Raw genomic sequence first — 60,948 nt, forward strand, 5'->3', positions numbered from 1 at the left:
ATTTTTTGCTATTATTAATTTATATAATTTCATTAATTTTATTTTCTATATTTTTTGTCTTCATTATATGTCAATATTATTATTTTTCGTCGTTCGTCTATCGTGCGTTGAAACGATAGGAGCGTTCGTTTATACGCATGATAGAAGCGTTCGTTTATTGTTCGTTTGGTGAGCGTTTAGCGTGCGTTTGGGTATTGTGCGTGCGGGAAACCTAAACGTCTCAAGGAGTGAATCGATACGAATTAAACATTACCAACGAAGGTCTGGTTTATTATATTTACCTATATGTTTATTCATACACAGCATGTAATTTTATAGGTTACCATAATCGGTGATAATTCCCATCAACTTGGTTATACATTGTATCATGCATTGTTAACCAAGTTTGAAAGTGGTCCGTACATTGATTTCAGATTATAGGATCTTTGTAAAAAAAGTTTAGGGACCGACGGACGAATAATTCAAAATAATGACAATAGCTCACTCTATGTTTAATGTCGGCCGAGCACACATGTAAAGTTTTTTTTTTAAAGTGCTACTAACTGAGACATTGATATTTTCACTGTCGGACTATCGACCCGTCGGACTATCGAATTGTTGGACCATCGAACCGTCGGACGTTAGTATCGAGCTGACTCCCTATCTGCGTAATATTATGCTATGTACGAAAAGTTTTCTCTCCTTTATGAGAGCTGTATTATTAAAACTCATATCAATGATGATATTCGATTTTATCAAAAAATACATGAAGTCGGTTTTTGAGTCGCTAATATTGTTAGCGACTTCTTTCACTCGTAATTTCTGTACTTTACTTTCGCATAATTATATATTACTACTCTACATTAAGCTGCTGATCAGTGCCGTGGTTACCGTCATAGCTTCATGCGAGATCAAAATGTAGCTCTTAAATATCATACACATGTGTTCTACGTGTGTTTTTTGCTTGTTTGAGAATTTGAGAGAAACATTTGGAACGAAAACATTACTCGTACTTTCTGGTAACCAGTTGTTTCAATTGAAAAACATTCGGGTCATCATGGTTAGGAAAGAGTAATCATATCAAGGGAGCCAAGATTCTAGCGGAAGTCCCACGATTTCACAGTATTCGTGCCATTTCGGATGTTGAAAGCAAACCAAAATCAGTGGCATAGAATAGAAGATTAGCGACTTTGAAGACTTCATTCTTTGATTTATTATTTTAAATGAAAACTTCAATATCATAGTAGCCCATGCTGGTCCGAGTGTCAGAAGAATAAACCCACTGCAGCGCTAAACTTTTCGTAAAAGGCGACTTAATAGTGCGCAGAACCCTGGCCGGGGGGTAGTGTGCTCTGTCCACAGAGCATCTGGATTGTGTGCCCCAGGTGGTGGAATGAGGTACCCCTGGCATGCTACATGTACATGCTGGGGTTATCAGGCCATAATACGGAAAACCAGATCGCAAACCATAGTGGTGCAACGTGTTGAGAAAGACGCCACATTCTTCGCACGTTAAAGAACCCTTCTGTGGTATTCTATCAAAGAAGGAACCACTGGGATCCGCCACAGGAGGATAAAAAGTCCGATCCTACCCACTTCTCCCCATTTCTAGTGTCAATCAAAATTTGTCGATCCAATTATCCTTGTGCTCCATCCCATTTTTCATTTCATCATTTCATGTTCATTTTATCATCCATTTCATGTTCTTCGCCCGGATATAGCTGAAATATTGCTGCTCGGTCGTTAAACCCCAACACTCAATCAATCAATCAATATCATAGTAACTTCTTCTGATTAAAACAATTTGTAAATTGTCATTTTCATCAGGAAATGGATGCATAGAATTTCCCGAGTTCTTGATCATGATGGCAAAGCGTCTTCAAGACGTTGACGAGGAAGAGGAACTACGAGAGGCTTTTAAAGTTTTTGACAAAGACGGAAGCGGAAGCATCAGCAAGGCTGAACTAAAACTTGTCATGGAAAACCTAGGCGAAAAATTATCACCGGAAGAAATAGATGAAATGATGCATGAAGCGGATAAAGATGGCAATGGGGAAATAGATTACGCAGGTATTATATGCATATTAAATTAAACGGGAAATGTGTTTATAAAGACAGTCAGTGCTCAGTCTCTGTCATTTGTTAAATTGGTCGATTAGTTTTATAGTAATATTGCGTAAGGTTTCATATATTAACTAAATCATTGGTCCTATGCTAGCCATACTGGACCAAGGCGTAATCTCACGTAATCATTCCGTTTTGTCCTATTTTAAAGTGATTTTCAGTGCACTAGCAAAGAGTGTCCAGCACTGCATATCACGCGATATTTCTTATATGTAATTCACGATTTGGCATGCTCTCATGCGTTTTCGCTGACGATCGCAATTACTTAAGAATGTCTCTTCTTAACCTCTCTTTTAAGGAGGTAGATCTACGGTAAGGCACATAACTCTTGAAATCAGTGATATGTTTCAAATTGTATTATATTCAATTTCACTAAAGCCTATCAAGCTTTCATTAGAAACAAAATTAAATCAGCCAAAGTTACTTTGGTGCTTACATGAGATTGATGTAAAATGCTGAATACAAACCTTGCAATGATTTCTAAGAGTTGTGTCTCTTACCCTAGGTCTACCTCCTTAAATACCGTACAATAAGTCAAGTACGAGTAATTCATTTACATCAAAAGACAATTCTCATTTTCGAAAATAAAATGAACAGTATGTAAATTATCTATTTTAGAATTCGTTGAGATGATGATGGCTAAATGAGAGGGGAGGAAATAAAAGGATGCCTTTGTTCATTAAATTACGTTGACTTAAGAGATGAGAAAACACTGGTTTTAAAAGTCAACCTATTTTCATGTACTTTCATTTTAATCACCCATGAGCAAATATTTGTGCCATCTGCTTTACAATGGACAAATTAATCACTGTTTTTTGTTAGTTTGAGTTCGGATCCGATTTGTAAATATGAAAGTTTATAATTAGAAAGCGCGTACCACTTAGTAAATAATGTAAGTATACAATGTAATTTATTTATTTTCTGAATTAAACTCTAAGAGTATTGTCATCAAATAAATTCATTGAAAAACCTTTTCGGTGTTTCTCCTCTATTCATGTGTATAAGATTATTTAAAAATAACTTGAAGGATGTAGACTTTAAATGATCTCCACAGAAATGTTTATATTTTGACAATGAAATATATCTTTGTGTGTGAAAATCAGTAATTCTTTTGCAATTTTATTTAGAGATTGTTCTTATTAACGGTCCTCAGATCGACCTATGCTGAACAGAACAACTTCGAACTGATATTGTGGCAATACTTATGTAAATATAGTAAGTTTCCGTGATTTTTTTAGCTTCGCTATCGCTACCACTAGGTGACTCTTTCTTCATGCATACGAGGTATCTGTTCAAAAAGTAGATTTCGTATTCCGATTTACGGTCCAAATAAACGCCAAACACTGGAATTTAGGACTCATAATAATGAAGTTGCGCCTCTTGTTTAAGAAGATTGTGTAGAAGCTTTGTATTTTGTTTTTTTTTCTAAAAAAAATAATCGCTATTCTGGATCCAATGGAAAAAAACTGCACTCCTCGTCAACCCGATTTTACAAGGACTTTACCGGAGACCTCTTTAAAAGCAGTACAGTATTTTGTGAGTTCTTGAAATCTCACTTTTCGCTGCACAGATATAGAAAAAAAATACGACCCAAGATTTTGAGCCCTTTTAGACTGCGACTTAAAAAATAATAACTAAATTGTTACCTTTTATATGCATATTTCGAAAAAACAATTTTTCTTTTTTGACCATTTTCAGACCCCTGAGTATGGAATTCGATTTCGCAAATTATTTGTCATTCATAAGCTATTGCCAAATTGGGATCAATTCCGCTCAATTTCTGTAAAATGGTTTTGTTTTGATGTTTCATTACTTGTCGACTAATACATGTAGCTATGGTACAAAAATGTACTTCTACCGGTGAACTAGATCCACATGTAAATAAATGTACGATAGGGGCTGTCCTTAATTTTACCACCAGTTTTCAATTATTTTTCATTGCAAAAGAAGTACCATTTTCTAAAAGTGAAAGCAATGTGGCCATGATTAGAACGAGGAACATATCTTCAATCTCAGGGCAATGACCAGACCAAGAAGACTGGTATTTTTTGTCTATTTTGTACAGTTTGTCCTTACATTTTGTACAATTTCAATGTGAATTCTTTAATTTAACTTAAAAATATGTTTGTTTTTTTGTGTTTTGTTTGGATTTTTTTGGTCTAGTCTTTGCTCCCGGATATCTGGTCTGTGGTTTTCTTATATTGTAAATTTCGATATGCTGTACACGTGTTTCAAGGTGTAACCTCTCATCAGCAGCATTAAAATCAAATATGTAGGACGATCACAATAACCTTAAACCTTAAATAGCCTTGAAATGCCTTTAGTCAGGAGAATGGCTTAAAAACAAAATAAATGTCGAACATGTCATCCACATGTTGTTTCCATTTTACCGCTCAATTTTCTGTCTGAGGGCTTTAACTTTTAACTCCACAATGTGAACAAAAATTAAATTTTTCAGGGATTGATTCGGAAATTTATACCGTAACTGTGGAAAGGTTTTGATTATGACCAGAGTCCAGGTTATAATTTACTGATTTGTGCCAAAATTTTACACAAAATTGAATTTATAAAAATTTCCACAAAGGTGGGGTTGGGTGGGCTCAACACCTGGATTGTTTTTCTACATTGTCAAGTTACTACATACATGTACTAAACTACGTGACACAATGTACCTTTGACAAAATGTTGTCATGTGAACATCCTCTCGGGGTTTTATTTTGTATTGTTGTTGGAATATGAAGAACAAAATTTAATATCGATCTTTCATGATTACTTATATAATCAGTAAAATATTTCAAAACAATTATGTTTTATTATATACAAAGACATTACATGATAACATTTTGCCATTTAATATTACTAATTAGGAGTCCAAGAACAATATAAGGAGAAAAAAAACACCTCAAAGAAAAGGTTGTCGATCGAATACAGAATAAATTTCTACATTTATCGCCCATTTTTCCTATCACAGAGTAAATGGTCAGTAGGCATTCACATTTTGAGTTTTAATATAGAAAACAAATAAAAGGTTTCAAAATACAGTTACCAACGGTTTTAATAAAGTCATGAACAAATGGTAGGAGTTGCTTCTCTTTGTGCATTTCGTCCAATAATACAAATAACCTCAATCATGTGGTGCACACTAAATACTGTGAAAGTGCTTTAATTCGTGGATACCAATTTTCGTGGATCATGGAAGAAACACTAGTTCGTGGAATCTCGAATTCCTGGTTTTGAAGTTTTCGGTATACTTCAATAGAATAATTCAATTTAAGAAAAAAATCGGCAAAAAGGTTGATGACGTCACAGTCAAATTACAAAATTTGTTTTATGAGATGATGGACAATTTTTTTTTATCCAATCAGGAGGCGCGTTACATCTGAAATTAAATTATCCTTAGATAATATTAATCGTTTTAAATGTTACACGTCACACGTGTACATGATTTCGTCGTTGTTGTTAAATCATGTAAAAAACTGATGAAAACTATTTGGAGATATGTTTTGGGTGAAAACAAGCGTGTAACATATTGAAATATGAACTTTTGAAATTCGCCAACACCTGAGCTAAGAGGACTACAATATGTGATACAACTATAAGTCCCTTAATATCGTGGGACCAAGTAATTATATATATTATACTGAATTTCACGACGTTCGTGTTAGAAAACATCTCTAAACAATTTAATACACCGTTCTTTAGTAGAAGCTAACGGAACAATCTCAATCCTCCTTTCACAATTGTTGTGTCTATTTTGCACACATATTTGCGAAAATTACTGATGACTTCCTCTTTTTTTTTTGAATTTTTCATTTAAGCTGAGTTGTTGCCATTACTATATGCCCGCCATCCGTCGTCGTCCGTAAACTTTTTTTTCAAACATCTACTCCTCTGAAACCACTGGACAGATTTTTAACGAACTTTGCTGGAATGTTCCTTATGATAATTTTACCAATCCGTGTGTGGTGAGTTTTGATCTTTGCGAAAACAGCTTTCGTTACAAAAAAACGGAGGTCAAATGGTATTGGGGTCTAGTTATAAGCTGACAGGAAGTAAAATTGTTCAGCATGATAGAATTGACCTTAAATGTATGCAGAAATTTTGCCCCATAAATGGAATTTTTTGCAAATTTTTACATTCCAATCTTCTCATCTGAAATCATTTCATATAATCAAGCTTACATGAACGTCCTTGGGATATCTTTAAAAATCCGTGTGTGTGTATTTTTTATCCAGTGAAAAATATAACCATCATTAAAAATAGACCATAGTGGTCAAGTAAGATTTTTGCATATAAATCCAAAATGTGTGGGGGTAGTTAAAATTATGCAGGGGCCAAATTAATCAGCATTTTGAGATGAACGAATGCTGAATAATCTGTCCACTACAGCTGGATTTATCTATTTGAATATCTTGTTCTATGTAAGCCTAATCACGAACTCTGTTTATGGCTTAGCATGTTGCACATTTTTTTTCTGTTATGGGCTCACCTGGTCATAAATAACTGTGAGAGATATATTTGGTATGATTGGTTGTTGGGGTTCAACGCCCGAACAGCAATATTTCAGCTATATTCAGGCGATGAACATGAAATGGATGATAAATTGAAAAATGGGATGGGGCACAAGGAAAATGGTGTCGTCAAATTTTGAATGCCACTGGAAATAGGGAGAGGTTGGTAGGGTCGGGCAATTTTACCTCCTGTTGCGGAGCCCAATGGTTCCCAGATAGATAGCATTTTTCCCAACACGTTGCACCACTATGGTTTGCGGTAAAGTTTTCCATAATATGACCTGACTACCCCAGCATGTAACATGTCAGGGTTACCTCATTCCACCACCTAGGGCAAACAACCCAGTTGCTCTGTGGGCAGAACGCCCTAGCCTCTGGCCTAGGTTCTGAGCACTATTTAGTTGCCTTTTACGACAGGTTTAGCGCTGCTGTGAGTCTATTCTTTTAACACCCGGACCTGTACGGAGTTATTTATTCTACATCTTGAAAACCTTTGGAAAACAAATGCTCACTATTGATTAAATGATTCTAAAGACAATAGTACAGGAGGTTCAAGAGTCATGTTTTGAGTTACGGCTCCAGAAGTCTAAAAAGACTAATTTGACCGGGTGAGCGATACAGGCTCGAGCGGGTGGTGGTGGTATTCAAATACTCAAGTATACCATCCCCCTAAACTTGCTGAGGAAGGGTGCTATACCAGAATAATTCTTCTTTGTAAATCAATCAAACACGTAGAATTTCATATAAAGTTTAATATCCGAATATAGCCGTATATGATTAATATCACTGAATCGTGTTTTCAAAATGATATCATGTATATATAGCGGCAATGAGTTTTAAATATAAATCTGCAGTTCAGGAGATGTCACTGACGTAAGACTCGGGTCGATGGATACGTTTCAGAATGTACAACTTATGTCATAAAGAAAAAAATCACCAGAACTTAGACACAAAGATTCTTTTTAATTGAAAAAATACGCTAATTTATTCTAAAATGGGGTTTAGACCGTATGTTTTAAGTGTTTATTTATTATATACAAAAAACTAACAATTTTTATTTTATCACAGTCTATCAATTATTCCAAATAAAAGTAATAACATAATTTCTTTGCTTAATCATGTTAGACGTTTAACTACGATGAAAGTAAAGGGAATTGTTACGCGGAGAAACTAAAAAAAGCGTAGATATACACTGACAAGTATGATAGCCAAGACATAGTTTTGTCGTCGGTAAAGGTTAACTATCACGAACTGGAGAAGGTACCAGTTGGACTTCATCGCGAATTTTTAATAGGCGAAATAATGGTCAAAATATATTAAAGTTCAGATACTTATAAGTGATTCATTGGTTTTCGTCCTATTGCAGATATTTCGTGTATTCTTAATCAATCGAACAGACCCTGCTTTGCACGACACACTGAGTATGATTTTCATAATAGTAGCTTACTGAAACAACACCCCGCAGGTAGAAATTTCATCCCACTCAAACATTATTCTTACCCAGAACCAGCATGTCATCATTTTATCTCTTGTATGCCACGTATTTGGTGGGAGTGAAGTGTCCCAAGCCAGGTGTGGTAAGCCCATCTGCTTTCCTAGAACACTATGTAAAAGCTTGTTGTGTCACGTCTGTAAGACACTTAGTACGCAAAAATTAAAAAGAAAGAAGTACTTATATTGCTACTTAGATGGACATACCATGGAGATCGATTATTAAACCTGATCACAGCATATTAAACAAATGAGTGTCGATTCCAACACTGATTTAATATCGTTTGTTTCTTCAAACCATATTATGTTTACTTTAATGATAATCCCTCTCTCTTTACAAAATACTGAGTCAGCATAACTACTTCATATTAAATGGAGACATAATAGATTAATTAAAAATAATCTATCGGGGTATTTAAAAAATATTTTCCATTAACCTCATAGAGGGTTTTGTAAACTATAAAAAGATTTTAAGGCTGTCCTGGTGAGTTGAAGGAGACAATACTAGAATTTCACATGTTAATTTTGTATGATTTTATACACTGACCGAGGCAGAAGAAAGGGACCTTGTCTTTGTAAAAATAGATATAGATATTTTACAGTTATGTACAACCTTACAATAAGTTTGGATTTAAAGCTTTAAGAGAAGGGGTCAAATTCATAAAGGGCTTCTTATCGTAATATGTTCAATGTTTTCAATGATTAAAAAGACTTCCGGAGTCGTTAATCTACTTAAACACACTAATTATTTATGCCGTTAGAATCTTATTATACTCTTACTTCTTTAGTTTTATGACTTGTTCTTTATTTAGCAACTGCATGTTATAGTTTGAACTTATAATCCCCTCGATGTTAATCTACAGATACAATTCTAATAAACAGATCGAAATACGGACCATAATAGGAACCGTTTACGGTTCAACAGGGACTTTATTCTGTTGATACATCTAAACGGTACTTCAATTGAGTGTACTGGTATATCTGAATTACCATCTTGTCTTTATAGACAATAAAATATGTTGAATCATTGATGCAATAGAGCAATTGTTCAATGGTAGTTTAGAACAGATATGAGCATTTAATTCGGAATAGAAAAAAAATGTCTTCAGAACTCGTCGATGTAAGTATGAATATGTAGTAATTGAGAGAAACAAATATTTTAAAACTTTGATTTTTAACGTTTGTATTGTTTTATGTTCTTAATTAAATACATTTATTTGAAGATAATTGATTTAAAACATCCCAATATTATGTTGCATTCATTGGCAGGTTAAACATGTCTTAATGACGTTGCGTAACTCTTCTTTTGATTAGTTTTAAAACGAAGCTTCAGAACTGCGTTTTGGTTTATAATTATCATTCATGTTGGTTACAAAAGCTGGGCTTTGTCCAAAAACTATCACTATGATGTTTGAAATACATATTTATTTTCATAATACGAATGTGTGTTTCTAATTAATGAGCTAAATTTCGAAATTATTTCACGCCATTCAATTACTTTAACTAAGCGATCTCTAATGTATCTTTACCAACTGTGATATGGATGTTAAAATGATTTGAGAAGTAAACAGGAACAAAAACCAAAATTTCTCGTAAGAAACAAATAAGAAAAAGGCATGAATCAATCATGCACAGTTTTTAGTTAGCGTAAATGGCTACTTGTTTTATTTTTGCAGCATGTTTGTTGTATGTTCATGTAATTGATATTTGTCACTTGAAATTCACTAGTATGTCACAACTGACAAAAATCTTAAGTATCAATATAAACTTTTGTCGGTTTGTTTGGCTTCCTTAGGGATCTCACGGCTGTAAATTTTCGTACAATTTAGAGTAGACTAATCAATCGTACTGTTTTAAATCTTAGACTATAAGTCTCACCGTGTAGGACGGCGTCCTCAGGATTTCATATTAAATCTAAAATGTTTTACCAATTGAAAATGGTTAGATATTCTAATTTGTTCTGCTTATTAAAAGAAAAAATATAATATGCAACGCAATTGATAAATTGATTGGAAATCTATGCCGAACAATAAAGGCTCCTAGTGACTACTAAAGTGGATCCTAATGAATCAAATGGACACAGGCATTAACAAAAAGGAGATATACTTACAATGCTGTTAACATATAAACAATAAATAATTAAGGTGAACATCGTAAATGTTTAATGTTTCTTGTCAGACTACTATTCTGGATCTCTTAAGAGAGCCATTAAGTTTCATATGTACTCGTAGAACCCAATTTTCATTGGATAAATCACTTCGGTAGACTAACTAAATTCAAAGACGCGACACTAATGCCGTCATCAACAATTTCAAATTGAAACAGTAGGAATCAAAAGAAAAGATGATGAAACCAATAACTGACAGACTATGTTCAAAACACCCCAACCACAATGGAAAGTATTGTAGCTTGCACGTGAACAGAGAGTGTTTAGGATTGTAAACAACAGTTTTTTTTTGGGCAAATTTCAGCAAAACGAGCCCCGATTCAGTCCTGCATCTTATAGTCTATAAGACAGAGACTGTGATTTATTGCGACAGTCGTTCAGAATTATGGGGAGGGGTTAAAATAATGGACATTTCTTTTTATTTCTTTTTGTAAGGAGGAGGTAAAGGGAGCTACTGCTCTTCTGTCCAAGTGAGCATTTACAACGGTAATACTAGTGCAGGGTGGGTGGATAGGGGGGCTATTAGCTAAATATAACCACAGTAAAACAAAATGTATTAGCTCACGATGATTGGTTTATTTGATAAGTGATAAATTTTCGTATTATTTTCATATTTAAGCTCACTAATAATACAATGAAATCAAACAAACATTAACAAAAATTAATCATGCATACTCACGTGGTATAGGCACGTGTTTATTCCATTTTTATTTGCCCAATTAATCGATGTACGTTGGACAAATATTCGTGTTAATAGCGATTTAATAATTTTGTTTAAAAATTACTTAATTTACATTATTCTGTTCCTTTTTCCTTTATAATTTTAGTCTGTATTAAACTTTGAGAAAACAAAGATATAACTAGTTTGACGCCAAATAAAATTGAATAAACAATGCAGTATAGGTTTTTCAGGAAAGAAAATAATATGAAGGGATGCTTGCATATGACAATACTTAATGTTTCATTTATAAAGATTTTAATAGAATTTAAAAATCCAGACAACTTTTGTCTTTTCACATCGTATAATCATTATCTTATTTTATTGTTTGTCTTATGTGGCCATGTAGCTTAGAATATATGTAAATATATAGTTCTAAGAAGAGTCAGAAGTTTTAATTATATAATATTGTTTGTATGTGCTTGCATGTGTGATAAATTGAACTAGATTGATACAATGCCTTTCCTTGTGGCTGTTCAGCTGTAATTTAACGTTATCTATCTTATCATTCAGAGCGACACATTATGATATTCAAAGTCCAACAACAAGGCAAGATTTGAAAGTATGCTTTAGCTCACTTGGGCTAAACCCCAATAGAGTTATTACCATCACTGTATGTCTGTCGTCCGTGTTGTTGTCGAACATTTTGATATAATCTCATCCTTTGAAATACCAGAGAAAATGGTTAAAATGACGAATATCTTAATTGGAAATGCTGTTTTCCCTGAAAGGAATTTTGTCCTTGAGAGGTCAACAGACAAAAATATATTCCCGGGACTGATTCGAATCAAAAACCTTCGCATTTAAACTAATACAGAGTACGACTGCCACCCCAGTTAGGCTACGGACACAACATGATAATTTCGGTCGTTATAAGCTACATAACGTTTACTCTTTCAGCGTTTTATATTTTGAGCCAAAAAGTTACCTTTACATCTAAATGCACATTACCAAATAACTTGTGCTTATAGAAAATGCGTTTTCCTTGAATCACACTACGCAAAAAAAAATCATACACTGTGATGGTTGCAGACGTGCTTCTATGGGAATTCCCGACTTAAAGAGCTGGGAGGGTCCACACTGCACCCCACTTATCAACTTCATGGTAATTTTTAGGTACCTTTATACCTCCCATTGCCGAATCAATTTGTCACCAAATAATATTCTTGGATTCTTTTCAGTATAAGCCTATGTTTATACTCCACTGGATCAAAAAGCAAGCTTTGTGTGACTCAATTGTTCGAGTGTTTAAGTTATCTTGAGACAGCATGTATGAAAAAACTAAAAAGGTTTCATCGTTTAGCCCAATGTCTCAACTTTGCAATGGTACCAAGAAAGTTGCGGTAACACTTAGGGTTTTTGTGTAAAATGAGAAAAAAAATGTGCCCATACCCCACCGTAAAATCGCTTAAATTTACATATTTTTTAATTATTTGACTTTTTACGGGAAAATCGGAAATCAAAATTTTGCATTTTTTGATAAATTCGGACTACGAACGTCGCCACAATTCATCAAAGATCCCTATGAGTATTAATTATGACAAAACTAAACAGAAAATACCAAATAAGCCATTCTTTACTGAATCGTAGATATTCTAGGGGTTTTGACATTAAAAAATATGTCAATTTAAGCGATTTCAAGCGGGATAGGGGTACATTTTTTCCAATTTTACTCCATAACCCTGAGTGTAACCGCAACTGTCTTGGTATCATTGTAAAGCTGAGATATTGGGCTACATGGTGATACCTATGATTGTCAGTTTATACAGCTTGTAGCAAAAAGAAGTTCAAAGAATAAAAAAAAGTAAAAATTTGATTTTTGCTTCAGCGAGGTACAAAAATTAGCCAAAAATACAAAAAAAATGCTTCACTTTATTTTTGGTCGACAAATGATTCGTCTACCTTTTCAGGTATAAGGTTAGCTGAAAATCACATTTTGGTTGATGGATGGGGGTGGGTGGGTGGTAGTACACGAAGAGTTATCTTAGCACAAGGACTATAAATAAATCGCTGTCTATGTCTGTATTTGTTTGTATGTAAATGTCTTGTCTTGTTTTTTTTTCATTTCAGAACGAACTCGTAAATAAAACTTTTTTGATACATCAACAGTAGCTTTAACTATAGTCTTAATAACTCTACTGATTGTAATAGTTGTTTATATAATATAAATAGCATGCTTCAACTAATACAAATTCCTGTTGAGAACAATGCTTATTAAAACATATTGGTACTATAATGTCACGTACATAGACTATGCCCATATACTTCCTGTTTGTTGCCAAGTTGCGTAACAAATAAGTTGGTCCTACTTGCCATTTACGAACAAGACTATTCTAGTTGTAACTTATTTCAATAAGATGACTCGATATCCGCCAAAAGTTATTCCTCGATTTTTCCCTTTTCACGAAAGTTTAGTATTTTCTATATACTTTGTGGGGTCTGACAATAAAGGCAAATTTTAAATGCACAAACCTGACCTGTTATATTTGCAAATTTAACAGTACTTGGGAAATTTGTAAGCATGATTAGAATTACTTTGTTTCTAACATAACCCTTGATTAAAAACCTATATTCCACAGGCATGCTTATTTCCATCAATCAATATTTTTTTCGAGATATGGTAATCGTTTTGTGCATTAATAACTCTTTCAGAGGCAAGACAACCACTTAAAAAGACACAAGCGAGTATGCGAATAAGTACTGGATGAGTGTCATTATATACAAATCACACGGAACAGCATAAATACATGGGCTTTTTTTTTCTGCATAATATTATGATGAAATCAAATTGAACACAATTAGTTCCGTGTCTTCTTCTTGTACGCCGCTCACACCTGCACATGACAAATATATATTCCTCGATGAACCTGGTTGTCGTCTATAAGTCTTCGATAGTTCTGTATAACTTTTCACGAATGGTAGTAGATATTTTCCATATTTGTTTTATGAGGTCTTTGAGTTCTGTACATATCTAATGAACGTGTTCTGAGTCTGGTTCCTCTTTACCACATTGTGAAATCAATTGGTGATGATACTGCATTCAATTTTCTATATAAATGTCTATTGTGTCCAGTTCTAAGTCTGAAAATGATGATTTCCTCAGATCTTGTCAGCTTATGGTAACTATCATGTGGTTGAGGAGTGTTGATTTAATTTTCGTCTTCATATAATTTATACTGACTGGGGCTTGTGTTGGTTGCTCTTGTTAATCTCCTTCCTTTGCTAGTTCATCTGGTTTTTTTTCATCGTCGTCACTCCACAGTAGGATGGGATCCATTGCAAAACAATCCGTACGCACGTGATGCTGTTTAGAGCGTACATTAGTATGGAAGTTTGTTGTTTGCAATGTTTGTACAGATAGGCAAACGTGAGAAAAGCCACTTATACGGTGATTGTTGGTACAGGTCTGATGGTATTAATTGCTTGTATTATTGCTTTTATTTCTGTTTTAAAAGTTGAAACAGTAAGTGCCTGTTGGTATGACCTCATATTTCTGATATTCATTAGGATATTCAAAGTATATACCAGCTCAACCGTCCTTTGTTGCATTTGTCGCTGATTTATCTGTATAGACCCCTATCCAAGACTTTTGTGGATACTGATATCCAATCATGGTTAGAATAAGTACTTTATTGACTTTGGTGCTCTGATCTTTTTTCTTTATTTGGAATAGTTGTTTCTATGATGATATTTTCTACCTCCCTAGATCCGTATTATAACTACGATATCTTAATATAATAATCTTGGTTCCATTAATATGATTATTCTTTCGTAACCGAGATGACTCGAATGTTTTCAGTCAAAGCAACTGGTTACCAGAAACAAGGTTAAACAACTGTCAATCGATATATATAGAAATCGGGGCCCTGATAACGTACATGATCTACTGTATATAGTCAATCGATTGAATATTACATTAATTCAATGCTAACCGCACTTTCATCTTCCCGTTCTCTTACAAGCAAGAAAAAAAAAACAAAAAAAAATAAAAAAACACACACACACACATACGCACATACATGTAGACCTGTGCATGCTATTTTTTTTAAAAGAGGTACATTTTCGCGATCTTTGGGTCGCTTATTACATTGACAAGGGAACCAGATTAGGAACCAAATTAAACAACTGGCAATGAATATTTATTTATATCGGGACCCTGCTAATGTGTATGACCTATATGTCTTGTAACGAGCCCCTGTGCTCAATATGCTAACTGATCATTTCATGCAAACTTTCCGTTCTCATACAAGCAAAAGACACACGTAGAACACACGTGTATGATATTTAATAGGTCCATTTTTATCTCATATGAAGCTAGAACTATGACGCTATGGCGGTAAACATGGCACAGATCTGCAGCATAATGTGGAGTAGTAATAAATAATTGTGCAAATCATATATAAGTACTGAAATTACGAGTGCAAGAAATATTAGCGACTTAAAAAAAATAAGTACTATATCATAAAGTAAGTATTGCGTGCGCTACGTCGTGTATACTTCCGATGTGTGCAAAACGGGCTGTCCTACAATGTATACACTTGACATCATCATTATTTTTATTTACTAGGATTCATGCTAAATTAATTCCATCTTCTCTTCCTTGTCTTTAATGTAAGATGTGACAGGGCCATATGTAGTGTGTACTATTGAGGGCAAAATCTTTATATCTGTTTACAATATCTGTTTTAAAGTTTAACTCAGCAGAATATTTTTAAGTCCCTAATTCTATTATAAAATGATACATATTAGAAATAAGCCGATTTGGTTCGGCTGATTTGGTTCGCCACATAGCACCAGAAACCAATCAAATTGAAACGTCAACAGTGACCTTAAGAATATCTGTAAATTGCACCAAGGTCTGGTCTATACACAGGATATGGTACACTCCAAATTACTTAATATTTTCATTGGATCTTAGCCCCATTATATTAAATTCACTTTTCCTAAAATCATCAAATTGAAAGAAAAAACAAAACAAAACAAAAATTAACAAAATTTACAGTAATTCTATGTCTGTATGTCATTAGATATTCATAACAAATTCGCCCAAAGTTTGAATATACAAAACATTTCAACACATTATATATGCCTATCGTAGTTATTTCTTTATTTTTTATCTTTAATTGCTTATATGCAAATTAAACTAACCATAAATTGTAGTATATAATTTATGCTTCCTTTTTAATTTGTTCACCAAATCTATTTCAACTTTTTAATCGCATGATGTTTGAACTAAACACTGTAAAATAGATAGCCACAAAGGATCTGCCTACAAAACAAGAACAAAATATCGAGTAGTTTGGAAGCAATCTCAAGTTTTAGGTCATCAATTGATTATATTAGTCCTATTCATATTAAATTGTATACTAAAAGCAATTCGATTTTTAGTATATTGAATTGGGTTATAATAAATATTTAATGTGCGAATGAGGCTAAAGAAATGTTAAATGACATTGAAGGGTTTCAATTAATCATGTAAATATTATGCTTGTGAAAAATTATGGAGATTGAAGTAAGATAAGTTCCTCTCAGAATTTCCTTAAGTTTTAGATATATTTTTGAGCACTGAAAATAAAAAAAACAGGAATATTAATTCACTTTTAAGTAAATTATAGAAGGGATGTTACAAGTTTTGATACTGGCTTTTTGTTTTTGTAGGAAACACAAATTCCAGAGGAGCAGCTACGAGGTAAGCTTTAAAAAACTTTACTTCCTTAGTACATATACTTAGTTCTATTGAGAGTTTAATCCTTGAACCATGTACAGCATACCGGAATTAGCAATATTTACATGATTGGCATTTTAATTTTCAGTTTGTTCTACAACATCTCCGCTAGGAATGAAATAAATCTTTGACACACTATTAATGGAAGCCCTGGTATATAAAATTATCAAATATTCATGTTTTAATCAATTATTGATGTCAGGTTTTTATCTTTTTTTTTTTAAATCATCGTATTATGCAAATTTTTTTTATGTATGACATAAATATTTAATGCGGTTTAGTAGAATGAATCATGTATGAAAATATTAGTCATGGCCTCAGTAATACAACCTAAAATATTAGTCATGGCCTCAGTAATACAACCTAAAATATTAGTCATGGCCTCAGTAATACAACCTAAAGTATTAGTCATGGCCTCAGTAATACAACCTAAAATATTAGTCATGGCCTCAGTAATACAACCTAAAGTATTAGTCATGGCCTCAGTAATACAACCTAAAATATTAGTCATGGCCTCAGTAATACAACCTAAAATATACTTTGGGTTGATGTTACATTTTTTTCGTTTTAATGAACCAAAGTACTAGACACTGTAAGATCCAGGTATTAAACAAAACGTTGCAAAAATAACATAATTGAAATAAATTCATAAAAAGAGACCTCTTTAGGGTTCAGCAGAAATCAGCAATATTAAAAAAAATGTAGTGTATAAAAACATTCAATGGCTTATCACTTAAACAATAAATAAATACTTTGATAAAGAGACGATGAAAGTAGAGGACAATGAGACAGCCATCCACCAAAAGCTACTCAACGAACAATTAAAATTCTACAGGTCACCACACGGTCTTCAATGGTGGGCAAAATCAATACCATAAAGCAAGCTATAAAAGACCCAAAATAAATGAAGTGAAGCTATGAATAAAATCGACTTAATCTATAGAAAAAAATGATAAAACAAATAACAATGAACAAAAAAAAAACAAAAAAAAAACCGACAGCCACTGAACTACAGGTTCCTGGCTTGGGACATAAAGTGTATTGCGGGGTTAAACATGTATGTGAACGTTGGTGCCGGGATATTACACAGATACTAATATCACATATTTGCTTCAATTTGTTAAAATTCATCTGACTGGTATATTTTAGTAAGTACAGGTAAAAGTTGGCTTCATAATTTATTTATGTTCACTTTTAAAAACCATGGGAAATTCATGGACGCATATATCTAGTATAAATCTTTTCTTGTTCGATATATTGCAAGCATCATCAAAACTTCGTATAAATAATTTGAATCTTTTTGACTTGTTAAAGTTCTTACATAAAATTCTTAAGACATCTAGCTACAAATATTTTGTACAGCGATACATTCTTACTTTTTATATAATTTTTTTCAGAGTTCAAAGAGGCTTTCAGTCTTTTCGACAAAGATGGTGACGGTACTATTTCTTCAAATGAATTGGGTACCGTAATGAGGTCACTAGGTCAGAATCCAAGTGACCAAGAACTGGATGACCTTATCAAAGAGGTTGATATAGATGGTAAGATAATATACAGCAGCATTTAATATATTACATACAGAAGCATTTAATATATTACATATTACATACAGGAGCATTTAATATATTTCATACAGAAGCATTTAATATATTACAGAAGCAGATAATATTTTACATACAGAAGCATTTAATGTATTACATACAGGAGTATTTAATATATTACATACTGAAGCATTTAATATATTACTAGAACATGAACATTTATCTTTAATAGTGTCTGATAAGTTTCAATTTCTAAGCATTACACATGTAAATAACTATTCAGAATGTCCTTACCATTTAAGCTCATCAATGTAAATATCTGTCTGTTGTTTTTATTAATGGTCACCAAACAAACCTTACTTTTGCGTTTTAGGTAACGGGATAATCGATTTTCAAGAGTTTCTCACTATGATGGCCAAAAAAATGAAAGACACAGATTCAGAAGAGGAAATTCGAGAGGCTTTTAGAGTTTTCGACAAAGATGGTAAAGGGTCGATATCGGCAAATGACCTTCGACACATAATGACAAATTTAGGTGACAAGCTCCCTGATGAAGAAGTGGATGAAATGATACGAGAGGCAGATTTAGATGGAGACGGGGAAATCGATTATATCGGTAAGAGACTCTTTGGAGACATTACAGTACAATGTATATCAATTGTTTATTATATGTTATTCCGGATTTAAAACTTTTTGTGAAAGGACCAAAATCTCACCCTTGACTTATTTAAAACAGTAAAATCTAACATAACTTAAACTGACGTGTTTGGTATCGTAGTAACAAATCACAGCGATTGAGACGTCGATTTTTGTTGTGTGATAAAAATGTAATTAAATTCCACTATTTCAGGTTCCTCCGTTTTGCTTTTAGGAAAATACCGTGTAAAAAGTTTGGTTAAGCTATGACTACAGATCTGTAATTTATCATACACTGATAGAGAATCAAAGTAGATATGAATGTCTGCTACAATTTTATTGAAATAAAAATTGAAAGAAATCTGATTTTGAACTGTATTTAAACATGGAATGATAAAGGACATTAATGAAATATAAATTTGAAGACTAAAACAGCATAAGGAATGACACATGATTTAAATTTATTCTTTACAAATAGATCCCTGCAAGACGGAAATTAGGTTCAATTGTAACTTGTACTTAAAGGACACGGAAAACACCGGTAAAACAAGAACTTAAAAAATTCAGTTAAATAGATTTATAAAGATTGACCAATTTCATGATATCGACTTAAACGTTTTATCGGTGAATTGCTATATTTAATCGTTTTGGAGATTTTTTTAATAGTCCACATTCGTTACTTTCTTTTCGAAACGAAATCAACCTACACTTTGGCATATTTCCTTCCTATGCTTCACACAAATTACATTTTTACTATGTGTTTCAAAGAAAAATAATGACTTACATAACAAAATAAAAAAATATAAGTAAACACTAAAAATATTGCAAGTATCTTGACCAATAATCAAAGTCTTAATGTCAATTGAATGGTATTCTTTGGATTGCAAACCAGAGGCTATCACATACATACAGTAGTCGATCAACTAATGTCACACTCGATTTATGTGTAAATAAAATGTAGCCCCACATATGTTTCTCACACGTTACAATTTCGACTTGCATGCCATGAATTGGAAATTTGCGATGTCCATGCAGTAGGCAAGTCTAGAAGTATTTATGATACAGAAAGTGTCACAATATAATAAGAAAAAGTCAAAATCAAAGTTATCACTACTAGTATATACCCCAACGACCCCCAACAGGCTCAATCATAAGGGATATAGTTATGATATTGTCAAATCGTTAAGGATACCAATTTTTGATATTAACATTCAATTTAATTCACTCATAGGGTCTTTACATAGAAATTAAAACACTATATATTAAAGCATTTCTTGGCATTACTTGGGTTATACTCTTACTATATGACTTATGATGTACCGTGATTCTCAACTTTACATTGAAAGAATTAGAATTGATTTACATCCGATGGGGAGATAAATTTTTGTAGGTTAAAACTGGACTGGAGCTTGCATGTCGTCCTTAGTTTGTACATTGGTGTAATTTATATTCAATTTCTTTATTTCCGTTGTTACAAGGGACTTAGACCTTTTTTTTTTAGGTTTGTTTAACTGTGTTGTATTTTTTTCACAGTTGCCAGACTTTAAAGGGGTGGGGGGATGTGTGATCACGCTAAAGTACTTTTAACTCCTCCACGTTTTTTGCGCCTGTCACAAGTCAGAGACTTCTGGACTCTATGTCTTGTTTCGTTTTCACCTTTAATTTATTCTTTTATGTTACTTGAATATGAAGGGCAACTCTTTCGCTGTACGTGTTTATAATTATGTTTTGGTGCCTCCTGCAGCATATCCTGTGATATGAGGATTTCCTTGTCGTTCATTGAAGACCTATGGGGGACCCTGGGCTGACATTTTTATCCTGGTGTGGTTTTTGTCTCATTGACATATACACCTTACCTATTCTCGGTATAAACAATAAATACTCAAAATTATCTGAATTGCACAAAGTATTTCAACTCAAATATTTCACGTGTCAGTATCATATTATTTAAGGTTAACATCTTTTGTTTTCTAATTTCAGAGTTCGTAAAAATGATGTGTGGAGGAAAGTGACATTACACACAGACACATTCATTGACCAATACTGTACTGATTGTATAGACCATTTCTAGTCGAGCCAGTAACAGTAAAGTCATACCGTCTGCATGGATTTCATTGTTACTCAAGGTCATTTGTGTATTTGCATATTCGATCATCTCTGAAAAAAAAAAAACTAGTAATATTGTTCAACTTAAAACTAACACTGCTTTTTATCAACTTATTTTGAAAGCAGAAATGAAAGTAAACAAAACTTGATATGTTATTTTTGTAGTGTATCGGACTTGAAATGAGTAGAATAAAACACTGGACTCTTACTTTACCATTCCACTTGTCCCAGACTCCTAATTTTTTAAAGACTATCAATGACCTATTTTCTGTAAGTTTCATGTGTTATTTAAAGTATCGTATACATTTTATTATATATGTCATCGATAATGCCAATGGATGTTTCCATACTTTTGAAGTCATTTAACAATAGCTTTTGTTCGTTTTTTGAAACCAAACCCAACGTATTACGTCTGTAGCTTCATTGTTAAGCCTACCATATAATATACATATATACAAAAGGTTCATATATTACGAATTAAAGTTAACTGAATATAAAAGGCGAATTTTTTAGATTACAAATTCTACATCGCAAAAGGAAAAAATGATCTGGTCATCACAGAGAAATTGAATAAACAAACAAAATTTATTGACGAAGGTATAACAGTACACTCTAATACCAATCTAAATGAAGTAAAATGAATATTTTCAAGTATGGGTATGAAGTCATAAATATACTATTTATCATTTTGTCTGTATTCTTAAATTCAATATGTGAATGTCGTTAAATCAATTACCTTCATTTCCATTTCTTAATTCCCGAATACCGCATCTAAGTTCTCATTCCTTTCTAATTTCATTCAAGACTGTAATCAGATTACATTAGAATTAAAACCAAGATTTTTCAGTTATTAATACTCTTTTCCCATACAGTTAAAAGCCCCACTCAAAAACATTATACGTCGTTGTTATTCCAAAACAGACGGTACACCTAGGTACAGTTGTAGTGCTTGGTAGAGATTCTACATACTTTGAAATAAACGATTCTGAATCATCTTCCAAACACACCGAAGAAGAAGGTTTCAAATTCTGATTTTTTTTTATCAACAACATATTTGTCCTATGTGGTGGACGCGTTTTTCAACGAACGGTCGGCATTTCAATTGGAGGAAATTAGGCTCCTCTACTTACTGAACTATTCGTTCACTCTAACGAGGCTGACTTTAGCTAATCTAATCCAAAGGAAGGAACATCGTTTAGCCAGATCCCTTGATCTCAGTTTTCACTACGTATTATCGTTAAACAATTCCAGTTTTGTGGATTTTATATATTGCATCTGCCCCAAAGAACTTGAGATAGAGGATACAACAGATACTGTGAAGTCGGCCTCAAATCTTGTCCTACACTTAGAGACCGATGGTAAAGAAACACTATTTAAAACCAAATTATACGACAAACGCGATGACTTTTCATTCCGCATTGTCAACTTTACTTTTCGTCTGTGGCAACATCTTTTAGTCACCTGCGTCTGGAGTCTTCATATCCCAACTCACACGTTATGCCAGAGCTTGTCGTAACTACGCAGACAATTTGTCCCGCGCTAGACTTCTTTCAATTATGCTTCTGGAACAGGAGTATGTTGCTACAAGATTGAAGTCATCCGCACAGAACTTTTGTGGTCGTCATCATGAACTCGTCGATAATTATGGTACACAAATCTGCACCATGAGAACCGATTTGTTCAACGTGTCAAAGTTTTCCTATCATCTTTCGTCTACCCCGGACTTGAGTATTGGACATGGCGCTATTTCTAGAAAAGCAGAGGACGCTTACCTTAACGATGTACCTGGACCATGCTCCCAGTTTTTAGTGGAGTCCGGGTTGCTCTGCTGATTTACTTTTGTTGCTTTGTACGTATCGTTTTGATTGTTTTATGTTCTTTGTCGTGTGTGTGTCTGTTTTCTATATCTGGGTTTTGTCCATGGATTATATTCTTTCGATTTCCACTTGAATATATATTCTCTTGGTTACTCTTTCACAATATGACAAGTTTAAGTACAATGTTGAATCAATGCAGAAAACATCTCTAACAATTTCTGAAAAAAAAAAATAAAGAAATTCCACCAAAATATGAGTTAAAAAGTGAGAAAATTTGAACTTTTAAGAAACAAATAGCATGTACATGCATCTTAAATTTACATGATAAGGAGAGCAGGAAAAAAATGGTACTCTAAGAACAATTATAAATCTTTCACAGAATGTCTGTCTTTTGTCGTTTAAAACAATGATACAACAAGGATCAAAGAAAGATAATTAAGTTTTTCAATGTTGATATGAGGGTTTTTGAGCAAGTAGTATCCCAGGGATAAAAAATGAAATGAAATTATACAAACATTATAATTGAAAACAACTCTTAGAAAAAAAAACTGAAATTCTAATTATGTTTTTAAAGCAAGGGATCAAAAATATTAATTTATGTTGTGAATATCGCAGCAATTTTCATGAAAATAAATAACTTTCAAGCCCCGTGCAGGTCTGAGTGTCAAAAGAATATGTTTGTTTGTTGGGGTTTAACGTCCGAGCAGCAATATTTCAGCTTTATTCAGACGATGAACTTGAAATTGATGATAAAATGAACATGAATCGATGATGAAATGAAAAAGGGATGGGATACAAGGACAATAGGGTCGACAAATTTTGATTGCCACTGGAAATGGGGAGAGGTGGGTAGGGTCGGGCAATTTAGCCTCCTGTGGCGGAGCCCTATGGTTCCTACTCCGGGAGAATACCACAGTAGGGTTCTTTAACGTGCGAGGAACGTGGCATTTTTCCCAACACGGTGCATCACTATGGTTTGCGGTCAGGTGTTCCGTATTATAGCCTGACAACCCCAGCATGTAACACGCCAGGGGTACCCCATTCCACCACCTTGGGCACACATCCCAGTTGCTCTGTGGGTAGAGCGCCATAGCCCCCCGGCTAAGGTTCTGAGCACTTTTAGCATGAGGCAGCGTGTGGGGAAAATGTCATGTTCATCCCACGTTATAGAACCTTGCTGTAGTATTCGATAGGTGTAAGAACCTTTGCGCACCGCCACAGGAGGCTAAATTGACAAAACCTATCCTACTCTCCCTATTGCAAGATCAAAATTTGTCGACCTTATTTTCTTTGTGTCCCATCTAAATTTTCATTTCATTATCATGTCATGTTCATTTATCATCCATTTCATGTTCATGGCCGGGTATTTTAAAAATATTACTGCTTGGACGTTAAAACCAACTAAATATCTTTCAAAGAAAGAAAACGGAATCAAGTTGCCATATAGATAAAGAAAAGGGGGGACGGAGGTTGTAAATAAAAAATTGAAAATGGTCAAAATGGTCAAAAATTTAAAAAAAGGAAACAAAAGAAAACAAAATTAATGATAAAACAAATGAAAAAATATATATAAGTTACACTTTTCTGATTTGTGTCTGTTCCATATGAGGTCGACATAAATGTTTTCAATTACACAGCATTCAAACTGTTTGATTTTGAATGCTATTGAAAGGGATTATATTAGGTTTTCTTTTGACGTATGTTCAAAGAGAGTTTGTGGATGCAAAGTTTCGTACAAATGAAGTACACCGCTTATAATTATTACATAAATATGAAATAACTTAAAACTTAAAATGCTGTCTAGTGTTATAAGATATAGCAGATTGTAAAAACATAAAACAAAAAAATACACATCAAATATTGTATTGCGAAATCACTTGCTGTGATTATATATGAGAATTTATAATATTTACTTCTGCAAATTGTCCGAAAATTACTGGTTTAATTCTTTGAGAAGTTGTTTATTTATACTCGATTTAAATCTGTGCACGTCATAGATCCATTATATTCATATTAATAGCGTTTTTAAACACCAATTACGATTTAGAACTTAGTTGATTAAAGGTTCTTAAAATATGAAGACAAATTCTTGTATTGATGTCATTATATGGTCTCCAAAATCACAAAATCACAAACACCGAAAAGGCATTACAAAAACTCATAGAAATTAGAATTTTTGGAAAGTTTTACAATGATTTATATCAATTTTTATAACTTGACTATTATTCGAAAGGAAGTATGGAAGACCACAAACTAAAGGTTCTAAGCTTATTATATAAGACACAACCAAATTATTTTTAAAACAAAATAACGTTCACCAGTATTTAAAGCGACAATGTGTCTACAGTTATTTGGTAACTTAATCCTGTATACTAACGCAAACGTTTCCTAAAGAAGATCCAATCCCAGATGAGACTATTTTTTTTTTAAAAGTAGTTCAGGTGACTCTACATTGAATTAAAACAATCATTAAAATGCTTTGATAATTTCTATATTGGTATTGTATTGGTTTGTCTCGAAAGACCCAGACTTTCAAACAAAGACACATTCAATAATTGATGATTTATTTCTTTTCAAACCACATCATCTTTGTTTTAAAAATAAAAGAAATACATTAATAGTATGTGTTGAAAGGAAGTCGTTAAAATGCAACAGAGTGCAAACTAGGGGAAAAATGCCGAAAATATGTTTGGACTTGCGTCATCGTCATATATTTATCAACACATTTGTATTATTGATATGTTGATAAAAAACTAAGCACGTTGAAAATAGCTATAGTTTATGTTAACGTTACATAAAATATAAAGAATATATTAACGATATCATGTACTAGTATGACCATAAACGGATAAGTTTAACGGGTAAATATCGGAATAATAATAATAATAATAATAATAATAATAATAATAATAAATACGGAAGCGTCATCAATATGACAATTCAGATACATAACAAATTCTAGTACACTTGGCTAAAACGTAAAAAAACAAGAAAAATAAGAGAGATGATCTACAAACAGAATAAAATGCAATTAAATATCGAAAAACTGAAGATAAGAAAAACAAGATAAAAATATTCATTTGGTCCATTGTAAGAGGTACATCTTTAATATGTATTTAAATATTTGTAAAAATAATTGTTGTATACATTTTGAGTTACCTCTCCTTATTTCCAGTGGCAATCAAAATTCCTCGACGCCATTGTCCTTGTGTCCTGTCCCATTTTTCATTTCATCATCATTTCATGTTCATTTTATCATCTATTTCATGTTCATCGCCTGAATATAGCTGAAATATTGCTGCTCGGGCGTTAAAACCCAACAAAAGTAGGTAACCTTGACAACATAAACCGACACAAAATGTCTAAGAGTAATCAAAAGAACCAAGATTCTAGTGGAAACCAAAAGAATTTAATCCAGGGACAGACATGGAAAAAAAAAACAAAAACAAAAACAAAGAACATAAAGTAACTACAATAATATATACAAAGAAACAAAAGAAAAATGAGTAACTCGGATTACACTAAAAAACTTGGAGTAAGGAAAAGGTGTACTGGTAGGGTAAGCGTCCTCTGCTTTACTAGAAACACTTGCCAAGTTGATCATAAAAAGTCAAGTCCGGGGTAGACGAAAGAAGAAAGGAAAACTATGACATGTTGAACAAATTAGTTTTCATGGTGCAGATGGATACACCGCAACGATCCACGAGTTCACGATGGCCACCATAAAACTTGTAGTAAAAACTTCAATTTTGTAGCAACATAGCCCTGTTCTAGAAGCCTATCTGTAAGAAGTCTAGCGCCATACAAAAAGTCTGCGTAGTTACGGCAAGCTCTGGCTTAACGTATAAATTGTGATATGAAAACTCCATACGCAGGTGCTGAAGGAATTTAAGTTACTTTAACAAAACATTTGTAAATTCCTCAATGAAAGAGGAAAGAGGTGCACATCTGCGGTGTGCAGTGAAACAGAAACACTGTGCATAGTTTGAATTACAAATAGTTCAATACTTTTGGGCTTACAAATTACACAAAGTATGTACTCCTTAAGTGTGTTGATGGTCGAATGGAGTCTAGCGGCTGCAAGATCTACTTTCATTTTTTTTAAATCAACCAGACAAAAAAAATCGAGTTTCTCATAATGAATCTGGAGGAGTTACGAGAAAGTAAACAGATATAGCTTAATTTGACTGCGTCGATTAATATTGAAATCAGCATAATTTTTTTTATTGGATGTCCATGTCCATAAACTTCCCTTATCCTTCGACTGAGATCATTTTCATTTCATTTTTATATTTTATCCTTTTTACTGATCAATTTATTAATGAATAAATAGAAATAACTAAGAATATGATAAAAATGTGCTTTACAGACTCGAAAAAAAAATCTAAGCGCATGGATTTAATGGGCAGGTAGGATAAGCGCCAAATACTTTTTAAAGAACTTTCCACATAGTTAACATGTCCGGTGTTATACTGTACGAAAGAATAATCAAGTTTAGAAGGTAAGACATGCCATTTCTAACGACAGCTATAGTATAATATTTAAAGTGATGGGTTAAGTATTGAGGTAAAATACACCTGCTCATGGATATATGGAAGAGGTTAAACACGATATTCAAGTCTGCGTTATTTCGAAAAGCTCTCAAACGACAAACATGTATCAGTTGGAAGAAAAAAGCTACACACAAAGGAATGGATGGAATGTATTACATACGAAGGAAACAAAATAAGGTTACCTTATGTAAATTATAGCCTTTGTCATAGATATTAGTTATTCATTTTCATCTTTCGTCGATTTCAATAAACGTTAGGATACTCACAAATCATCATAAATCACAAGAAGACATTGAAATTGAAATTTCCAATATATGTATATGATTGGAATTTTGAATTTAGAAACCTCTGAGATGATGCGACTACTGTTATAGTATAGGTAACCGAAGCTACTCACCAATTCTGTAGTCAGACCTGTCTGACCACCTCCTATATATCATATAATGTACCTTTAATTTTCCATAGCACAACATTCGAAACCCCTTTGACACTGAGGCTTCGTTTCCTTGTTTTAAACATGAGTATACTCATGTTTAAAACGTAGTGGCATTAAAAATGTATTCATTTCCTCTTATTATTTTCGTCGACGAGTTCATTAATGTTAACTGCTGTATGCAAGTATGCAACCGGCATAACAGGTGTGTGATGACTGTGCATTCACAAGCATTAACTTCGGTCAAAATGTCAAGTTATAGTAAAAAATAATCTATTGTACATTTAAACATCTGCCCGAGTAAGTATATTTACGTTCTTTGAATTAAGAAATATACATAATCATCTTTAAATATTATTTTCAATTTATAAAGACATAAAAAGATTAATCCGGCTTAATTCCTTTAATAAACGATCATATCTCCGTCGTATAAAATGTCACTATTTAAACTATTTATTCAATCAATGTTTGAGCCTGGACGCAATGAAGATTACTTAGCGTTAAAAGATACCCGGGTATTTCATGTTCAAACAAATGAAATAGAAGACACCTGCAAGGATAAAGATGCTTGCATGCAATACGGAACTTTAATCACTGCGATTCTGAGTTTTGCGCATTCCCAGTGGAGTCCAAAATGACATCGAAATTTCTCATTAATAAGGTATGAACCACTTTGTTTAATACTTAAGTTTTTTGTTAAATTGAATACAAACAAACGTTCCTGTATAAATTGTATGTTCAGTAGTGTTATGGTATTGCACTTGGAATCACTACATTATCTATCATGCATGTATAATACTTCGTTTTTTTTGTTTCCATAAGGTAGAAAAGGCAAAGGATGACACCCTCAAAGAGCTGAAGAAAAAGGTATTTATTCCATAGATATGTTCAACGTATTAAGTTGTCCCTTTCCGTCTACCAAAGACATGATACTGTACGAGCAACTCGGTGGGTATTTCTAAAAAAGCAGAGAACGCTAACTCTACTGGTGCACTTGGTCTATTGTGTGTATCTATTTTACCTGTCTAGATTCAATCATTGGAGTATATTCTTTTGATTTTCGCCCAAATCTTAATACATACGCCCATACATTATATAACCGTATGATAACGTTTTATTTTCACAAAATGACCCATTTTATCAAAAAGCGTAGCATGTTGTTTTCAATATACCTTTTTGTAATATATGTCATAATGACGTTGAGATCAAAGGTATATACTTGCACTGTCGTAATATAGGATTTGTTGCATAGTTACCTTTTGTGGTTTTCTATGACATTCACCTGTGCTATTCAATATTTTGTCATTATTACTATATAATACTTCCAAATGAATTCTGGCGTGGGTAGAAATATCCTAATCGTTTTGACAAATACTGTGGCTAAGGGAATACGAAATTTTGTTTACGCATATACCCCGACACCTATAAAAATGACCGAAATCTTAAAAATGTCTTACTATCAACCAATCAGAATCCAGGATTCATATATAAGGTGTAAATTGGTCTGTAATTATATATACTACTTCGAAAACAGAAATTTATTTATAAATTTATATTTTGCATACAATGTAAATTATTTTAATTTTGTGTATCATGCTGTTTATATAAAACAGGTTTAATTGACCTTCCTTCTGTAAGTGGGACTTAAGGTTATATTACATGTAACTAAGTATTATTATTTAAGATTGCTGACTTCTAAGACTATTACAATTAACCTATTGTATGTTTGTTTGCTTTTCCGGTCATATATAATTCTAAGTTGTAAAACTATTTATAGATTAACATTTGTTATGTAATCTCTAATGGGACATATAATTTCTTCTGATATGGCCTTGGGTTAAAAAATGGTTTTAAGGTCTGTACATTTAAATTGTATGGACTACAAACTCTATGTGTATAGGGTTTAACTCCGCTCTCTATGAAATAGGCGGTATATAGTGTTCACGATGTCTATTAGTTATTCAATTTGTTCTCGGCTCCCATTGCCTGTTTCTATTCTTCACATATCCTGATTCGATTCTGGGATTGTTATGATATAAGACAATTACCTCCAAGACGTGATGTACTTGTTAACCAGTTGACTTATGAATAAGTAGTATCTTATTTTGTGTCCGCAACATACTGTTCCGAAGAACCCCCTTAAAATTGTAATTCAGTTATGACATTGTGCACTTTCACTTTACATTTTTGTTGCAGATAAATTTGAGTTTGCATCAGCGAAACGTAGACATTACCGTTGTGTGAAGTAGGGGTAGGAGATGATGATATCCGATTTGCAATTGCAAAGAAAGAAAAAAACTTGAACATCAGCTAGGCATTTCTCTTTGAAATATTCATTCATACATGTAGAATAGATCAATTTGAATTGATCATTGTCCGAAACATTCCATTTCTTTTGGTTTGTGTCTGCTGTTTTTTTTTTCTGTAAAAGTGTTGATCAAGATTTTAGAAAGGTTGTGTCACTTTATTTGTCGATATTGAGATAAAAGAACACAAAATCGGCTCCAAATGTAAAAGCTTAAGACTTGTAATAGTAACATTTCATAGCGTCAAAATTGTGTGTAGACTGAACTTGGGGTCGTTTTTCGAATTCCTGTGTATAAGAATTTAAAAATAAAAAAACTATCCTTTGAAACGTTTTCCCACAGACGTATACAATAAGCCTGGGAACTTATTAGATAAATTCAAAATAAGTAAATTAGGCGGTTTTTTACTTTAATTTATAATCTTTTATCAAAACAATGAATAGAATGTCATTCGTATCGTTCAAGTACTCTCATTTCTTTTAACAATAAATACAGTTTATACCTCTCCACTAACTACATAAGCTCTCAGGTTTTTATTGATACAGGTATATAAATAGATATATTGTGAAATGTCCTTTCAATATTTTTTCTGTAATAAAGTTTAAATCAAATCAATTCGACACGAAATTTGTTCAACAATACTATACAAAATTACCCACTTATTAAGTTGATTTTCAAATGGAATGTAAATAGGTATTTTGACAACCTTTTTGTGGGTATAAAAATCAGGTAACATCGCATCTATTCCAAACATTGTCCAATTTAAGAAACATGCAAAAATTAACTCAGTATCTGACATGGAAGAATACTAAAATATTGATATAATGATTTATATAGAAGTAATAAGAAAAGGGTCCAGGTTTTGGACAAAAAACTGTTTATTTACAAAGATATTTCATAGAATCTGTACAACAAATATAAAAAAGTTCTATATAGATATACATATTAGAATACAAAAACTGGAAGAGAAAAGTACTGAAATCAGGACATTAGAAACAGCAGCTTCACAGACAGATACAATTGTACTCTAAACTAAAAGGTTCCCCTCCCTAGTTTTCCAACCATATGTTCAAAATATAAACAAAGTCGTCCGTCGTCAAACATGATGTCGCTTCAGTTTGAAGCCTAATTCCACAATATGGCATATCTATATAAAGTGTATAACTGTAGATAAAAAAGTGGATAACTGAACAACCGGACGGACACCATAATCATTATAAATATCCTACAAAGAGGGGATATAATAAGACTGGAGTTTTTTTTCGTTTAGCATCATTCATGTCCAGAACTGTGGACGTCTACAGAATCAAACATATATTTTTCCTAGTTTAATCTTAAGAGAGAAAATATATTTTGTTATAATTTTTCAGTTATTTCTTTTGGGATCTTTCTTAATATTTCATTTAACTTTTCCGTTAAAGAGCTCTAAACATTAAAATATGAATAGGTAATACCCATCTTTGGTCTTGACCTAAAGATTAAATATTGATAGTAAAGATCCCTGTTGGTCAAATTAAGAATTGTTGAAATAATGACAACTTAAATTACAATTGTTCTTTTTATGGTACAGATATGTAATGGTGGTAGTCAATTATAACTATGATGGTTACTAAACACTTAGTCATGAACACTCTCTCTTGTCGTAAACTTCATTTTAACTTGAATTTTATATGCTCTCTTGCTTTACGTTTAAAATATCAATTACGATCTACCCTCTGCAACAAAAGATAAGTAATTTTCTTCTTGATTTCACATTACCGTTAATTACAGATTTGAAGCTATTAAGCGAATTGACATGGTCACGCTCTCCTACCGCACACTTCAAACTGCAGTATTTAAATGTATTTTTTTCTTTGTCAAATGTTGACATAAAATGAATATAAACGTACCTCTTTTGAGAGAAAGGTACCGAATGTTATTACGGATTACGTAGTCATGGCAAAAATTCTGATACGGGAGGTAAAAATTAATTTTATTTGTAATACTGACGATATTTCCATCGAGACAATATTTTTCTATGTCCTGGCATTTGGTCGGATCGAACATCCATGAAGATATAGCGCAAACTAGTTACAGTATGAAATAATAGTATTTTATTATTTTTTCATTATGCAAGCATTCGTTTCTGTTTTATCTGCTGTTAGATATGATCCAAGTTTGAGTAACTTTTTCTTTTAAATATTAATATTTTACATGTATATCTATATAGGACTATTTGACACTTGTAGTTCATGTTTTTAAACATAATCATGCAACTAAATGGTTTCCATAACCGTCAAACACAAAATTTATGTATCGAGAGCAAGTTTAGGCTTATTGGGATCTGTTCATGTTAATTGCCTTACATACATAAAATGTATGACACGTCCAGCAAGTCGTATTTTTTCTTGATTTAGCATTTAACAACTCGTATTCAATTCATATCAATGCATATTCATATCGATTCGTGAAAATTTTTGACATGTCACACGGATATTCACACGAATATCCACGAGTCTTTATCGATTATTTCATTCGTTAAAAGCTCGAAAACCACACTTAACAATTCGTTGGGCATCATTAACCGATCGCAGCAACTCGTAAAACATTCGCAAGAAATCGTAAACAGTTTGATTTGCTATAATTAAACGGGCCAATTTATTTATATTTACTGTGAGTAGTTTACAATAGTCTTGCTGTTGATTTACGGATGAGTCCATGGAAAGAAGAAACTCATGACAAAACGATACGACAATGCGATTGCTTCTCGTTCAGTATCCACAACTTTTCTGTCATTTATGGTAACATCTTTTCAGTATTTTCATATCACTATGTTATGCCAGAGGTTACCAAAGCTACGCGCTATATTTCTTCAAAAATATGCATTTGGGACAGGGTTATGTTGCTAAAAAATTCAAGTCGTCACAACAAATATTGTATACAGCTATCATTATCTTGTGGATCGTTATGGTGTATCTATTAGTATCATGAATGAGTACCAATTTGTTCCCCATGTCATACTTTTCTTTTCCTCTTTTGTCTGTCCCGGATGTGGCATTTTATGAGCAACTCGGTAGGCTTTTCTGAAAAAATATACAAGTAGACGCCTTCACTACCGGTGCACCTGTTTCATACTCTCAGTTTTAGTAATGTCTGCTGGGTTGCTTAGTTACTTTTGTTTCTTTATACGTGTTATTTTGTTTATTTTATGCACTTTGTTATGTGTGTGTGTGTGTGTCTACTTTCTTTGTCCATACGTTATTATTGGATTGTGTTTTTCATGGCCATTCGAATCCTGGTTCTCTTGATTTCTCTTTCACGCCAGCACTTTGTGAGACTGCCTCATCCGTCGAGAATGAAGCAGCTTAGACTGCTTCTGATTTTTTTTCTTCCCTTCGTTTATTAACTTTTTTCCCTCGTGAGACATGTTTTGTGTCCCTGTTTCTTTAATTTGAAAAGGAATGCGGCTGTATGGCATACAATTTATATGAATTACAGCAACTTCATTTAAAATCATTACCGTTCGTAAAACATTCGTAACTAATCCGCGAGTATTCGTAAAAAATTATATTTAAAAGCAAGGATGAAATTCGTGCATGTATTGCGCTCGCAGCAGTTGTTTAAAAACTCGTATGCAATCGTAAATTGATCGTGTTTATCCGCAATGAACCTTGAACTAAGTTCAGATTTTAGTTGAGTCTGAGTTGCTCATTTACTTTTGTTGCTTTGTATGTAACATTTTAGTTACTTTATTTTCTTTGTTGTGTTTGTCTGTTTTCAATGTCTGGTCTTTGACCCTGGATTACAATTTTTTGATTTCCGCAAGAATCGTGGTTCCCTTGTTTACTCTTTCGTAAATGCATCGCGTTTATTCTTATTGATTTGTTAAGTGGTCTTTCAAATATTTTATCAGTCGCAAAACACTCACAAATCAATAGTATAAGAGGTTTATTCTCAAGGAATTCTGTTAGTTGCACGAATATTGTAAAATTTGGAGATTCATTAGTTATCATCAGCAAAATTCTTGTAATTGAAGGGGGTATAAGACAAATATTTTATTTCCTGATCCTCGAAATCGATGAAAATCGTATTAAATAGATCTTGTATGCAGCGATACATCGTATTAATTCGTACTAATAATGCATGCACATAATGTTTTGTCTGGTATAGGCAAACAAATTATCAGCCAAACTGAAGCAACTTTAAGGAGGAACAAAACTCGGGAAAAAAACAATAAATATAATACACAGTAACTTTGCTTAAAGACAAAATGTAATTCAGTCATTTATCGTATGCAAATAGAGTAATATGAGGCATGTATAACCTGTAAGAGGACGTGGTTGAATATATAGATGCATTTTAAAACTTTCTGTCGTCCTCAGTTAAATGGGTATTCATTACAAAATGTAGTTTTATGTTTATTTATATACTGATCTTGTTATTGTTAGAGTTTCTCTGCAATGCATGATAATTACTTATGATTAAAAGTTAAGATGATATACAGTTTTCCTTAAATCTGCATTTTTTATTTAAATAATTTTGTAAATTAGGATCACGTATATGATTTGACATACATTCAGTTAAGATATTTGTCTCACTTTGTTTCTTTTTACCAAGCGTATAATTTCAACACCTTTACTTCGATAAATATTTGATCACTTTATATCTTTGATTGCTTTTAATAAACATTTCTCCCTTACCGTATTTAATTTCTCAACATTAACAAGATTTATATATCTTAATCCATTAAAGTAATCCACATGATTTGAGCACCAAAAACTAGATGACGTATGATGACTTAATAAATGAAACTGAAAAAAAAAGTTTTACAAATGTTTTCTATTGTATAGGATATGTTCTAGTTCCCTTTCTAGTTTTATTTTCTTTACCGGAATTTCCGATGTAGGTTACAGACCACCATTCCAAACAATGAGCATTTGGAACGTACGTAAAAAAAGTCCTACGCAGAAATTACCCCTGTTCCTCATAGTGCTGTAAAAAAGTTCTCATCTTATTTAAAAAATTTAAACAGTTTCTGAAAGGAAAAACATTTTTGTACATTTTGTAGGTGCATTTTGCTTCTTGTGATGTGAAGCCTAATCTCCATAATGGTTTCTAAATATACCCGTATCTTGTGAAAACACTGGGATTTCCCATGCTATTTATAGACCCTTCACTTCCGGTGACCAGTACTGCACTGCAAGTCTGCTAACCCCACATGCCATTCTGAGGATTGTGAGCTGCCATATGTAGAATCATGCTGATATATAGTCCTCTGCAGGTTAAAGTTAAGGTAAAGTCCAGAGAAGCCATTGAATATTGTGAAATTAGCATAGAAGCCTATGGGAAGTGGAATTAGTGGTTTCTAGCCTGTAGAACGTACTGAAAACCGAAGACCGATCTGTATTCTATTGTTTACTTCCGGGTACTCGAAACTCTGTATAACAATGCAAAATCTTCTAGTTTATTTTTTTTTCTTGCTACATTTATCATGTAGAAATAGTCATTTGTCATTTTTATCACTATTTTTCACACAGAAATATTTTTGCCCTTAACACTGAACTCAACGCTCTCTAAATGACAAGTGTCTATGCATTTGAATGGTAGACTAGGACCCATCCTCGTGAAATCACGGGTCACATGGCGAGACTTACATACCCTATTGAAATGTACATTGGACAAACTACTATGGGTGTTTTCCCTCATATTTCGTATAACAGATAAAAAAAATCGGACAAACATAAAAAAAACACATGAGAACATATGTAGGACCAACGGATTAATTTTTGGGACACATTTAAATAAAGTCATACAGCAATTATTTGCCTCTCAAAAACTTCATACTTTAAGGATTTTGTATATACTCTATACAATAAACAACAGAAGAAACGCCATATTCCTTATTTTTCCAGTTGTACAATTTACACAAAATTTCGAATATTTGGTAATTTTTCCAAATACTAAAACACTTTCTTCTTGACATTAACACGCAGAAATTTTAAGAAATTTGCATTTTTGTTTCATATCAATAGGGGATTTCATCCGTAGAAATAGAAAATAAAAAAATGATTTTTTTTTTCCTTTCACGATGAGTAATTTTGAAATTAAAAACAATGTCCAAACTGCAAAGGAAAAATTTTTCGTTCGTATATGGTAAAAGGTCTTATATATCAACACCTTTCGACAAGACGTCTTCATTGTTTTCATTGTTGAATGGAAAATGTCATTTTTTGATAAATCAAAATTGAAACTTTAAAGAGTTTTCATTTCACAGAATTAGATTTCGATTCCACTGACAAAATACCAATTTTTTCAGTTTATTTCAGTAGTTTTGTTTTTGTTGGTAATAACAGATATATATACCTGAATTTTATATTTCAAAGAAATAAACGTAAGCGGTACATCTAATAACTGATAAGTATATTTTATTACCGGCCCATGCAGATCCTGAGTATATTTACATATACAAGTACTTAACATACATAGTTGCTGAGTATATTTCCATACCGGTTCTAAACATATTTTTCTTTTGATTTAAAACGCATGACAACATATATTGAAGTAATTCCTTTGTAATCTATCTACCACATTTTATATATATCCTCGCTCTGTTATTTTTGGTAATTATGAAGTTCAAAAGGATAACGGGATCAACAAATTTTGATTGTCACTGGAAATAGGGTGGGTAGGGTCGGGCAATTTAGCCTCCTGTGGCGGAGCCCTATGGTTCCTACACCGGTAGAATACCACAGTAGGGTTCTTTAACGTGAAAAGAACATGGCATCTTTCCCAACACGGTGCAACACTATGGTTTGTGGTCAGGTTTTCCGTATTATAGCCTGACAACCCCAGCATGTAACACGCCAGGGGTACCCCATTCCACCACCTGGGGCACACAACCCAGTTGCTCTGTGGGCAGAGCACCCTAGCCCCCGGCTAGAGTTCTGAGCACGATATAGTCGCCTTTTACGACAAGCTTAGCGCTGGTGCAGGCCTATTCTTTTGACACCCGGACCTGCACGGGGCTAAAGGGTCTTATAAAAACTAACCACGGTTAGTTATTACTCCACATATAGTAATTTTTAGTTAAATCTCTTCACATATTTTAGAGCAATCAGACAATCTGTCCTATTGTACTGGAAATTAATTGAATGTACAAACGCTTGCAATTTCAAATCCGTTTTTTTTTTTACAAAATACTTCTCATTGCCTTTTTTGACAATTCAAATATCATTTTCAAAACGTCCAGTTCTTCCAAAGCCGATACTATATTACATTATACACTGTTTAGTCGATTCATATGGTACTCCCTCCAAGGTCTGTGAATTTTTATATCAATGTCAATGTTTTAAATGTCTGAACGTCACAACGTTTGAACGTTTTCATCCCTTTCATTGACTTAAATTTCTAACACCTACTTCTAGGAAAGTTAGCACGCGTGCAGAGTAAACTAGACTATATGATGTAGCAATACATGTTATTCTTATTTGTTTTCCCTGCCTGGCCTTTGTTCATGGATTACATTCTATTGATTTCCGCAAGAATCTTGGTTTCTTTGATTATTCTTTAAGCAAATCAATATAATTGAGTAAATGAGGCAACTTTTTTTTATTTCGAAGTGTTTCGTTCCTATTCTGTGTGTGCAATATTGACTACATACTCATACTCTTTGCAAATGCCAATCGTAGTTTTTAATTAGTTCGAAGTTGCTCTATTAATTACAAATGAATTGCATTAGGTTGTCAGCTGTGTTTTTAACTTTTTTACTTTATATAATTACGGATGTGGATTGATTTGACGTTCTTCTACGAACTTTGCAAATTTTTCGTACCCTTTAAAATAAGAAGAGTAACTCTTCACATTTATTTTTGTCACTTATATTTGATATAGTTGCCTTTAGTACCATATGATTTGAAATCACTTAAATAGTCAGAAAATATTCGTTATGGCATTTTATATTTATCAGTGAATTTATAGTTATATCTCTTGTTTCGTTTGTCTTGTAATGAAACAGGGCGCTTAATATATCGCAGTTGTCAAACTGATTTTAAAAGTCGCACATAAAATGATTCTGTCTAAATTTAAAGTATTGACAAAAAGTGTTTTATGCATAACATGAAAATAAAATGCATTATAAAAGGAAAGAGTGATCAAGGGAACCAAGATTCTAGCGGAGATGAAAAGGATGTTATCCAGGGGAAAGACAAGACATGGAAAACAGACAAACACAACAAAGAACATATAATAAATAAAGAAATACATACAAAGTGACAAAAGTAAATGAGCAACTCGGACTCAACTTAAAGCTGGTGACATGGACCAGATGCATCGGTAGGGAGAGATGTGATGCTTCTTTAGCGATTTTATACTATCTTACTTCTCTATAAGTACTGATTTCAAAACTATCTCACTCTGTAAGTACTATCAAATACCAACGGGTAGAACATACAGTTAGGGAAGTTAACGAAGGGCTATATTACACCATAATACCAATATTATCTTTTAACATTTTAAATACAGTCAAATTAACCGTTTACTTATACATAGTAGATTAGGTTAAAACAAATATTTAGATACACATGTAAAAAGATCACCGATCAAGCGTTAATATTTCAAGATAAGGGTCTATTCAAAATGTTCTCGTCGGACGTAAAAAGTTCAACAATTTATGGCAGCCAAGTTTGGGATTATATTGTTTTTAAAATTTTAATTTTAGAACTTGAACAACGTATACTTCTTTGATCAAGCTCTAAATTAAATAACAGAATTCATTTTTACGCGGTTAGTTTACATTGTTGCAAATGAGAAAAGATTTTGATTTATGCAAATATTTGAAAATATAGCATTTAACGAACACTAGATGAACTTTATGGACTTTATGCCCATGTTTAATACAAATGTGACTAATTTAAGGACTATATAAAATCATGGTAAGTGTATTCTCTTGAAAATAACGTTATCTTGTTACTATAATTCGTGTATTATTTTGCAACTGCACCAGCAATTTTAACAATCAAAACTTGCAAATTTTGCACGAAAAACGAATTGGGAAGTATGGATGAATGGATGGATTTTGTAAATTCTATCAAAAGTACTGTGGCTGTTCGTATCTTGTGTGTACCTTTTATATTGTACGTTTCGTTCTTCAAATGTTGATTTTATTGTTTCCAATGTTGTCTTGTCAAAGGAGTTTCTCGTTTGCACTTTCGGTGTTAGTATTTCTTCTTCAAATTCTCCCACTTCTCTCATCAATGCTAACATAACAGACATAATATAGGGAAGTCAATGATGTGAAAGTCTTGCTTGTAAAAGAACATAAATTTAGACATAACGAGTAGTTTGAGCTTACATATTTTGAATCAGTCGAAATTTCAATAAATGTTGAAGTTTTATATCATACAACCGCAACATACATACACACATACATACTTTAATTATACAATAAAAGACATCTATAAGGAGTGCGAAAACAAATATTACAAAGAAAAAATAGACAGAGTAAAAGATTTTTTTTAATCTTGCTGAGCATTGATAAAGAAGGGAGGTAATACGAAAATTAGATATAAATGCTTTTGTGGAAGACTTATTTGTTAAATAAATTCATTTTTTTTCTCTATTAGGAGGATTTATCTGAAGATCAGATTGCAGGTAAATATATCTACAACATTATATTTCTTTATAATAATGTGGGTGGGTAATGATCCTCAAATAATACAATGTGTCTAACATTTAAAGAACTGACACATTGAATGGGATAATCATTAGAAGTGTTTAAATGTGCATATCCCTATTGTATTTAAATTATTGAAACGCATTCAGTTGGAATAAAGCTTCCGGGAGTGTCGCAATTCTTAATGAAATCTTACTAAGTCTTAAACAATTATGTTGTAACTTATAATTTGAATAGGGTATAAAAAAAGCTGAGTCAAATAAAATATATCTAAAAACATCCTTATCCCCTGAAATTGTTAAGAAATGTTCAAATTTAGTACGAGTCTAAACTGATACTACAAGAGTAGATAGACGCAATCCGTTTCAATGTATTTACATATACTCGAATTTTAAAGAATTTCACATGCAGTCTGTACCTTACTTGAACCAGAAAAATAATCAGTTAAAGACATAAAGATGTGGCGTTTTTGGGTAATGGGATGTGGAGAAGTTTTCAAGGATTCACTCACAATCGCTTAATCTTACAAAATGAATCAATACATGAAACTGTATATGACGGTTGAAGATATAATGGATACAGAATACTTTTAAATGGAGAAAGGGAAGGAAAATGTATGGGGAAGTACGAAGAAAGTTTTTTTTTCTATGAAGGAGATGTATCTCGCGGGTTGTCATTGTTGTGTCGTATATCTGCTTCCGAATCACATAATTTTTTGTACTTTATTATACGCAGTGAAGTTTTCCTACAATTGTGTAATGAAAAAAATTGTAGAATAGCTTTTAGGGTGATTTCACTTTATTTATCAAAATTTTGTATTTTACCAACCTCATTGCTCTCTCTGATAGAAATAAATGAAACAAACAAACAAAACAAAACAAAACAAAAAGAAAGAAAGAAAACAAGCAAATAAAGGACATGTTTTAAAAGACGTCATAATCACCAAAGATAATTATGTTTTTTTCGTACGAGTGATAGCCAGAATATAATTCAATTAAAACCGTATCTTACCGTTATTTCTATTGACCTGAATATTAATATAGCATGTGATATATTTCTTTTATTATTTTTATTATTGCAATTTGTCTTCAATTGATTCTATACACAGAATTTAAAGAGGCGTTCAGTCTATTCGACAAAGATGGGGATGGAACAATTACGACTAAGGAGTTGGGAACAGTCATGAGATCGCTTGGACAAAACCCAACAGAGTCTGAACTACAGGATATGGTCAATGAGGTCGACATAGACGGTAAATATTTGAGAGGGAATCCACGCAAAAACCAGTCAGTGGGTGGCACGACAAATATTGTTTAAAAAATATCCATTCATTTCACGTCACAAAAGCATCCTTTCTCAAAGTTGAATTTGTGTTTTTAATTAGATGCAAGAATAATTAAGGGAAGGAAGATTTTAGCGGAAATCAAAAGGATGTAATCCAGGGACAAAGACCTGACATGGAAAACACACACACAACAACAAAGAACGTAAAATAACTAAAGTAATACTTAAAAAGTAACGAAAGTCAATTATCAATTTAAAGAGAAATAGATTACATAGAAAGCGTTGAAATTCACTGAAAAATGCTTTCATTTCAGGGAAAATTTGGTTGCTTTCTTTGGGAAAATTAGTATTTCTTAAAATAATTTTCTGGGCCTACCATTGTCGATTAAAAAAATCTTTGTACTATTTGAAATACATATGATTTAAACATTACATTGGAACAAAAAAAAAAAAAAAAACCCTGTGATAAAATGCGCCATCCATATTATAGAACCTAACTGGTTTCTACATGTACAGTATCTTAAGGATGTCCCTGACTTTGAAAAAGAGGCTTTCTGAGAGTTTTAAGCTAACCAACTCCGTTGAATGGTTTTGTATAGCTACGTTAAATGAAAAACATACATAAAAGAACAAACACTAGTAAACGTTTACCAATGAAAATTTAATGTAAACAACAGTACACATTGCAAGCACTTGTAATCTGCCTTGCAATTTCGTTGTGAGGAGGACTCACACCGTTCCCGATTTTTTTCATTTTGTTTGTTTCTCTGTTAATTTTTAGTTCCGTTGTATTGTAAGATTTTTCGTTCGTCTGTTGTTCTTTCAGTGCCACGAAATTATTTTGTCCCGTAATACTTTTTCACGGCTTGTCTTTTGTTGTCTTGGAATTGTTTTTTTTTCACGGCTTGTCTTTTGTTGTCCTGGAATTGTTTCTTTTTTTCACGGCTTATCTTCCGTTGTCCTGGATTTGTTATATCACGGATTACCTTTCATTGTTCCGGTGTTGTTTTGGTACGGACTAACCCTCGTTCGTAACTTTGGTATTGCTAGTTGCATTTCCTTATTAATCAGTTGATAAACTTGAATGGATTGTGCATTGAATAAAACAAAAGCTGCTATTTTGTTAACATTACGTTCATTGAAATATGATGTTTTTTTTTCAATTAGGCAATGGAACGATTGACTTTGAAGAGTTCTTACAAATGATGGCAAAGAAAATGAAAGACACAGATACAGAAGAAGAAATGAAAGAAGCGTTTAAAGTGTTTGATAGGGACAATAATGGGTTCATAAGTGCCCCTGAATTAAAACTTGTGATGGCAAATCTCGGTGAAAAACTTACAGATGAAGAGGTCGAGGAAATGATAAAAGAGGCAGACAGCAACCACGATGGACTAGTCGATTATCCTGGTAATGTACATGCACTCGCAAGTTGACATTTCTCACTTCCACGTTGACATTTCTCAGTTCAAATTTGACATTTCTCAACTCCAAGTTGACATTTTTCACTTCCACGGTGACATTTATGAGTTCCAACTTGACATTTCTCAGAAATTTCTCTCATCAATCGAAAAATGTGAAATTAGTCTTGGCACTACCGCTCTTTCGTAAAATAATATTAAAAAAAGAAATAAATATGTCGACATGTCCACTATATTTACAAATATTACATTGTTATTTCATTTGTCAAGAGCTAATAAAGATGATAAGAATGCAAATCTGAATATAATTGTATGCAAAGCAAAACAAAGCAGTAAAGTTATAAATAAAATTAAAAACACCTTCCCTCACACAATACGTCTGTTCTTTTAGGTGGAGACAAAATTACGTGAATACAATTTTAATCCACGTCATATGAAATATTTCTATAAATTACATGTTGGTTTTCTTTTATTCCAGAATTCGTAGCCATGATGACGCGGCGGTGATTACTTATTTTAAGCAGAATTTTTCTTGACTGGATATCAAAGATACATGTGATATTGTTTATAGCAACAGTGCCAATGCTTAAGCATTTATTTACTTTTGTATCATTTGTTTTCAATGTTAAATACGGTTTACATGTGTAAGCAAGTGAATATTAATTTAATCTATTGTACATGTACGTATTAAATTAATAAATCATAATACTAGTCACGTTTTATTTCATTCTTTACTAAGACGTTAATATAAAATTTCTTTATTTTTTCGCTTTATAACGAAAATGTTAAACAGCAGATTTCGTATTTGCAAGGTTGTAGGACAAAGCATTGAATAAAAAGGCGTAAACTGTTTCACGAAAGGGCAACATACACTCAAAGAATATAAGTTCATAGTTTCGTTTTATCAAATAATGAAGAACTTTAGGGCGTCAACTTTTGTTGCCTAGTTAAGACATAACGACTTGATAATTAAAATAATCAATATGCACTTTCCCAAATCACAGCTGTGTAAGAACTTCTGTTTTTCGTCACATGAGTTTCGATGTTTGTTAATACAGAATTACTTTAGGTCTTTGTCTTTTTCTATTTTCGTCCAAGTATTGCAGCAGTATTGGTTTTGTTTTGCTCATTTTTACTGTAAATAATTTTATATCTCAAAGTCTTATAGATGAATATTTACTGATTACAATAACATGTACCTAATTAGGATGATAATTTTACGAACGTAACGGGTTGTGTTCTAGTCCAATGTTTAATTTTTTGCTCTAAGTAATAGCCAAAGAAGAAAAGGTCGTGTACAATTAAAGAGATTAAATGGTATTAAACGTAAACGTGAAGATAATATGTGCATTGACCTTACCTAACTAAACATGTAGATTCCTGAAAAAAATGCTGAGAACATTTAACGATATACAGAGACGTGCTAAGAGGATTCGGTCACTCCTACATTTCCCATTACTTTCTACTGTACGTAAATTATAATTTTAAAACAAATGTAAATGAAATACTTCTCAACTGATTTTGAATAATTTAAAGGGAAACAGGTCCAAATTAAACTTTTGTTTTTGCTGAGAATCAACAGTATCATTATCAGAAGTGTCAGAAAGTTTCGGACAGAAAAAAAAACATTTCGGCGTCATAAATTCAGTTGAAAATAGTGTTAAATTTCTACGTCATCAATCGTTTTTCTCGGTAAATGTGATTTTGCACAAAGGAAAAACTCACAAGCGACCGAATACATTTGGCACGTCTCTGAAGATAAGTATATCAGTTTTACTCTTTTTAATTAATTGCAAACAAGAAAAACAATAATGACAAAAATGGAAATAAACTAAGTTTTTGGCTAAATAAAAGCCTTATTTATACAGTACAGTGAACCATAAATAATCAATAAATGCATGTGTTTATACAAAAATCACAATCAGATTACAATTCAATCATTGTTTTTAACCAACAACTAAAATGCATTTGTTATAAATCGTTAAACATAGCTACATAAATGGAGTAATTTCAGACCAAAGGAGATAAACATAATTATCTCTTATGGAATACTATTACATGTATACATCATTCTTATGAGGCTGAATTTATAGCTGATCTGATCCAAAAGAAGGAACATCGTTTAGCTAGATCCTTTAATCTCAATTTTCGCTATATATATAGATGATGTATTATCGCTAAACAATCCTAGTTTCGGGAATTTTATGCATCGCATATATCACAAAGAACTTGATATAAAGGATACTACAGACACTGTGAACTCATATCTAGACATACACTAAAAGATCGGTAGTAAAGGAAAACTATTGACCAAACTATACGACAAACGCGATGACTTTTCATTCCGTAGTGTCCACTTTCCTTTCATCTGTGGCAACATCCCTTCAGCACCTGCGTATGGCGTTTTCATATCACTTCACATACTTTATGCCAGAGCTTGCCATAACTACGCAGACTGTTTGTATCGCGCTAGACTTCTTACAATTAGGCTTCTGGAACAGGGTTATGTTGCTACAAGATTATTGAAGTCATCACAACATAAGTTTTATGGTCGTCACCATGAACTCGTGGATCGTTACGGTGTATCCATCTGCGCCATAAAAACTGATTTGTTTTACGTGTCATGGTTTTCATTTCATCTTTTGTCTATCCTGGACTAGACTTTTTATGGCAATTCGGCTGGTGTTTCCAGGAAAGCAGAGGACGCTTATACCCTACTGGTGCACCTGGTCCATGCTCCAAGTTTTTAGTGGAGTCGGAGTTGCTCATTCACTTTTGTTACTTGGTATAAATCATTTTGTTTATTTATGTTCGTTGTCGTGTTTGTCTGTTTTCCATGTCTAGTCTTTGTCCCTGGATAACATTCTTTTCATTTCCGCTAGAATTTTTGTTCCCTTGATTACTCTATACATCAACCAAAATATATAAGTATACATATTCAGTAATTGGTATTCCGACTGAAAACATATGTTTCACCTCGTTAACTCAAATTTTCTCTAAATCGCGTCTCATATCCTTTAATTTAGGTCTGCTATCTCACCGACCACATGTACAGTCAATGGTATTGGTGTAAAAAAATGTCAGGCGTCCATCTGACACTGTCAACAAACTAACCTCTTTATTTATTTACGGAAAAAACGTGAATGGTCTCAGGCTCAAGCTGAATATCGAGAACCACAGCACAACTTTAGACAGAGTGATTGTTCTTAAATGACGAAGCAGTGAACATTGGACGATTGCTTTCTAACATTATCAATTTAATAACATAACCATTGCTTTAATCTTGTGATGCACCATAATTATTCATTATATATTGGACCATTGTTTGCTTTGTCAGTATAATGTAATTAATCCTACCTAGCGAGCTAGATACTAATAAATATTTTATGACTTCATTACACTGAACAAACTCGTTCTTTGTAACATATATTCGTTATCTTAATTATTAATCTTCTATTGAACGAAACCGTAAACTAGCGATCCAATAAGCTTAAATGAGGTTTTAGAACAAAAGACATGACATTCTGATTTACTTCATTGCACTGTTGTTCGTGATTGTATATCTATGAACAGAAACATTGCTATAAATTTAAAGTGCATTGTTTAGATATACCAATTATATGAATCAACACATTTATAAAGCGTGCTTTTGTTTTGGATAGATTTGTGTAGATTTGTTCAAGTATGACAATGTGTACATATTAGGCAGTTACCATAATGATATAAAAGATTCAGAAAATGGTAAGTTATTACTTTTTTCCACGATAGATTTGATCATGTCTGAATTATAAAAATTTGACCGACATAACTTAACAAACAGTATTACAGTTTATACATGCTTCCAATAACTCTGAACATTACTTTTGAATAAAGACCGTGTGTGATAATTTACACCGAAAGTAGTCAGAACGGGCTTGTAATTAAGATTCGAAGAAAATATTCGCAGATGAAATTCTGTATGGTAAACCCATGTATTTTAAAGAATCAATTTTTTTCAAATGAGAACCTTAAATTCTATATAGATCTTCCCTGCTTCGAGCTGGTCCATACTGTCCATTGCGTATTGATAATCACGTGATCATGACGCATATAGCAAGGCAAAACTATATTAAGTCTACGTACATTTTTTTTTCAATATTTCGACAGATTTGAAATTCTTTTCTTCGCGTCATTTACCCAAGCGCCTTATATGCTTCTCAATACAAATCTATAATAAACTTAAGAACAAAGAATATATAGTCCTTTGTTTTCCAGGCAGACAATTTTACAGAGGAGCAGATAGCGGGTAAGTACAAAGATTTATACATACATATGTACTTCATATACCGGGTAGTAGCACTGCGTCCGTTCATCGTTTTTTTTTTTACAAAATATCGGCAAAAAAACGAAGCGTCAAAATAAAAGGACAGTTCAAACACATCAAAGTACATGTACATGGCTTAAATGTAAAACAGAGACGATCTACATACACAGTGATATGTTATTGATAACAGAATAAAATGCAAATACATATAAAAAAAAATGAACAAACGAAAATAAGAAAACACACAAAAACCTTAAAAACTTGCCATATGAACTACCGAAAAAACCTGGATTAACATTAGGACTGTTGTCTCGGAAGGGTTTGAGAGTTTTCAGCTCCGCCAGTGGTACCCGTTACATTTGAAATAAAATTCAGTAGGTGTCAATTTCGGGGGGGGGGGGGCAGTGCAATTCGATATGACGTGAAATATAATTGGTAATAACTTGTCCTATTTGTTAGACAATTGTATTTCAAGTTAACACAACAGCAGTAGGAAGTGCATTATAGACCAAAAATGTGATCCGTCCTAATCAGCAACCTTCTGCGACGTTTGGACTATTTCGAGTGTATTGGCCGTTCGAAAATTGAAGTTGAAAATGACAATGTCATGTTTAAACGATTACTGCCTTACATAAACATGACAGAAAGCTATGATTTTTTTTTCGCCATGGAAAATTTAGATCTTATGAAAGTAGTAGTTCTATTTTTCTTGTCTAGATTTTAATAATAAATTTTTTTCTATCAAACAATTACAGAAACTTCCCCACATGATCAGAAAATAATTTACGCGAATTAGGTACAAAAAATGTTACCTCCTGGATTATCTTGAAAGTTGGCAATATGAAAATTGAAATTCCTGGCTACATTTTCGTATATGTCCGATTGAGAGTCATAGTTGAACAAAAAAAACGTACCTAATTTTAAATGAGGGTTGTACTTTTTGGTAGATTTTCCTATGAAAATTTATATTTAGGTTCGATGCTTCTCGGTGGCACTCCATTTGATAATTTAAAGCTAAAATGAACGGAAATCTGAAATATTTGTATACAATATGCATACTGCTCAACATGTTTCTTCTTTTCCCCCAAAATATATGAAAATATGGTCTTTGGGTACATTCTAATGTGCAATTTTTTATTTTTCAACAACAACAAAAAATGAATGAAAAAATGTACAGGCAAGGCAAATATGTCTTTTACATCGATTTTTAATCAAAGATTGAGTAATTTTACAGAAGAATTAAGTATTTTAAATGAAAATCAGGCAGGCTTCCGGCAAGGATATTCAACTACTGGCCATATTTTCTCATTATATGCATTGTTTGATCTACTTCGTCTTAGAGGAAAGAGATTGTTTGTTACTTTTGTAGATTTCGAAAAAGCTTTCGATTTTGTACATAGAAATTCTTTACTACATAAACTTATTTTATATAATATTGATGGCAAATTTTTGAGGGTTATAAAAAAACATGTACAATGATGTAAAATCCCGTGTAAGAAATAATAACCTGACCTCAGATATTTTTTCTAGTGAAATTGGCGTAAGACAAGGAGAAAACCTATCTCCTCTCCTCTTTTCGCTATACCTTAATGATTTAGAACAGTATTTGGAAAACTTGAATCTGGATGGTCTAAAGTCCATTAGCACAGATGTTGATATAGAGTTGAATTTATATTTTAAATTATTTCTACTTTTATATGCAGATGACACTGTATTGCTTGCAAGTCAAGCACTGATCTGCAGCTACTTTTGGACACTTTTTCAGAATATTGTAATCAGTGGAAGCTGAAAATTAACGTTGATAAAACTAAAGTAATGGTATTTTCCAAAGGTAAAGTTTCAAAAAAATTAAAGTTTTATACAAATGGAACAGAATTGGAAATAGTTAAACAATATAAATATCTTGGTATCATTTTTTCTAGTAATGGTTAATTTCTTGCGACAAAAAAATACCTCAGAGAACAAGATATGAAAGCGTTGTACTCCGTGATTAGAAAATGCAGATTTAATAATTTATCAATAAGATGTCAACTTGATATGTTTGACAAGGCAATTTCTCCTATATTATTGTATGGAAGTGAAATATGGGGCTTTGAAAATATAAATATAATTTAAAAAATACAGTTGTACTTTTGCAAACACATTTTAAAACTAAAACAGTCAACTCCTAATTATATGGTGTACGGAGATCTTGGTCAATATCTACTTTCTATTAAGATCAAGTTGAGAATGGTAGATTTTTGGATTCGGTTAAATAACAGTGAGAATAAGATATCGTCTATTCTTTGTAGATATTATATGAATTACGGGTATGAAAACAATTGGGTTTGTTATATTAAAAGTATTTTGGATAATTGCGGAATGAGCAATATCTGGCAAAATACCTGTGTGGCTCCACTGATATAGGCGATGAGTTCCACTTCATTATGTCATGTGATGCTTTTAAAAATGAACGTCGTAAATATGTGTCTACAGATTATCTTACTCGTATTAATATTTTAAATTTTTGTCGTATCATGTCATCAGAAAACATTGTTGAGCTTGAAAAATTATGTAAATTAATCAAATGTATTTCTTCGAAACTAGCACCTCCTGGTTAACATATTATATTGTATGTATTGTATGTATTTCCACACATGCAGCAGTTACTGCATATATTAAATTATTTTGTTATCTTCTCTATAACTATGTTCAGTTTATGAGAATAAAGATATCTATCTATCTATCTATCTATCTATCTTTTATGGCATAATATATGTAAACTTTTCACTTTAATTTCTGAGTTGAGGACTCACTGTACAAAGACTCATTTATTTCACTTTAAATGTATTTCCCCTAAAAAACCAAGATTGGGAGGACCTCCGAAATGTGTCAAAGAAACCGTTAACACATATTTTCGATTGAAATGACCTTTTAGAAATTCTAAAGTTACCAAAAATATATGTGGAGATTATATGTGCGTCCTAGGTATTGATTTATGAAGAATCTTAAATGAGTGTATGATCACAATTTTTTTCTAGTCTTGAAATGTTTTCTGTTTTCAGAGTACAGAGAAATCTTCAGCTTGTTTGACAAAGATTGTGATGCCTGCATATCTACCTCTGAACTGGGGCCTGTTCTTAGATCGGTAGGCCTGAATCCTACAGAGGAGGAAATATCTGAACTCGTACATTTTTATGATAAAAACCGTGAGTGTGTAACATTTGTCTATCATATCAACATGTTCATAATTAAAATAAAGGCCTCTTTCTAGCAGAAAGCATCTGTATTTTTAAATTACATCCTCATACGGCGTACAAAAGTTCAAAATTTCACGTATCATAAATTTGTCGTCCGCTCCTGGAAACAAATGAGTAGAATTGACATTTTGTTAATCCAGATAAAGCATTTCTCATAAAAAAAACATGAATACAACATCATTTTAAAATCCACTCCAGACTCCTTAATAAACATATACTGCAGAGAAAAATGTATATATTATAAGATCGCCGCCCGTCAATCAATTCCCTTGTCTTCTAAATCAAACAGAATTGTGATAAACACCTTCTAAAATATTCATGCATTCGGCTTAAAAGGTAAACGCGGTAAACGATTCAAATACTTAAGACTAGAAATTACAAAAGTTAAAAAAGTAAATGAATACCAACCAATGTAAAATATTTTAACGCTTTATAATGCAGATGAAATGAAGGTTGAGTTTGCACAGCTTCTAGTTGAAATAAGTAAGAAACAAAAAGAAAACCCACCTGAAACAGAGGACTATTTACTAGAAGCATTTAGGACTTTTGACATTGAACGTAGTGGAAAAATAAATATAAACAATTTACGTGAAGCGATGATTAACCACGGTGAGAGGTTACGAGAAGAGGAAATCAACGAAATGATAGAAGTTGCAAACGATGCTAAGACCGATGATGAAAATATCATAAATTATGAAAGTAAGTACAGTATAAGTGCATGAATAATCTGGATCAAAAGTGGTGTATCGAAAATTGCAAACCGAAACATTAGAAACCAACATTTCTACAATAATGCCATATTACACAATTCATAGTAAAAAATATTAAGGTAGATCAGAAATCCGGTATCCCATGATGGCCATCTCTCATCTTGAAATATTACATGTATCAGTTAGGCTCGAAATAGCCCTGTACTTTATATTCTATGCACAGATAAAACAAGTTGTTACGGTAGTCAAATTTTAACATTTCATGTAAGGTTGTGTGTTTTAACAACAGGCATGAATGGGAAAGAAAGAGTTTTAAATGAACTGCCTTCTCCGTGAAAAGGTTTCATTTATGATCCATCATGAAAATGTCTTATTGTTTTTCATATTTTCCATTTCCACGTACTGGATATAAGATATTTTTTTATGTTCAATATGGTAAAATTTCATGTTGAGATCTTTTTATACTATTATATTGCCATTTACTCGACCTGCTAAACGCCTCGGGGTCTGATGAAAGCGTGAGTTCATTTTTTGGGGGAATCGTGGGTTCGGCTACCGACCGAGTCTCAACAAATTCTTAACATTGGTTGTCACTGCTTCTACACCAAGTACATGTCATATAAGATACATGTAAAATCTGATTGACTCAAATCATAATGTGTCCGAATACATGCGGGCTGTGGAAACTGTAAGCTAGCACAATTAAGTAGTCAGAATAGTACAAAGCAGGGACAAATTATTCATTTGGTCAAAAGTTTTCGTGCTGGAATGCATGAACTATCTTCCCTATAGGACATTAAACCAAAATATATTATTTAATCGACTTTCTAGATTGTTTCATGGCAAGCTGCTGTTTAGTAAAGGTAACCGACTATAACAGAACTAGGATGTTGTTATGACCCCCTAGGTGGACTGAATATAACCCACTGACATTTGTTTGGTTTCCTCAGCCATTTTCAGATGTGTTTAATTACAGGGGATTTTCCAATATCATGGTTTAATCGGATTTTTTCGGGGAATGTGCGAATATATCATTCTAATTTCATCACCCAAAGTTTAGATCCTTCTTCAGGACAAACCTTATGATACACACGTTTGCTTTTTGTCTTTCTAAAATACGCATGTGAATAAAGCGTAGAATATAAGTTAATAAAAATTATATATTTCTTTCTTCCTGTTTCAGCATTCATCAAAATCATTCTTGGAAAGTAGAAGGAGTTTATGGCAACTATCGTGAACTTTTTTGTAAATATCAGTATTCTTCTATCGAAGACCAGGAAGTAGCAAGAGAAACTTTTGACATTTCAGTAAAAAATTGTTATAGAACATTCTACCAAGCTAATCCCTTTTATCAAGAAGTATCTAATCGGATGAGTTGAATGGTCTGCCTGTCCATCTTTTCAGTTTGTTTTTAGAGTGATTTTTTTGGGGTATTTTCGAATGAAAGTTGTAATACATATAGAGTTTTACAATGTTGAAATTTAAGCATAAACTATGAAAGCTTATTTTGGTCAAACACTGCAAGAGAAAACAAATCCACGAATTAGCTATAGTGTATCGTGGTAACGATTAAGTTAAATCGTGGCCGTAAATAAGTATATCGTGGTAACGATTAAGTTAAATCGTGGCCGTAAATAAGTATATCGTGGTAACGATTAAGTTAAATCGTGGCCGTAAATTAGTATATTGTTGCAACGAATTAGTAAATAATGAATTAGTAATTAGTATACACGTATTTGTAAATAGCTGCCACGAATTAAGTAGTGACCACGATTTACTAATTCTAGACCACAATATGACCAAGGTATGCGAAGTCGTGGCGGCCATGGCTTATCATTTTTTTTCACTCTCGCTTTATTTGTCCAAAATAAGGTGTTATAATAAACCAATTGAATAAAAATAAAACATCATTGTGGCATGTTTCCCTTCTATATCTCTATCTGACGGCAAATTTTGTTTCCATCTTGTATTATTTAAATTGAATGTTGCCTTATTAAATTTGCCCCTTATTGTTTTAATACAATACTATACATGTAGTTGTAAGCCATTAACGATTTTTCAAACTCACCACTTAGTTTTTTTCTCATTTCAATTTATCAAAATAACAACTGAATTTCTACTTTATTGCATTTTTAAATACATGTTTATTTCGAAGTAAACTCAAGCAAGATGTATATTTCACCCAAATTAACACCAAGGGTCGGAGTGATTTGCCAAAAAGATCTATGTATAGAGGACTTTAAAATAAGAACAAGTATATGAAAAAGAAGGACCAAACAAAAAATAACGGAGACAAAAGTAACTAGTGATACTGTGTTTGCAAGCTAAAAAGTCGCCAAAACCTGCAAATGGTGGGATTAATTCAAATTATAAAGCCACTATTGTATTTAAAATGCAATTTAATTTTTATCATAGAAATCAATTTTCATCGAAATCCTACAATGTTGAAATTTTGCCGATTTTGGCGACCATTTTTGAAAAAAAAAATTGCAGTTTTCGAAAGAAAAATGCGCCAGGTCAAGAACAAATGTATGAGTAATTTTCATAAATGAATAGTTCAACTTATTTTATAAATTTAAAAAAAATCACGTTTTGTTTTGGCTGCCATTCTGAAATTTTGCAACTTGCTTGCTTTTTTTTTATCCATGTTGGGTATGAACCGAATAAATGGTCTCTGAGTAATAGTTCGGACACCTTTAAGTTCAAAAGAAGACAAAAGCAAGATAAGGAGGAACATAGATTTTTCAAATTAAAAAAAAATATAAACAAAAACAAACAAAAAAAACAAAAAAAAACAAAAAAACAAAAAAAACAAAAAAAACAAAAAATACGGAAGGCAAAACTGAGTGCGTTGGTAGATATATAGTATTGTATTGAAAAAAGAATATAGGCAATTCAAAGGCATAGCATTTAGAAGGCCTCAGGCGAAACAGTTTAAGCACAACAATGATGTTTTATTCGCAACTTAAATAATTACAAAAAAAAATAAATAAATAAAAAAATAAAAATAAAAAAAAAAACATCGAGAATGGACAACAACCCCATCGAAAAAAATGAAGTCAAAGGCCACACAAGGGTCTTCAATGAACGACGAGGAAACCCTCATACCACAGGGCAGGCTGCAGCTGGTCCAAAACCAACATTATTCACAGGTACAGTGAAATGGTTGACCCTATTTACTCCAGCAACAAAAAGGTAAACTGGAAGTGAACACCAAACAATACGTATAGAGGCCCAAGTTTAACATGCGCTTTCAAAGTACAAATTCAATATATGTAACTTGGTAAAGCTTGGTCTCAAAGGGTACTTCTGTCTTTCCTTTTAAAAACAGAGTGCTGACTAGTACTAGTATTGCGTAAAGAAAATCAACTTGTTCGGAGGTGAAGATGACAAAAAAATAATGCGTTGATGGCAATAACGAAGTCCGTGCGCAATTTAACTTCGAAATTTGAAATAATAATCTGGCGCAAGAGGATTTCTAGCGCAAATGAGTTGTAGCGCAAAAAGGTCCCTTTTTAACATAAAAGGAGATCGCTCGTTCGATTTATATGATGATGTTTACATGTATGTTAACTTCAGATATCCCTTCCCCCTCCGAAAATCAATAGGGTGCCGTCTGATCGATCATATCAGGCAAACACATATAACAAAAAAGACAACCCTGATTCGAGAATAGCATAGTAGAAAATGAACATATATTGGGTGCAGCATTCACGGTAAATGACTACACTAAAAGTAATAACTAGACATTAGACAGCTAACTTAAATCGGCCAGGTCAGGACTAAAACGGTAAGACCCGACCCGCTCCTTAATTGGCCCAGGTATGACTAATGTGTTGAGACCCAACCATACTTGGCCAGGCTATGACTCAATCTGATTAAAATACACGATCTGACACGTGCTAAGTCAAGAACAGTGCAGTTAAAGATTAAATTTAAATCGGATTGGGTCATTACTAATACAGAGATCCGACCCGAGCCTTACTTGTCCAGGTCTAAAACATTGAGGTCTGATCCCCCAGTTATGCTTGATGCATAATTAATACGTACGAAAATCAAAATCCCAGGTCATTTGAAATGAAAAACACACGAGGACAAAACACATAAAATTTAACAAATTGTCTTGACACATATTCCAAACGACGAATTTGTGAAAAAAATAAAGTGCTGTCATTGTAATATAAGATCAATTCGTCTGTGAGGTATTAAATGTTTATATACTGACAAGGGGAGAGAACAGTGTTTTATAGTTAGTAATGCGTGTTTATATGTGGTATAAGTCTTGTATTACATATTTCTGAGCAGGTGCTAAAAATATAGAGCGCTTCCTTTTTGCCTTTTCCTGTTTTTGTTTCTTGGCAAATGACTATCATTATTCATCAAAGGTACAGGGTAAATATCAAGCTATGACATAAATAACTTGTTTTGGGGGGAAAACAATATTTTCATGAAAAATAATACTTCAGAAAAGGGGTCTATTTTATGAACTCAAAATAGAAGTGAAAGTAGAAAAAGTGTATTTTTAGTTTGACCTGTCCTGGTGTACCAAAGTTCGTGCCTTTTTCCTAAACTGGACCTAAAAATTACTTAAGACATTTCCTTAATTGAAAAACATGATCTATTTTTTTTTAAATCATGAATATTTAAGGTATACTATAGAAGCCTATGGGGGCAAAGAATACAAGACTGAGACCATGTTTTTCAGTATGTTACAGTATATCTCGCATATCTCACACTGACGGATTTGTAATTATAAATGTTAAATCACATAATGTTTAATCAAGTTGATTTTAATTTATAACAACATGACCCTAACAAACTTGTTTTAACACAAACAACTTATGTTACATACTTAGATCAGCTAAAAATGTCTTACATTTGAAACCAATTCACCAGTATATACTTTCTTCATATGAAACCTTTTATTTAATCACATTATTGTGGCTGTTAAGATTGGGATTACCAGGAAGTGTGATGTGTATCTTAAAAAAGTAAATTTCACTATAAATACGGACGTACAATATTTATAAATGTATAACTACAATACTTGTATGCGTTCATAAACAATATATCTGATTCATATTTAGAAGGTAAGACGCTAAAGGCCGACAGTAACAACAAGGAAGCTATTAAAAGGGTCTTTTAAAAACCCACATCAGTACGGTTCATCGTGTTAATTCCGCTTAAATTCTATCGCAGGAATATTTTTATTAGTGGTATATATCAAGATGTCTTGAATATTCGGATAAGCTCAGCATTTCAAGTGTGTTTTATTTAACTTTGATGACTACGAATTATAAGTCTTTACAATTTATTTATTTTCTTATTTTCAGTTATTACACAAAGTAGCATGGAGCCGTCGTCTAACGAAAGGCTGTCCAACTGGAACGCAGAAGAGGCCAGAAAGTACATAGTTCACGATATTTTCCTTGTTTTATATTTCTTTGTTGGAGTCATTGGAAATGCTGTAGTGCTTGTTGTTTACCGAACTAAACTGAAGAAAAGCGACAATCGTTATTTCTTTCCGTTTTTGGCCTTTTTCGATATATTTGCATGTGCAATCAGAGCACCGTTTGAACTATGGAAAACCTTGATCCCTGTTAACTTTCAGGATATCTTAGGTTGCCAGATAGTTTGGTGGATTCTTAACGTATTCACATTTTCCTCAATATTCCTTTTGGTAGTAATTACTTTTCAGAGATACCTGAAAGTCTGTCATCCGTTCGGATTTCAATTGACATTGAACATAAGACGTTGCTGTCTAGTGGTTGTGGTGTTTCTGTCGATGGGATTCGCTTCACCGTTCATCATATGGAACGAAAAGTTGGAAATTCCGAATCCCGAGAGGAACGTGACTGGATACATTTGTGGAGCCAATGTTTTAAAGGTAGATGCAAGTAGCAACTCATTTCTAGCCTTTGTTCTAGTCCTCTCCCTTGTATTGGTTCTCGTCATGCTATTTTTAGTAGTGATCAACCTACTTATATTGAAGACAATATACAGTACCCTGAAAAACAAAATGAAAAGGGAGAATGAAACCAAGAAATATAAATCAGAGAAAATGCAAACTGATAAAGATTCTACAGCTAACTGCACGAATAATAGTACTTGCGTGACCGATTTAAGCAAAGGCTTCACTTCCGATGACCAAACATCTCCAACAGATCACCCAGAGAAACCCAAAAAGCTGTCGTCTGCAAGTTCCGTCACACGCTTTTCGTACATGGTCATGGTAATCAGCCTTGCTTACATATTATCTTGTATCCCTCAGATTTCTTTGTTATTCTCCTTATGCAGGAACCGCTACTTTTGGGTAGAGAACACTGATACGGAAGCAGCAATTTTCAAATTTATGGATCAAATGATGATTATCAATAACATAGTCAATCCGTATGTTTATGGATATTTTGATATTAAATTCAGACTTGCTACAAAAGAAGTACTCTGTGGTCACTGTAAAAGGAGTAGCGCCTAATCATTACAAACAAATATACTTTTTTCTAACCTTGCGACGCTTGTAATGGAATTGTAATCTTAAAAGACAGATACACGCATCAAATAAAAGAAATTATCTGTATGATGTAGAAAATCGGTACCAATGACCAAAACACCAAGGAAATTATTTACAGCTCCCTATATTTGTATATAGACTGTCTTTAACGATATAACAATAGCTAGGAAAGTAATTTTAATTTTTGTAGGCGTTGTAATTATTCTACAATATCTGAATACAATGAAATAAAATATATCATAATTTTACCAAAATTAAACAGATAGTGACAGTAGTGACTAAATAACTCGTTGAATTATCAAACTTTAAGATTACTTCGCCAACCGAAAGTATCCAGCATTTATAACGTTTCCATTGTTTCTGTTTCTATAGATTGTGGTTTCTATAGTTTCTACTTGTTTATTTAAGTGGGAGATTAATGTTTGGATTTTTAAAATAAAAACAGAACTGAATACAAAAGGCCTATTGCGACGTAAAAGTAAAGCATAAAAATCATGTATACAAAAAAGAACAACGATTGTTCGGTGAGTTTTTTCTGCTACATTGTACATGAAGCACTACCTTTTACAGCGTATGGATTTTATATTAATTGTTACTTAAAAAATCTACATTCTGAAATATTGTTATACTGTAACTATCTCGCTTTTCTATAACCACATCATTTCAAGACCATGCCATTCTAACAGAAATTGTTACCATCGCCCCTAAGAATGTGATCAACAACCGGACCCGGCAGAAACCAACCGCTTAAAACTGAAGTCGCTGCTCTTCATATAAAGATGAAACGGTAAATTTGAGCAAAACACCTACCAAAATAAGAAAAATATCAGAAAAAAATCAAAGGCTTTATTGAAACCGATGTAATTAATAGTTACGCTTTTTGTTGAACAGTAGAATATAATCACTATTCATCTCGACATTCTACCTTAAAAATACATATTGGTGGTGAGACGTTAATCTATCAATCTGTCAATCTAATTATTAATCGATTCAATCTGCACGAAACCATCTCCAAAGTTTACATTTCAATCAAGACTCGTGTCTTTTATTGCTTGCAGGACGAACATACGGTACTACAACCAACTACAGAAACGTATTCCATGATAAAGGAAGATATATTGGATCTGTCGTTAGATATGTTACATGTTCATGTATGCCATAAAGCGCAGCAATAATTCTTTGTTCTTCAAGTAGCCCTGATTCTATTCACTGTCCATGTGGGAGGAAATTAAAGTTACAAATATGATTTATGATTAAACTATAAAGAATTAAGCTTTATTTGAAGTATAATTGTAACTTCCGGAATGATACATTGTGAGAAGGGGGATCACCGACTTAGGAGTGTAGCAATATTATTTAAATAATTGTATCAGTGTAGATAAGTATTGTCTAGTACACAATTATTCGGTCTAAGTGTCTAATTAAAAAAAAAATCACGCGTTATTGTAGACATTTTAGACTATCAGCTATTTTTGTTTTAAACTGTAATAACGATTTGGGAACGGATGGTTTCGACCACCCTCTTTTTTTCTCGAGAACTTACATATATAATTATCCTTGCGATTCGTTAATTTGATTAAGATTCGTATTTTTGTCAGTTTCTAGGCCTGGCCAAGTGCATGTCCTTTTAAATCAATACTAATAAATGTACTAGGAGTCACACATTCAAACGCCGACCATCTACAATCAATATACATGTAAACTGACTAACCTAAATTTGATAAAAACTGCCAAAATTGCCAATACAATACAAAACATAAAAGTACGCCAAAACGGATTTTGGCCTGTTTAAAATCCATATAATGGCTTAGACCAATATGATATATTGGACTAGTTAGTCAATAAAGATATTATTGCGGAAGGTTTTCAATATTGACTGAGCTAGCCATATTGGAATGAGGCTAGCCTCGGACCAATAACCAAGCCAATAAGGAAAACCTTAGGAAATAATACTATATTATAATTTTAAATACCGTATACTGATCCAATGGATGTTTGGTGTGTGTGTGTGTGTGTGTGTGTGTGTGTGTGTGATTGCGTACTGTCCGATTATCACGCAAGACGAAATTGTATCTAACAACATACAACATACATACATTTATACGTTATTATATTGAAAGTGGTAAAAAATTTTAATTATTCAACGGGTCATAGTTTTCCTTTCCTCGTTTGTCTACCCCGGACTTGACTTTTTATGAGCAACTCGGCGGGTGTTTCTAGAAAAGCAGAGGACGCTTACCCTACCGGTGCACCTGGTCCATGCTCCCAGTTTTTAGTGGAGTCCGAGTTGCTCATTTGCTTTTGTTACTTTGTATGTATGATTTTAGTTACTTTATGTTCTTTGTTGTGTATGTTTGTTTTCCATGTCTGGTCTTTTTCCTTGTATTACATTCTTTTGATTACCGCTATAACCTTGGTTCCCTTGATTACTCTTAAATATCTCTGCATTTAATTAGTGTATCAATAAACATGTACATGTATCTGAAACAGTAAAATCAATAAAATACATTCAGCAATATTAAATATTATATATGGTTTCCCAAAATAGCGGGTCATGACAGCTACAGGACACCATTACTAACCAAGAGCTATTGTTAGGGTTTTTGTTTGTCATGTAGTACGGTTGCGAATCCAGGTCAATGCACAAAATAAAATACTGCTAATTCATACTACATTTATTGGGTTACTTTCCGTCAACTTGTTTTACAGGAAAAGGAAGCACCCTGTAATATAATAGCAATAATACAATGTTAGCCCCATGAACGGAAAGTGTATAACATTATAAATATTATAACACATAAAAGTATTCACACCATAAAGCGCATTGCAGAACCGGACACTACAATATTAAACGACGAATAAACTATTTGCGTCTTGCAAGAAGTACTTGTATCTACACTGAAAAATGAATGTAGAACATTTGGCCAAGACTCTGACTGTCAAAAAACAAAACTACTAGATCAATTACGTACTGTTTACATGATCCGTACTGCTGAAGTAACTAACAGTTAAAATATTTAAACCGTTAAATACAATAAATTCTGTCAATATAACTTAGCAATTACAGTATACCTTGCAAGTCAACACAAAGGCTTTTGTTAACTTACTTAAATATACATACATGTACATATAAAAGAAAACCACCTTACCACAGTCGTGAGAGGATTTTTGGATGTGAAATGAACATTTGGACAGAGTATATTTTACATTCTTTTAATCAGCTCCCAGTTTTTAGTGGAGTCCGAGTTGCTCAATTGCTTTTGTTACTTTGTATGTATATTTTTAGTTTCTTTGTGTTCTTTGTTGTGTATGTCTGTTTTTCATGTCTGGTCTTTGTCCCAGGATTACATTCTTTTGATTACCGCTATAACCTTGGTTCCCTTGATTACTCTATCAAAGGTTTTAAAATTTGAATGTCAAAAACATTAGAGTGTTTTCTGGGTTTCCTTTCCTACAGACATGGATACCAGTCCGCGTTGATAAAGTGAAATAACAAATCAACTCAAGTACTACTTTTAAAACGAGAAATGAACTGTTTAACCGTTTTCTACTGACAGGTGATTATATGTTAGGCTGATTTGGCTATCAAGAACAATTTTTAAAAAAATGTCAGTCGTTGACCAAGTTCTAAAATTGATTGTTTTTGCAACAGCACTTGAAACAAATTGGACTTTGAATATAATCATATTATATCTGCACATATTTTTGTTTACGACTCAAATAG

The 60,948-nt window shown here is 32.7% G+C and overlaps 5 protein-coding genes across 14 annotated transcripts in view; all 5 read left to right on the plus strand.

The window, feature by feature from the left end:
- The window catches only part of LOC148625090 (uncharacterized), a 7,811-nt gene extending 4,736 nt beyond the window's left edge, over positions 1 to 3,075 (plus strand). Inside the window, exons 4-5 of the mRNA XM_088568370.1 lie at positions 1,807 to 2,049; positions 2,722 to 3,075. Of these exons, the coding sequence (XP_088424496.1) occupies positions 1,807 to 2,049; positions 2,722 to 2,750 (272 nt within the window). The 3' untranslated portion in view covers positions 2,751 to 3,075. The remainder of the gene's footprint in view (positions 1 to 1,806; positions 2,050 to 2,721) is intronic.
- A 6,002-nt stretch (positions 3,076 to 9,077) lies between these two features.
- LOC148625091 (neo-calmodulin-like) lies at positions 9,078 to 21,206 on the plus strand. 2 transcript variants are annotated; one of them, XM_088568368.1, is made up of 5 exons: positions 9,078 to 9,225; positions 16,649 to 16,679; positions 18,113 to 18,256; positions 18,630 to 18,872; positions 20,873 to 21,206. In XM_088568368.1, exons 1-5 carry the CDS (start codon positions 9,205 to 9,207, stop codon positions 20,902 to 20,904), a joined length of 471 nt encoding a protein of 156 aa, XP_088424494.1. In that variant the 5' UTR covers positions 9,078 to 9,204; the 3' UTR covers positions 20,905 to 21,206. The 2 variants fall into 2 exon arrangements, with proteins under 2 accessions (XP_088424494.1, XP_088424495.1); XM_088568369.1 differs by lacking the exon at positions 9,078 to 9,225 and adding an exon at positions 16,476 to 16,502.
- A 7,077-nt stretch (positions 21,207 to 28,283) lies between these two features.
- LOC148625092 (calmodulin-like) lies at positions 28,284 to 43,173 on the plus strand. Of its 3 annotated transcripts, XM_088568372.1 has the most exons (6): positions 28,284 to 28,462; positions 28,624 to 28,668; positions 39,707 to 39,734; positions 40,865 to 41,008; positions 42,208 to 42,450; positions 42,940 to 43,173. In XM_088568372.1, exons 1-6 carry the CDS (start codon positions 28,436 to 28,438, stop codon positions 42,966 to 42,968), a joined length of 516 nt encoding a protein of 171 aa, XP_088424498.1. In that variant the 5' UTR covers positions 28,284 to 28,435; the 3' UTR covers positions 42,969 to 43,173. The 3 variants fall into 3 exon arrangements, with proteins under 3 accessions (XP_088424498.1, XP_088424499.1, XP_088424500.1); XM_088568373.1 differs by lacking the exons at positions 28,284 to 28,462; positions 28,624 to 28,668 and adding an exon at positions 31,955 to 32,066; XM_088568374.1 differs by lacking the exons at positions 28,284 to 28,462; positions 28,624 to 28,668 and adding an exon at positions 38,740 to 39,016.
- Positions 43,174 to 46,047: 2,874 nt separating this feature from the next.
- On the plus strand, positions 46,048 to 52,623 carry LOC148625093 (uncharacterized). Its single transcript, XM_088568380.1, has 5 exons — positions 46,048 to 46,202; positions 46,716 to 46,746; positions 49,809 to 49,952; positions 50,445 to 50,702; positions 51,897 to 52,623. The coding sequence occupies exons 1-5, from the start codon at positions 46,200 to 46,202 to the stop codon at positions 51,923 to 51,925; spliced, it is 465 nt and encodes a 154-aa protein (XP_088424506.1). The 5' UTR covers positions 46,048 to 46,199; the 3' UTR covers positions 51,926 to 52,623.
- Positions 52,624 to 52,774: 151 nt separating this feature from the next.
- On the plus strand, positions 52,775 to 59,732 carry LOC148625094 (uncharacterized). Of its 7 annotated transcripts, none has more exons than XR_015919854.1 (3): positions 55,671 to 55,803; positions 56,047 to 58,011; positions 58,283 to 59,732. XR_015919854.1 is itself a non-coding variant. In XM_088568379.1 (2 exons), exon 2 carries the CDS (start codon positions 56,064 to 56,066, stop codon positions 57,186 to 57,188), a length of 1,125 nt encoding a protein of 374 aa, XP_088424505.1. In that variant the 5' UTR covers positions 52,775 to 55,105; positions 56,047 to 56,063; the 3' UTR covers positions 57,189 to 59,732. The 7 variants fall into 7 exon arrangements, 5 of the variants coding, with proteins under 5 accessions (XP_088424505.1, XP_088424503.1, XP_088424501.1 ...); XR_015919855.1 differs by having other exon boundaries at positions 56,047 to 57,748; XM_088568379.1 differs by lacking the exon at positions 55,671 to 55,803 and adding an exon at positions 52,775 to 55,105 and having other exon boundaries at positions 56,047 to 59,732.
- The last annotated feature ends 1,216 nt before the right edge of the window (positions 59,733 to 60,948 follow it).

The sequence above is a fragment of the Perna viridis genome, chromosome 2 (genome assembly GCF_037379345.1).
Source record: "Perna viridis isolate PV_CMFRI_1.1 ecotype Kerala chromosome 2, ASM3737934v1, whole genome shotgun sequence".
NCBI lineage: Eukaryota > Metazoa > Mollusca > Bivalvia > Mytilida > Mytilidae > Perna > Perna viridis.

Excerpts from the sequence above, each read along its gene's own strand:
- LOC148625094 (XM_088568379.1), top strand. The coding sequence starts at position 56,064 with ATGGAGCCGTCGTCTAACGAAAGGCTGTCCAACTGGAACGCAGAAGAG.
- LOC148625091 (XM_088568368.1), top strand. The coding sequence starts at position 9,205 with ATGTCTTCAGAACTCGTCGAT. Across the intron at positions 16,680-18,112 it reads TCCAGAGGAGCAGCTACGAG|AGTTCAAAGAGGCTTTCAGT; the intron begins GTAAGCTTTAAA and ends AATTTTTTTCAG. Across the intron at positions 18,873-20,872 it reads CGGGGAAATCGATTATATCG|AGTTCGTAAAAATGATGTGT; the intron begins GTAAGAGACTCT and ends TTCTAATTTCAG.
- LOC148625093 (XM_088568380.1), top strand. Across the intron at positions 46,747-49,808 it reads TACAGAGGAGCAGATAGCGG|AGTACAGAGAAATCTTCAGC; the intron begins GTAAGTACAAAG and ends TTCTGTTTTCAG. Across the intron at positions 50,703-51,896 it reads AAATATCATAAATTATGAAA|CATTCATCAAAATCATTCTT; the intron begins GTAAGTACAGTA and ends TTCCTGTTTCAG.
- LOC148625092 (XM_088568372.1), top strand. The coding sequence starts at position 28,436 with ATGACATCGAAATTTCTCATTAATAAG. Across the intron at positions 28,463-28,623 it reads CGAAATTTCTCATTAATAAG|GTAGAAAAGGCAAAGGATGA; the intron begins GTATGAACCACT and ends TGTTTCCATAAG. Across the intron at positions 42,451-42,939 it reads TGGACTAGTCGATTATCCTG|AATTCGTAGCCATGATGACG; the intron begins GTAATGTACATG and ends CTTTTATTCCAG.